This window comes from Eretmochelys imbricata, chromosome 8, assembly GCF_965152235.1.
Source record: "Eretmochelys imbricata isolate rEreImb1 chromosome 8, rEreImb1.hap1, whole genome shotgun sequence".
Lineage (NCBI taxonomy): Eukaryota > Metazoa > Chordata > Testudines > Cheloniidae > Eretmochelys > Eretmochelys imbricata.
In genome coordinates this window covers 24,606,607-24,678,695 of record NC_135579.1, presented here as the reverse complement: position 1 = coordinate 24,678,695, position 72,089 = coordinate 24,606,607, and the positions used below count along the sequence as shown (strand labels likewise).

At 37.9% G+C, this 72,089-nt stretch overlaps 1 protein-coding gene across 1 annotated transcript; it reads right to left on the bottom strand.

Moving 5' to 3' along the window:
• Window positions 1-17,041: 17,041 nt before the first annotated feature.
• Window positions 17,042-68,076, bottom strand: GABRA1 (gamma-aminobutyric acid type A receptor subunit alpha1). Its single transcript, XM_077824015.1, has 9 exons — window positions 68,003-68,076; window positions 63,890-64,002; window positions 55,500-55,567; window positions 49,610-49,830; window positions 46,919-47,001; window positions 40,617-40,760; window positions 32,038-32,190; window positions 26,746-26,948; window positions 17,042-17,350 (listed from the first exon to the last, which is right to left on the bottom strand). Exons 1-9 carry the CDS (start codon window positions 68,074-68,076, stop codon window positions 17,042-17,044), a joined length of 1,368 nt encoding a protein of 455 aa, XP_077680141.1.
• Window positions 68,077-72,089: the final 4,013 nt, after the last annotated feature.

The window sequence follows — 72,089 nt, the reverse complement described above, 5'->3', positions numbered from 1 at the left end:
AATTGATTTTCCGCATCTTAGCATGTATTTACAATGTGCCTCTTGACCTATTCCATTACAGTGGCCAGTGGCGTGAGCAGCAGACGATGTGTAATGTAGAGAGAAGATTTTTGGTCATCAGAAGTGGCAGATTCAGGAATATCAGCATGCGTACAGCAAACTGAGACAGTTTATATGTAGTAAACTACAGTGTGAAATCAATAAGTGCATAGGCAGTTAAACTAATGGAAACTTCCTCTTCATTCAGGAAATCTATGTAAGACCTCGCAAACCACACCAGTTTTAGAATTACCTGTACTGTAGGTAAACATCCCAATGTTGAAATGCATAACTAAAATGTTTTCAAAGTACCTAAACTTCTTACACTAGACCCCAGTCTCAGATATTGTCATGCTTTCTCTCAGGCCTCCTTACTATGCCTATGAAGAACTCCACATAAAAAAATTGTTAAGCTACTGTGTTATCTTCTTTTAAATTCCTCTTTAAAACCTCTCTGTGTCATAATGCCTGCATCTTACTACTGTCTGCTGTCGGAGAAAAACACAGTTCTCACTCTAAGGTTGGGTGCAGCAAGTCGGATAACAGTTCATTATCGCAAGCAATTGCACAGAGGGAGAGAATGCACTTGGACGCAGGGTTTCCCCCACCTAGGCAGGTCTCTCCCAGATAAACAATTTGAGCAAGTATTTAAACCTTTATTACAGGCAATAGTAAGCAACAACTGCATATTGTTTATACATATTCCTTCATGATATCTTATTTTTCTTACCATTTCTCTTATAGTCTGCATTCTATTCTTACCTAATACAAGGTTATAACAGCCTCTTTTACAGTTGTTTTCCACTCGCTTCGCACTATCCCCGCTTCTACAAATCTCGTATTATTAAAGCTAGAGTTAGCCCGACTCCTGCTCGTTTCAGAGGCCTGTATCCAAATTCCCTATATCTACTTCCACACTGCATTGGTTTGGCTGGTGGCCAGCTATATCATAGAATCATAGAATATCAGGATTGGAAGGGACCTCAGGAGGTCATCTAGTCCAACCCCCTGCTCAAAGCAGGACCAATCCCCAACTAAATCATCCCAACCAGGGCTTTTTCAAGCATTAAAACCTTAAAAACCTCTAAGGAAGGAGATTCCACCACCTCCCTAGGTAACCCATTCCAGTGTTTCACCACCCTCCTAGTGAAAAAGTTTTTCCTAATATCCAACCTAAACCTCCCCCATTGCAACTTGAGACCATTAGTCCTCATTCAGTCATCTGGTACTACTGAGAACAGTCTAGATCCATCCTCTTTCGAACCCCCTTTCAGGTAGTTGAAAGCAGCTATCAAATCCCCCCTCATTCTTCTCTTATGCAGACTAAATAATCCCAGTTCCTTCAGCCTCTCCTCATAAATCATGTGCTCCAGCCCCCTAATCATTTCTGTTGCCCTTTGCTGAACTCTTTCCAATTTTTCCACATCCTTCTTGTAGTGTGGGGCCTAAAACTTGACACAGTACTCCAGATGAGGCCTCACCAATGCCGAATAGAGGGGAATGATCACTTCCCTCGATCTGCTGATAATGTTTCTACTTATACAGCCCAAAATGCTGTTAGCCTTCTTGGCAACAACGGCACACTGTTGACTCCTATCCAGCTTCTTGTCCACTGTAACCCCTAGGTCCTTTTCCGCAGAACTGCTGCCTAGCTGCTCGGTCCCTAGTCTGTAGCAGTGCATGGGATTCTTCTGTCCTAAGTGCAGGATTCTGCCCTTGTCCTCACTGAACCTCATCAGATTTCTTTTGGCCCAATCCTCCAATTTGTCGAGGTCCCTCTATCCCTACCTTCTATGCTATCCCTTCTATCCCTACCTCTATGCTATCCCTACCTTCCATTGTATCTACCACTCCTCCCCGTTTAGTGTCATCTGCAAACTTGCTGAGAGTGCAATCCACGCCATCCTCCAGATCGTTAATGAAGATATTGAACAAAACCGGCTCCAGGACCAACCTTTGGGGCACTTCGCTTGATACCAGCTGCAAACTAGACATGGAGCCATTGATCATTACCCGGTGAGCCCTATGATCTAGCCAGCTTTCTATCCACCTAAAAGACCATTCATCCAGCCCATACTTCCTTAACTTGCTGGCAAGAATACTGTGGGAGACCGTATCAAAGCTTTGCTAAAGTCAAGGAAAAATACATCCACTGCTTTCCCCTCATTCACAGAGCCAGTTATCTCGTCATAGAAGGCAATTAGGTAAGTCAGGCATGACTTGCCCTGGCTGAATCCATGCTGACTGTTCCTGATCACTTTCCTCTCCTCTAAGTGCTTTGGAATTGATTCCTTGAGGACCTGTTCCATGATTTTTCCAGAGACTGAGGTGAGGCTGACTGAGCTGTAGTTCCCTGGATCATCCTCCTTCCCTTTTTTAAAGATGGGCACTACATTAGCTTTTTTCCAGTCATCTAGGACCTCCCCCTTTCGCCATGAGTTTTCAAAGATAATGGCCAATGGCTCTGCAGTCACATCAGCCAACTCCTTTAGCACCCTCGGATGCAGTGCATCCATCCCCATTGACTTGTGCTCATCCAGCTTTTCTAAATAGTCCTGAATCACTTCTTTCTCCACAGAGGGCTGGTCACCTGCTGCCCAGTGCAGTAGTCTGGGAGCTGACCTTGTTCGTGAAGACAGAGGCAAAAAAAAGCATTGAGTACATTTGCTTTTTCCACATCCTCTGTCACTAGGTTGCCTCCCTCATTCAGTAAGGGGCCCACACTTCCCTGGCCATTTGTCCAATCTTTCACTTCTACTTGTAAGCTTCTTTTTTGTGTTTAAGATCAGCAAGGATTTCACTATATGACACACCTGACCACTAAGACTACTAATTTATGCACACATACCGAACTTTATTATTGCTTTTCAGCCATCAGATGCGATTTTTTCTGTTTATCAATGTATTATGAAATTCTTTTTCTCAGTTGCTCAGTGCCTAACAGAATGTGGCCTGAATCCCTGATGGGGGAGTGTAGATATTAAACAAGAAATAATGATAATACCGGGTGCTTACGAAATACTTTCCATTGGTAGATCTCAAAGCACGTTACAAAGGAGGTCAGTATCATTTTCCTCATTTCACAGCAGACCTATGACTAGAACGCAGGTTTCCTGAGTCTCCGTCCAGTGTGCTATCCAAGGGGGCCACATAATCTGTTATGTTAAGGTAACTGTGATATACATCCTCTTTCGGCTCTGCAAAATTGGGCTGACAGTCTTATGAGAACAAGGTTTCTTTTGAGATTTCTAATGCTTCCTCCTCCAGTTCCAGCCAGAGAGAATTCCTACAAATGGACCAAATTCTTTTTTTGCTTACATCTGTGCAAACCTGGAACAACTGTATAGTGTTACTCTGGATGCACCCTGTTATAAATGTGCACCCACTGAACCTAAAACTGGATGCATGAAACCGAATAGCAGTCCTTCTTAGATCATTTTCCTTCAGGTGTCAGTTTAATTGTAGAAAGGATCTTAATGACTGCTTGCATATTAGCCACTGGGAAGAGTGTTACCCTGTGACATTTTATGATCTTGTTGGTGTCCTCCGTAACACAACTGCAAAACTCCTCCATTATCACTCCTTGTCCCTTTCCATCCTTCTGACCCATTTTAAGTGATAGCACCTCTGATTTTCTCCTATTTTTTTAAAAGTTTCTCTAAACAAATACAGATGGAGATGAGGCTACCTATGAGTCAACAATGTAACACTGTTGCAAAAAAACCCCAAACATCATTATGGGATATATTAGCAGAAGTATTTTAAGCAAGACATGAGAAGTAATTCTTCTACTCTACTCAGCCGTGATAAGGCCTCAGCTGGAATATAGTGTTGAGTTCTGGGCACCACTCTTCAGGAAAGATGTGGGCAAATTGGAGAAAGTCCAGAGGAGAGCAGCAAAGCTTATTAAAGATCTAGAAAACATGATCTACGTACAAAGATTGAAAAAACACTGTTTATTTAGTCTAGAGAAAAGGAGACCAAGGTTGGACATAACTGTCTTCACTTATGTAAAAGACTGTTAAAAGGAGGAGGGTGATAAATTATTCTCATTATCTACTGATAACAGGACAAGACATAAGGAGTTTAAACTGCAACAAGGGACATTGTCTGGCTATGCTGAAAGAAGGACAAGAGACATTTGAATTGTAATGCTAGTTAAGCACTTGAAAAAATCGCCTAGGGAGCTTATGGAACAAACACCTGTCAGTGATGGCCTAAATCAGTGTTTCCCAAACTTGGGACGCCACTTGTTCAGGGAAAGCCCCCGGCGGGCTGGACAGGTTTGTTTACCTGCCGCGTCCGCAGGTTCGGCCAATCGCGGCTCCCACTGGCCGCGGTTCACTGCTTCAGGCCAATGGGGGCTACGGGAAACAGCACAGGCCTAGGTACATGCTGGCCGCCGCTTCCCACAGCCCCCATTGGCCTGAAGCAGAAAACCGCGGCCAGTGGGAGCTGCGATCGGCTGAACCTGTGGACACAGCAAGTAAACAAACCGGCCCGGCCCGCCAGGGGCTTTCCCTGAACAAGCGGCATCCCAAGTTTGGGAAACATTGGCCTAGATAATACTTAGTTCTGCCTCAGTGTAGGGGGCTGGACTAGATGACATAGTGAGGTCCCTTCTAGTCTTGCATTTCTATGATTCAACAATTCTATGAAGGATGATCTTGTGGTTAGGCTACTGAATTGGGACTCGAGAATTCTGGGTTCAGTTCACAGTTCTGTCATATACTTCCTGTGTAACCTTGACCAAGTCACTTAATCTTTCTCCATAAAATGAGTATAATTATGTTTCCATTCTCCTATCCTTTGTCTGTCTAGAATAGATTTTCTCAAGACAGGGAATGTAGCTTACTTGATGTTTGCACAATGCCTAACACAATGGAACCCTAATCTTTCTTGAGGCCTTTTGTTGCTACCATAGTGCAAATAATAATAGTAGTAAGAAATTATGTTGTTTTAAACATTCAGTTTTTGCTCTGTTGGCATTATGTTCAACATGGTGCAATGATCTGACCTCCTAGCATGCCCTTCCACTTTAGTAATATACTATCCAAGTATAATTATATTTTGAAAGTGAATGAATGATAATTCCCTATTCCCACCAACCCTACAATTCAGATGTCATAAATCCTTTTATTATTGTTAGTTTTAAAATTGGCAGGAATGTTTGCTTTATAGATAAAACAAAACAATAGCTAATAACCTTCATTACTTGTTAGATATAATGGCTTGTCTGACATTCTTTAGAGACAATATTTACCTTTTATCGTTGGTTAGTGTCTCCTGAGATTCCTTCTTTTTGTAATTTGCATTAAGAGGCAGTAGTAAAACAGCTGTTGTCTTAGTACTCTTGGTATTAAGTACACTACATTTAGTTATAAATAAGCAGACTTATACTACACACGAGAATTATTATTGACCCTTATCTCTAGATATTTCTAAATAGATGAGTCATGCCATAGTTTAGTTATAGAATTCCTTTTATTTACTTTTTGAACCAGCCATATTTAATTGGTGTTTTCTCCAACTGCATTTTCATGTTGCTTAGGTTTCACTTTTTCCTACCTATTGAACCTAAGACTTTATCAAAATTAATGCTCTTGATTTTGATGTCTTTTACTTTGTAAAAAAGCAAAGGTTATGCTTGGGATTGATTTTTTTTGTTTTAATTTTTTGGGGGGACACTGTCTGGTTCCAAAATAATGTGATGAAAATACTGCACAGCATCACTGAGATACTAGAAATTCAAGTTGGTATTTCCATTGCTATTACTGTAGCCTGTTGTGATGGGATGATAATTAACTTATGACACTAACTTATCTTATTCATGGTACCACACAGCTGCACAATAGTCTACAATATAAATCCCAAACTCTATTATATAATAATGATAGCAAAGAGATGGTTATTCAAGCCACAATATTAGTGTGAATGTGACTTCAGGAAACAATTTCTCTCTTACAGAAGAGACATGAAACTAAGGTCATGACTGTTTACTACTTCAGATCCAATGGCACTTTTTGCAAGAGTAGGATGTTAGACCCAGGTTCCTGGCACAAATCCAAATTGGGTAAATAAATGCTGCCTGTTTAAATTACTCCCACAGATACTAATAGTATTCTTCTTCACTTCTTATTCTAAATTGTTGTATATTATTGCTGTCTTTTCTTTTCTTTTTTCCCCTCATTCCAGATATGGGTTAACTTCAGTCGCTGGTGAGTTAATACGGAATATTTCTATATTATTGAAATACTTTTGGGATTCTTTTTGCCTGGAGGAACAGTATAAAGCAGAACTTTGGTCAGATTAGTCACTTTAGGTGCATACATTAACATGAACAAATGTGGACTGCGTACAGTCAGAAAACCCAGTGCAAGTGTATGTAGCAGTGGTATACTTTTCCATAATTAAAGTGGCGACCGAGATCCCTAGAGTCCCAATTAGATGCAAAATTGTTGTAATGCTGCAGTAGAATATGTACTTCCTACAGATTTGCTATAGTAAACTTACTTTAAAACGTACTCCACTACAGATTCACTTTCTATACACACATCCAAAATACTTGGGTTATGCATTCTGTCACTATCGAAAACCACTCTCAGATTTAAAGCAGGCATGGCCTCTGCTCCATTCATAAGAGGGAGAAGTTCAGATGAAGCAGCATTGCATATTTTTAATGAACAAACATGTGTAATCAAACACACACATTTCCTTAAGACAAACTGTTAAAACCAAACTATGCAATACTTACTAAAATAATCTGAGACTACTGCATTCTCCTAGCTCTATCAGGGCAGTGAAGCTATTCTTGGAAATGCAACCTTAACTCTGAATTTCTTGGGTCTCTAATATTTTTTTAACATAAACATCCTTGAAAGAGAATGAGCCAGTTTCTTAGCTGGTCTAAATCAGTACAATTCCTCTGATATCTGAGAACACAGCCAGTTAAATATAGATTCAGAACCTTGACATGTGCCTGCATTCTTAACTTTATTCTAAGAATGGTGTTGTGTGTGTGTGTGTGTGTAATTAATATACAAAAATAGGATAAATATGTATTTTAAAGATGATACATAGTATGCCAGGGAGGTGATATAATCTGTTATTACTAGGGCTGTCAAGCTATTTAAAAAATTAATTGTGATTAATCGTGCATTAAAAAAATTAATCACGATTAATCACACTGTTAAACAATAATAGAATACCATTTATTTAAATATTTTTGGACTTTTTCTACATTTTCAAATATGTTGATTTCAGTTACAACACAGAATACAAAGTGTACAGTGCTCACTTTATATTTAGTTTTTATTACATATATTCACATTGTGAAAAACAAAAGAAATAGCATTTTTTTCAATTCACCTAATAGAAGAACTGTAGTGCAATCTCTTTATCATGAAAGTTGAACTTACAAATGTAGAATTATGTACCAAAAAATCTGCATTCAAAAATAAAACAATATAAAACTTTAGAGCCCACAAGTCCAGTCAGTCCTATTTCTTGTTCAGCCAATTGCTCAGACAAACAAGTTTTTTTACATTTACTGGAGATAATTCTGCCCACTTCTTGTTCACGTCACCTGAAAGTGAAAACAGGCGTTCGCATGGCACTGTTGTAACCGGCGCCGCAAGATATTTACATGCTAGATGCGCTAAAGATTTATTTCTCTCTTCATGCTTCAACCACCATTCCAGAAGACATGCTTTGATGATGGTTTCTGCTTGATAATGATCCAAAGCACTGCGGACTGACTCATGTTCATTTTCGTCACCTGAGTCAGATGCCACCAGCAGAAGGTTGACTTTCTTTTTTGATGGTTCGGGTTCTGTAGTTTCTGCATTGAAGTGCTGCTCTTTTAAGACTTCTGAAAGCATGCTCAACACCTCGTCCCTCTCAGATCTTGGAAGGCACTTCAGATTCTTAAACCTCGGGTTGAGTGCTGTAGCTGTTTTTAGAAATCTCACATTGGTACCTTCTTTGTGTTTTATCAAATTTGTAGCAAAAGTGTTCTTAAAGCAAACAACATGTGCTGGGTCATTATCCAAGACCACTATAACATGAAACATATGGCAGAACACAGGTAAACCAGAGCAGGGGACATATACAATTCTCCCCCAAGAAGTTCAGTCACAAATTTAATTAACGCATTATTTTTTTAACAAGCAGCATCAGCATGGAAGCATATCCTCTGGAATGGTGGCTGAAGCATGAAGGGACATACGAATGTTTAGCATATCTGGCATGTAAATACATTGCAATGCTGGCTACAAAAGTCCCATGTGCATGCCTGTTCTCACTGTTCTCACTTTCTGGTGACATTGTAAATAAGAAGTGGTCAGCATTATCTCCCATAAATGTAAATAAATTTGTTTGTCTTGGCAATTGGTTGAACAAGAAGTAGGACTGAGTGGACTTGTAGTCTCTAAAGTTTTACATTGTTTTGTTTTGAATGCAGTTATGTAACAAAAAAGATCTACATTTTTAAGTCACTTTCACAATAAAGAGATTGCACTACAGTACTTGTATTAGGTGAATTGAAAAATACTTTCTTTTGTTTATCATTTTTACAGTGCAAATATTTGTAATAAAAATAATAATATAAAGTGAGGATGGACACTTTGTATTCTGTGTTGTAATTGAAATCAATATATTAAAAATGTAGAAAAACATCAAAATATTTAATAAATTTCAATTGATATTCTATTGTTTAATAATGTTATTAAAACAGCAATTAATCACGATTTTTTTAAATTAAGATTAAATTTTTTGAGTTAATTGCGTGAGTTAACTGTGATTAATCAACAGCTCTAGTTATTACACTAATCTTTCAGTGTGGAAACCCTGAGTTTGAATTTTGTTTAAGAAAAAATGGATTAAAAATTCACCCCTTAAAAACTTGATTCTCATCCAAGAGGTTACACACACTGCATTGTTGATATGCTATGGTAACCTCAGTCTGATAGTGAATTCAGTAAACCCTTCAGTGTTAATAATCTTGAAGCATCAGAGGTGTCTGAATGTGAGACCACATTGTCAAAACAACCTAACAAGTCTTAATACACAGCAAGCATCTGCCTCCTCTAAAGCTGGCAAGAGGCAGCTCCACCTTGAAAAGAATATTTTGTTACACTTTCCATTCCCCTAGCCTCTCTCTCAAACTACAGTCACCTGCAACTCAGCAAGTGGGAGATGAGAAGCACAGAATCCAATATCATGAACTATAAGTGAAGGAGTTATTTGAAATCCCAGAGGTTCAAGAGGATGAGAAACTGACAGGCTGGATGACCAAGAAGTCATTGGAGAGTAAGGACTTTCTAGAAATATAAGTGAGATTTTCAAGAGCACTCAAGATTGGACTAACTTTTCTCCCATCAAAATCAATGTGAGTTTTACCATTGACTTTGAGGAGAGTAGGCCAATGTAGGGAAGTTCTGAAAATCACAGCTGTAAGTTATTATTTTTTTATCCATTGCAACTAGAGCTAAGAATCACATGTAGGTGAGTTTTTCAGAGTGTCAAACTAGATGTTATCTACAATGCTTCTCTTGTTTTTACCTGATTTTCTCTTTCAATAAATCTTGTTTTTAATTAGCTAGCTTGAGTCTTAAGGCTCATCTACACAGAGCAGTAATTCACACTGTGCAGATGTGATTTCAAAAGTGCACTAAAGTGTTGTACATTAATTGGTCTGTATAAACACAGCTGATTTGGGGAACTAAACGGTCCCTGTTGCACTTTAATGTAGTACTGCTTCAAACAGCACTATTTTAAAATGTACTGGGGAATTTTTAGTTAACACCAGCAGGGTCTACATGAAACAATTAAAGTGCAACACAATGCACTTTAAAAATCAGACACCCACAGTGCTTATTACTGCTCTGTGCAGACAAACCCTAAGACTGTTGTTTGGGAACTTCATGCGGAAGAAAAAGAAGATCCTTCGTCCTCTAAAACTCTAAAACATATAGTGAAGGAAGGGTATTTGACTCCTAACCCAGCTTTCTCAGTCAAAAGGGCATAGGATAAGTAGTCCTCTCTCATAAGATGTATTGCTTGCAGAGTTGCAATGCTCTGATGTACAGAGAACATCCAGTTTACACTAATAGGAGATCCATAGTGAATGAACTCATGGAGTTCCCTGGCAATCAGTTGGAACTGAGGAGGAGGGGGAGGGTCAATACCTCTGAAAATAGGCAGCCCATTTGCAGTAAGTGCGTAAGCATGGATTGAGGTGCCTAACTCTGTGCACTCACTTCTGAAAATTCTGGCTTTCATTTTGTTTGAAGTATTGTATTTAGAAATACTGCACAGTGGATGCTATTAAAATCTTGACCTTTGGTGTGCTGCAGTGTTTACTTATGGCATCTACTGTATTTCTGATACTTAAAAAGGAGGTGCTCACAAATATTGTGACTTAACAGGACTTAGTCAGGCTTAGTTCAGTTCTGTATGGCTCTGTGCTCTTTCACTTTCAAGCGAATTCATGTTCAAGCGAATTCAGAAGCAAAATGCAGTCAATTCCACCAAGTTTCTCATCTGTCTTCATGTGATTTTGAGATATCCATGGTAATAGATGGAGCAGCAGAATGTGGAGTCAGTCCTTCATGTGGTCATCTCTACATCCATGGGTCTGGGGCCCTTTCCCTGAATTCCAAGGATACACACCATTGGGAGACTGAGACCACAACCTCTTCTTCTCCTGCCATAATCCCTCTGAGCTTGCTCTAGTTGAGTTTCTGGGCAATCCTCCCTTCCTGTCAGTTTTCTGGCCTGGCAAATTTCTTCACAGGAAGAGACAGTTAATATTAAACTTTAATACTCTCGGCCAGATCTCAGTTGGTATAAATTGGCATAGCTCCACTGAAGTCAATGGACTTATGGAATTTATACCAACTGAGGAACTTGCCTATTCTTTTTTTCTGAGAAAGTTTCATTAACCATTCTTGCTTTGTTGGTTACTATTGTAAGAAAATAGAAATAAGCCAACTACTGGGAAAGATTTTATTATGGTCTTATTTTTTTCTGAGTGAGGAGATATGCGGTTTTTTAAAATGTCTTTTACCTCAGCTGAAATCCAGTTCTCTCTTTTTATAGGACATTTAATTTAAAAAATATATTATGATTGAAGATAAAGATCTCTCTATTACAGTTCAATGAACTTTACTTCATGGCTTTATTTCAACATATCAGTTTCTCATTTATTTCATTGCAGAGTGGAATTTACCATAGCCCTGTGGTAAATTTCTTACATTAACAGGTTATATTACAATTGAGAGAACATCTGATAGGTAACATCCCATTTATGTGGAGGTACTGTACTCTAGTAATTGACAGTGGAGAAATAGTAGAGTAGAAGTTTTGATGAGGGTTTTTTTCATTTTGTTTTTAGCAATTTTACACTAATATACATCTGCTGCATTTTGTTCAGTAAGATAGAGGTAGGTGGTTGCATTAGATCTGAATGACCAATAAAATCACATGTGAGCCTCAATGAGGCATGCAAGCGAGGCATATTCTAGGCAAATATCAACAACAATTGCCTTTAGAGTAGACAAACTCAGATATTTTGGTCCTTCACAGACAGACCTGCACAGCCTCTGTTTAATTCTGAAACATACTTAACATATGAGGGGACCTGACAGGAAATGAATCATTTCTATTTTTATGGATGAGATTCAAAATCTCTTTGACTTCAGAAAGCCAGAGTTCACTGAACATGTCTTTCTTATCTTGATAGTACATTAAAAACCAGTGCCCTTTGTCTGTCTTCAGAAGATTTTTAAGGTAAAATGACTCTACTCCTTTGATGAAATATGTGCAAGAGAGAGCTGTGCTGTGAGTGCAAAATCCACTCAGAACATTTTCAGAAGCCCTAAAGCAGTTTAATCAAATGAGTTTATCAACCTCAGTGAAGTAATACTGTCTGTTTAGATGGGCTGGTAGATAGACAAAAATGAGCCTGTAGAATCCTGTCATTTGGAGGCTTTTAGCTCTCTTGTTGCATATAACAGTGTTTGTAATCAGATGTAACATGACAGCAACACCTTGACAGGCTGAAAATACTCTACACTTGGAAACTTAATGCACTAAGACTGCAGACACATTTTTATTTTAGCTATGTCATATTTATGTATAACAGGAGGATTTTTCTGCTAATCTGCAATAGAAAGATTGAAGAAATATTGAAGTTTTTATTGTTTTAATGCACTGCTTAGATATTGTTTCATCTACTGAGGAAGTTTAACTTTCCCCAGTCATGCTAATTTACTTGGACAGCCATTCAGATCCACAAGACAAGCTGAAAGAAGTTTTCTATTTATACTTCTGCTCCCTGAAATATGTGTGTCTGATTTTATAGCTGCTAATGTGTTTCTTAACCTCATATTATTTACCATGTTGGTGGTGAGTGGAAGGAGACAGAGAGAAGGAGACCAGCCTCAGGGAAGGGCTGTTCATATGAAGATTTTATTCCAGTAGCTCTTATCCTGTGGTTCTATAGCTTCACGCAATTTTTTGAGGTACCAAATTGTCTCTTTAGGTGATCCTCAAATATGGTTGGAACAAGCAGAATAACCCCTATACTGTCTTACACACAAGGAATAAGGCTGAGTCAATGGACCAGAGCCATCCTCCAACTCTCCAGCCAAGAGGGGTGGAGAAGGGACAGAGAGGAGGAACACCTTTTTGTCCTTTTTCCAACCCGCCGAGAAAAGAGTCATAGAAGACAAGACACAAATTATTTTCAGGTTGGGCCATTTTTTGCTATGTTACATGCTTGCAGCAGCTTTGAAGGAGATTGCATGTATAGCTGAGAAAATCTGGCCCACTGATGCAATGTTACAAAGCAAACATAACCAAGAATATCGTGGTGTTGTACCAGGAACGTTTTATGATAGTCTGTGAATCTATTTGTTGCTGGTGTTGTTCTTTAGCCCTTTAATATTGAGTACCACACCCTGATTTTCTAGGAGCAAAATCCTGATGTTCTTATTCATTTTCACTCTATTCTAACTCAGGCAGACTCCTGCTTAAGGTTGTCTGAGTAAAGACAAAAGATGCGACCGCCCCTCTGGTTCTGCAGCTTCATGAGTAAAAAGCGATTGCCCCATGCTCCCCTCCTCATCTTCATCTGGAAGAGAGCCTGTGCCCATGAGTGTGGGGTATTCATAGAATCATAGAATACCAGGGTTGGAAGGGACCTCAGGAGGTCATCCAGTCCAACCCCCTGCTCAAAGCAGGACCAATCTCCAATTTTTGCCCCAATCCCAAATGGCCCCCTCAAGGATTGAACTCACAACGTCGTGTTTAGCAGGCCAGTGCTCAAACCACTGAGCTATCCCTCCCCCAAACTATAATCAGATGTAACATGATAGCAACTCCAATTCCAATATTGTGGCTTCAATCCTGCAGGAAGTCCTATGTTGGGGTTCCATGGGATTCCAGTTCCATGGAGTTGGGGGAGATAGACTATGGATGGAGAGCTGAGTTGGATTTCCCTAACTCTAAATACGCTGGAGAAAGAATAAATGAATACGATCAGAGGCTACATTAACTTGCCCTGCTTTCTGCTCCATGTTGAGGACTCCCCTTACGTGGGGTCAAGGGGCTAGCACAGTTAGAATAGTCCATGAGAGCTATCCTTCCAGGGGCAAGCAGTCACTATGTGGGGCAGAATAACATGTGGATGTCTTTTTCCTCCTGCAGATCCCTTGAGATCCATATGGATATCAGGGAATCCATGGATTTATCTCCCTTCACCCACAGATGAGCTAATTGTGAAGACTTTGCTTCCCCTGCAAAAGGAATTCAAGAAAACCGCAGAGGTTTCAAACTCCATTCAATTTCTTTTCCTATACCTGGGTTTTTCTCATGTATGTAATAATGAGGACTTCAGCAAAGTTTTCAGGACTTGTCCACTGTATAATTATTAGCTAGAGTGTCCTATACACAAGCAGTTAAAATAAATGAAGAACATCAATTTATACCATGTGAGGATCTCGCCCAAAATCTCTATTGGATCTACATTTTTTATTTGTTTTTTGTTTGTTTTTGTTTTATTTTACCAGACCATGAGGTCTGTATTAAAACTGCCTGCATTTGTTTTGTTTTGTTTCCCTTATCATTTATCTGGTTAGTCTATCCATATTCTATCACGTACAGTAATTATTTTAAAAAGTTAACTGTGACACTATCCTGTTCTATTTTGGCTCTGTATCATACCCATCACCATATTAGTGAACCTAAATCACTTGTTCATCTAGTGCATTTTATTGCTTTTTGGATGAACACTGTTCAGACTTCATTATTTTTAAAAAAATATAAAATCATATTTCAGAAACTATTCTGATATTGCTTGTGTCCCTTGAAAAACATTGTGCAGACACTTACAAACATTAGAATGTCATTCATTTCCGAATACACAGAAACTGAGATGAATAGCAGCTTCTCACGCAACATATAGTAAAGAGCAGTAACTAAAAAACCAAAAAGTAAAACATTCATTTTCATTATTGAACATTTTTATCTTTATTATTATAATAGAATTACAGTCTGACATAAAATAAAGAGCTTTTGCTAAACTCTGTAAAGCAAATACATGCTTCTGCCATAAACAACCTCTATTAGATTTAGATTTTATTGCCACATTACTGCACTGAGGTGCAATAAACATTCAATGTCATCTTTTTAAAATTATCCCAGGAGTAAACAGGAACTGTCCTCTATAAGAGTGTATCATTATTTTCAAGGAAGACTTACTATTATTACATGGTTTAGCAAAGCACTGTAAAAAAGCTACATAGAGAATACTTTATATTTGATAAACTGTGCAATCAAATTTATACAGTATAATACTATTCACATAGACTAACAAACTAAGAGGTGATATAATGCAGTCATTGCATAGCAAAAAGCAGACTAATTAAGTAATATTCACATCTAATGTGCAAAATGCAGACCAAAAGGTAGCTATGAATAGCTAGGAAGATAAAATACCCTAAATGAACACACTAGATTAACGCCAAAAATAACAAGATAAACAAGTACACAGAAGTTAAAGAGCCATATTTTATTTTTTTTCTATACATATATCTACACATGAACCAGAAGATGAAACATCCCCTTTAATAAACTCCCATCAGATTAGCTCATCAAGTTTAGACAGGACTAAATGTTAGACAATGAAGTATTGTTTAAAAAAAACTTCTTTTCTAAATAAACATCAATTTTTTTGTTTAGATTGTGAGTGGTAACCTCTTGATTTATTGAGAAAGAGTTTATAAAACATTGCCTGAAACATAACTATGGAACTTGACTGTCTCATTAACTAATTTGCTGACTGTTCATTTGGCATTGTTTTTAAATTCACTCAATACCGTGTTGTGTGGATTCTGAATTAACGCTTGAAAAAATCCATCAATCTCTCAATTTCTTTGAAAAATCCTTACCTGAAATTTATATTTCTAAGAAGTTCTCAGAAGTAATGAAACTAACTAGAATTGTTTTAAAGGGAATACCATACCTGCAAAATGGACATCTTGTATTTAAAGCCCTTACATATTGTTCCTACAAATATATTGCTACAGTAAAAATGAAATGTAGTAAGTTTACTCAATAAAATCTATTTTCCTGTACATTCTTTTGTGTATGATTTTGTATTGAATGCTACATATATTACATCACTTATTGTAACAGTTATGTATCAGCAAATATAGCAGTAATATACAGATGATTTTTCTGTCTTAACAAGTATTTTACCAGTTTTACCTACTAAATATATTCCATTTTTTAGTATTTATGCATGACCTGAGCAGACCAGTCATTTATCTAATAGTATACATTGGATGGCATTGTCAAATTGCAAACTACTGTACACTTAACCACTTTACAAATGAAATTAACTCCAAGCTCTTTCTTTCCTTTTGTAGTCTTTCCAGTACCACGGACTTTTTTAATGCAGGCTCTAAATATGTTTCCTTTAGCATTTAACAACATATTAAGAGCTAAGATAGATGAACCCTACACAATATTTTAAGAACACAACTTTAAAAAAGTAAAAAAAGTACAATCTCATGCTGCATATTTACATATATTATTTAAATACTATAATTTGTCTTTCTGCTATCCATACATTTTAATCTAAAGCTTTTTAATGTACTGTTTTATAAAAGAATACATTCAACATATCTAGAGCTTGCAAAACTTTTTTTTCTTTCTGAAACATATTGATAAATAAAAGCTACCTATAAAAGCATCCAGGTACTGGTTTGATTACACATGGGGTAAAGGGCATTTGAATTCTGCACTTAATTGTGCAACTGATTTCGTGTCTTTCTAGTGACAAATTAATGCTTACAACAAGACTGCCTTAAGACAGCAGATTAAAGCATTCATTACCATTGAATCATATGTGCTGTACAGTGATAAACTGTTCCTAGAGTATGCAGACTTCCTTTTCTTTAAAGAACATTTAATATTATAAGACCAGTGACTGGGGATTGGGGGGAAGGGTGGGGAGAAGAGCTGGAAATATAATGTATCTCATGGAATTTGACAAAATTGAAAGGGTTACAGCCTTGAAAAAATACAACATAAATAGTGCTCTGTAAATGGTAAGTACACTACAGTGTGTGCTACATGAACATCATAGAGTATTTCCCCCCACGATTATTTTGCATAAAAATATTTCACATACATGTACAGTATCTTTGTTGGGATATTCAGTAATAAGCTATCTACAAATGGTTTCAAATTCATTTTCATTACTGAACTTTTCCTCTCCCTTCTTCAGAATCATGGTTCCCAGGTGTACACATCACATTGTTATGGCCCTAGTATACAGGGTTACTTTTTTAAAATATATATATACTTTTTTAATATAAGGAAACCTTCATTTTCTTTAAGACAGAGGCAATGAAGCAAATGGGAATTACTGTGTGTCATACTGAAAGCAATCCCCAGTGCAAAAGACTGAACAAAACTACATGAGTTAACCGGGTTATTGATGTGGAGTTGGGGCTTTCAGCTGGGGCTCTCTGTTTAAATAAGTTGCCCAGTAGACTAAATTAAAGATTCCAAAAAGCAGTGGGAAAGCTATTCTTGATAGTCGATCAATTTTGCTGACACTGTTAAAAGTTTTCTTGGGTTCTGGTGGTTTTGTTTCTGGTTTAACTTCTTTGGGTTCTATTGTTGCACTTTTAGCAATGGTAGCCAGCCCAGGGTCTCTGGCAATATTAGGGGTGTAGCTTGTTGCTGCTGCTGTGTATGTGTTATTTTTCTTAATGAGAGGATCCTTCAGTTTCTTTGGCTGGGGAAAGAAAAACATGAATTTTATTCTTGTCCACGTTTTCAATAGTTAATATTGTGATAATGTACATAATACAGTGTTGTTGCTATATATTGAAAATATACTTCAAACTGGACTAACTAGATGTTAGGTGTGTATGTGAGATTTATGTAAAACATTGTACTCAAGAACAAGATAGAATCTCTCAGTTTAATTACTTTTCCTAGAAATAAATCAACTAATTAATTCCCAAAAACATTTAGAATAACAGATACATTTTAGGATATGCTATTTTTGATAGTAAGCAAATCAGTGTATTGTAATATCTGCAATATTAATCAAACAGTAGAAAACTAAATATAGTTCATTGTCTTCTGAATCAAATGAGCTTTGTGACTAAAACAAATATATTGAGTTTGAGAGATACCAAGGATGCCACCATTATAAAACTATTTCCAAATCTGTCATTCAGATACCAAGATAAATAATGTATTATGAGTTCTAACACAACTTATCATACATATCATTTTCATCTTCCTCACACTGAGAGAGAATGCCTGTTTAAAAGGAACACAACAAACAGCTTATTGATTCCCTATTCAGCAAAATACTTGGAACTTAAGCATGTGTTTAAGGGCTTGGACATATCGGAGACTTAATGATGCCTTTTGCAGGTTACCCCTAGACTAGCTGACTTGCAATGGTTGGAGTTTCATTCAGAATGTGTGGGAGCTATAAAATTGTATATTCCCAGTCTATTTAAAAATATCCATATATCGCACTGAAATTTATGGACCATCCTAGAATGCTGATATTTTTAAAAGTGCTTATAGTTCAATAGAAAGTGACTGAGTTATCTTAAACATACTGGATGTGATCCTGGTCCTTGATGCCACTCTGACCATTTAAATTAGTCTTAAAGCCTTTTAACTGGCTTGAAATCATCTGGCCTACGGTAATCTCAACTGGCATAAAGTTGTAGGCAGTCCTACTCTACAGCATAGCCTCTATATAGGAACAAGTCAGAGCATAGGTTGAGTTGAAGGGAAAGGAAGCATGAGAGAAGTACTGCTGTACTGTGTTTCAGCTATCCCTGACTATATGGAAACAACACCTACGGCTCAGAAGGGCTCTAAACTGTGTCTGAAACTGATAATGGGGCAGAGCCAAAAATCTGATCCCGTGTTCCTGGAACAGTAAAGAGAAGGTATAGATAAAAAAAAAAGAACCTTTAACGGATTGTTTTAATTCTATTAACTAATATAATTCAGTATACATTTATATTTTATTTCTATTTTATTGATTCCCCCCCCCCAAAAAAAATAAGGGGGGAACAGAAAAAGAAAAGAACAAAAAAAGTATGCAAACAGAGGGAAAGGAAAGGGGGGATAGGGAGGAGAAAGGAGAGTCATTTCTCATTTTCCCTCCATGAGAAATTAATAGAAGATTTCTAAGTTAGACCAAATCAACACATATCCTTGAGGCTGAGGAACAGCTTTCAAATTCCCTTCAGCACACATGTCTCAGACTATTTCAACCTAATAAATGGAATAAGCAGCTGAAAAACAGTTAATTCAAAAGGAAAGAAGAGTCAAAATCAGGGAGTCCTTTGGTCATTCATCCATCAACAGCTTCAGCTCTCATATTTCTTTTTTTTTTCACTTTTTCTTACCTGCTCAGAACAGAAACAGCCCTAGTATTCTAGTAAGCAGTAATAAATCCAGCTAAACGAATAACTGTTTCACAGAAACCTAATAGAACAGACATTTTGTAGTTTTACATTTTATGAAGAATGTGAGCTAGGCAAAGCCTAACTCCAGTAAGTATCTCGATATTTTATGTCCCATTGAAGTTTATGAAAAAGTAATATGACATCTAATCAGAGCCCTGAGTGATATTAGATTATAAACTTCTTTCCATCACAAGTTTGCCTTACTTGGCTTTGCCTTTTCCTTAGCATTCATGACAGCTAATTCAGCACACGGTGTACAGAGAATATCTTTGGTATGTTAATATGAAGAATATAAGGGGATCCTTAACTTCTAGGGAACACAAGAGCCATACAATCTTTAATATTTTTAAACTATTCTTGAATATTGTGTTTCATGGGATTTTTAATGTTTAATTTAGTCTCACATCAAATGGAATGTATGATTTTAGGGTTATCATTTCATACATCTTGATTACTTAGGACACCAATATCATTGCCATATGAAAGTCAATTTGCTACACAGAACAGAAAAGATTTCAAAATTTCAGTGCAACTGGATCTCCACTAAAATGTATTTTTAAATTACCCTTAAAAGGAACTATAATGAACTTGCGAGTATAATTAATAAGGAGAGCTGAGCAAATATTTTGCAGTGAAAAGTCTAGTTATTATTTGACTTAATTTAGAAATATTCTTCAGCAAATAAGTATGTAAATCATTCACATACAGTTCTTTGTAAATGTTTACTTGTTATGTTAGTTATTAGTTACAAAGGTAACATGGTTTTATTTCTATTCTCTGATTGTATGACTTATGCAACTAACCAAAATAGCATGAATTATTAATATTGCCTTCAACTACACAATTTGATTATTTTTGGTGAATATTCAAGAACTGAAGCTTAACATTGGTTTTTCCCAAATATTCACTCTACTGAAGTTTCAATACTAAACAAACAGCAAATATGACCTGTAGTGAGGCGGTGTGGCTCCCCGCCGCCCTGGAGAGGGTCGAACCCCTCCAGCCACCAGAGTGAGTGGAGCCAGGAAGCTCTGAGCCCACCCCTCAGTGGGACAGGCGGAGCCCGGGAAGTAGAAAGGCACAACCCGGAAGTATAAAGACGGGCCCTCAGAGCTCACTAGAGGACCAGCTGCCGGGGAGGCCAGATGTAGCCAGCCTAGCCCGCGACTGGGAAAACCCCACGGCCACAGGTCCACACCAAGACTGGCCAGACCTGCCCTGCGCCAGCTATCCATGGAAGTTACCGAACCTGCCCTGCACCAGCTATCCAGGGGAGTTACCCGGCTGGCCGCTTGTCCACTGCCCCAAGGAACCCACGGTGCTGGACCCCCTGGAGAACACTGCCGGGACCCAGGTACCAGAAGGAGGGGAGTTAGGAAGTAGCCCAGGGACAGCCGACCCTAGTCTGGCTGTTACTCTGCCAGAACCCATGTCAGTCTGTTGCGGCCAGGATCCCCACTGACCCAGCGGTGGGTCGTTTGCCGCTGTTAGGGCCTCGGGCTGGGACGCAGTGGAGTGGGTGGGCCTGCATCCCCCCTGCCACCCAACTCGTGGGTGGCAGTCTCCCCCTCTTCCAGGTCCTTGGAGGCCTGGGCTAATTCACACATGTTGTGTTGCTCAGACTCTGCCTGAGGGCCTGAGCTACTGACTATTTGGTGCCCCGCCCTGACTCAGGGCCCAGACCTACAGTGCTCAGTCTAGTTACCGCAAAGGCTGCTGAGGAAGACTCTGGTGGCTGGACGAATTCCCCAAAGTTAACTGTGTGTAGCGAGCCGGTGTGGTTCCCTGCCACCCCGAAGAGGGTCGAGCCCCGGCTTAGCCCCTTTACATGACCCCAACCAGTCAAACTGAAATTCCTTTTAAAATTTGAAAGGATGTTCATGGATTTCCTTCTCTCCCACCCACCCCGCCCCCATTCATTCAGCTCTACTAATAATGCTGCAAAGATTTTGTTTTTACAACACTATCTTCAGTTCTCATATGTGAACATTTTGCATAATTCATTCTAAATCCTTTAGTTAATGTTTAAATTTCATATAAAATAGTTATCTTTCTTCCAATGCTCATTGTCTCATTTCAAGTCTTGAGAAAATGTCTCTTTAGTACAGAGGAGAAGACTTAGATCAAGGGAATTTTGTAGTAAGAGCCATTTAAAAGCAGATTTCTTAAATAATATATGTAATGACACGTTACATATTTTCCAGCAGATGCCTTGGTGGTAAGCACTGGGAATGTATCGGAAATATGTTTGAAGAAACAAAAGGGATAATAGTCAATGTGTATGAAAGCATGAATTAGATTAAAATAGGATCAGTGTTATGTACAAGATGAATCAGGAAATTTCTATTTTGCCTATGTAAATTAAAGAGATTTTATTGTTCTCTCAAAAAAACTTTGATATTTTATAACAAATTTATGGAAGCTACTGTATGGTCCTAAGGAATGTATGAATTGCCATATCAAATCAGGATAGTGGACCACTATCCTATCTCTGAGAGGGAACAGTAGCAAGTGATTCAGAGGGAGCTGCAAAAAAATCCAAAACCCATAGTGGACAATTATGGATTAAAATGTTTATAGGGGAAGCTTCTTCAAAAACCTCTCCATTAGTGTATGGCTTCTGCTCTGAAATATAAGGGTTTATATATGTCTTTAAAATCCTAACTAATATAATTCTGAATGTTCACATTGGGCCCCATCCCAAGCCCATCTAAATTAGTGGGAGCCTTTCCATTGGCTAATGTAGTGCCCATCTTTAAAAAAGGGAAGAAGGAGGATCCTGGGAACTACAGGCCAGTCAGCCTCACCCCAGTCCCTGGAAAAATCATGGAGCAGGTCCTCAAGGAATCAATTCTGAAGCACTTAGAGGAGAGGAAAGTGATCAGGAACAGTCAGCATGCATTCACCAAGCGCAAGTCATGCCTGACTAATCTAATTGCCTTCTATGACGAGATAACTGGCTCTGTGGATGAGGGGAAAGCAGTGGACGTGTTGTTCCTTGACTTTAGCAAAGCTTTTGACACGGTCTTCCACAGTATTCTTGCCAGCAAGTTAAAGAAGTATGGGCTGAATGAATGGACTATAAGGTGGATAGAAAGTTGGCTAGATTGTCGGGCTCAACGGGTAGTGATCAATGGCTCCATGTCTAGTTGGCAGCCAGTATCAAGTGGTGTGCCCCAAGGGTCGGTCCTGGGGCCGGTTTTGTTCAATATCTTCATAAATGATCTGGAGGATGGTGTGGATTGCACCCTCAGCAAGTTTGCAGATGACACTAAATGGGGAGGAGAGGTAGATATGCTGGAGGGTAGGGATACGATACAGAGGGCCCTAGACAAATTAGAGGATTGGGCCAAAAGAAATCTGATGAGGTTCAACAAGGACAAGTGCAGAGTCCTGCACTTAGGACAGAAGAATCCCATGCACCGCTACAGACTAGGGACCAAATGGCTCGCTAGCAGTTCTGCAGAAAAGGACCTAGGGGTTACAGTGGACGAGAAGCTGGATAGGAGTCAACAGTGTGCCCTTGTTGCCAAGAAAGCCAATGGCATTTTAGGATGTATATGTAGGGGCATTGTCAGCAGATTGACGGACGTGATCATTCCCCTCTATTCGACATTGGTGAGGCCTCATCTGCAGTACTGTGTCCAGTTTGGGGCCCCACACTACAAGAAGGATGTGGAAAAATTGGAAAATGTCCAGTGGAGGGCAACAAAAATGATTAGGGTACTGGAACACATGACTTATGAGGAGAGGCTGAGGGAACTGGGATTGTTTAGTCTGCGGAAGAGAAGAATGAGGGGGGATTTGATAGCTGCTTTCAACTACCTGAAAGGGGGTTTGAAAGAGGATGGATCTAGACTATTCTCAGTGGTAGCTGATGACAGAACAAGGAGTAATGGTCTCAAGTTGCAGTGGGGGAGGTTTAGGTTGGATATTAGGAAAAACTTTTTCACTAGGAGGGTGGTGAAGCACTGGAATGGGTTACCTAGGGAGGTGGTGGAATCTCCTTCCTTAGATATTTTTAAGGTCAGGCTTGACAAAGCCCTGGCTGGGATGATTTAGTTGGGGATTGGTCCTGCTTTGAGCAGGGGGTTGGACTAGATGACCTCCTGAGGTCCCTTCCAACCCTGATATTCTATGATTCTATGATTGATTTCAATAGCCTTTGGATCAGGCCCAACATACACATATATGTTTAATTCTTGTTTTGAATTCAGTATCACTTTGTGGCAATGAATTACCCAGGTTAATTACTCATGATATTAAAAAAGTATTAGTATTTCCTAATACCACTATTAAATCTGTCATTTTACAATTTCATTGAATATTCCATTGTATTATGAGAAAAGTTCATGTGTAGAATAGGCAAGAACCAGGCATGAAATATATTGGCAGTCGTCAATCCAAACTGGATCTTGGTGTACGTGTAAGAGGTCTAATCAGGTGCCTGATGAATCCGCTTATGGCAGACAAGTGCAATTAAAGAGTGACATAGCTTGTTACAAATTTTACAGATTCGTGTGTTGTCTGAGTTAGAATCCATGATTACAGCATGCTGCTTTCTTCTTTCTCACTTTACTTCCATCTTCTGGATCCAAATCACTTCATTTTGAGCTGCACCTACTCAGATACTCCCTCCAAATTGGAAAGGATCCTGCACACTCCTCCCAGCTTTCCACATTGATGTTGAATGAATTCATATCATGTTTACACACATCATGGTATTGCCAAAAAGAGTGACCGTGCTTTCTAGAGCTGTCTCAAATCTCACAATTGAAAATATTCTTGGAGATATGGTCTCCTCCCATTCACCTGCCATGAATGAGCCATTGCAACCTCCTCTTCTTAGCAGTGGTTTCTAAGTGTGTCAATCCTGTGCACTCCAGCATCTCTGTGTTTGGTAATGTGTTTCCCTACTTTATTTTCAGGATCTCATGTGGAAGCTATTCAGTCTCCTGATATGCCTGGCATAAGTAGTCCAGGTTTCTGAACCACAAAGCAGGGATGACAGCACACAAGTCTCTTAGATTTGCATCTTCATCTTAGTTAATAGTTTGCTATTATTCCATGTGTATTTCTGTAAGCCTGAAATACTTAGCTGCTTTTTCGATTCTATTAATTCAGTCTGAAAGTCAAGATTTCTGGTGATGGTAGAACCCAAGTAGCAAAAGCTGTCAACAACACTAAGCGAATTAGCCTCCAGAATGGGTAAATCTTTGGTACATGATCACAGTCTTCTTGAAACTAATTGTCAGCCTGAAGCTTTTGCATGAAATCTACCCAAGGGATTTTGCAAGGAAGATTCACTATGGGCAACCAAGGCCACATCATCCGCAAACAGGAAATCTCTCAGAATCTTGGTTTTCACTCTAAATCTTGCAATGTTGATAAATGCTATCATTGCTGTCCCTAAATGCATGAAGAAGCAGTAATGAAAAGTAGATACACCCCTGTTTCATGCCACTGTTAATGTCAAAAACATTTGACTCTTTGTTTTCATACACCACAGTTGCCCTCATACCTTGATGTAAGAAATGAAAGTTCAAAAATATGAGGGGACATAAAAAGGCCCTGTCTGTTGAACATATCCAAGGCCTTTATCAGATCGATGAAGGCTATGTAGAGTGGCATTCATTTTTCTCTACACTTTCTCTTGAAGTCGCTTAACCAAAAATATCGTATCAATGGTGGAGTGTTCTGAGTGAAAACCGCATTGACTTTCAGGATAGATTCTTTCACCTAGAGATTGCAGCCTAGGGAGCACAATGCGAGTGACAACTTTTCTGATGATGTTCAACAGGAAGATACCTCTACAGTTGTCACAGTCACTTCTATCCCCCTTGTTTTTGTATAATTGTACATTGCATGAAGTGGGTTCTTTACTAAACATGGTCCATGCATGCCTGGCATCATCTACACATATTTTTTTTCACTTGTGTTACTATGAGGTGCTTGGAGTGAAGAATCCTGACGAAATAATAATGAAAAGGTTTCACTTTGTTCTCGTTCTTGTTTATCGGTTCATAAAGCCCCACACATAGATTCTGATTTCCACAGAAAAGGATGGGATATATTTGCTAATAGGTAACTTCCACTCTTGTGGAGCCTGGTTTGAGATTCCTTTGTAGTTCAGCTATTGCTGATGGCACACAATATGACCTCTAAGTCTGAGATGCATCCCCTACAAGACCTCTCCTGCTGGGTCCCACAATGCTCAGTCTTCTCCATCGTGTTATTGAACTTACATATTAAGTGCCTGGAGTATTCAAGTGCCTGCAGAAAATACCCACTCTGTGTATCCTTTACACAGCAATATGTATAAGCAAACTTATACATACCAGACCATATCCTCAGCTGGTATAACTCAGATGCTCTCAAAATTGGGGATGTAATAGAGGAGACAAGTGCTTCAGAGAACTTTTCTCCTCTATTACATCCCCATTACTGAGGGCATCATCCTCCAGTTCAAATCTGTCTGCAATCTTGGGTTTCTGTTAGACTCCCCAGAGATACTGGGAGCCCAAAGAGCCATGGCAGCAAAAAATGTCTACTTCCAGCTGTAACTGGCAGAGATTGCACCCCATACTTTCAGAAAGAGATGAGGCGGATGGTGATCCACAGAGTCATGACTTCTAGGCTTGCTCACTGCACCTTCATTATATTAAGAAATGAAGACACAACCTGAACGAGCTCCAACTGCTACAAAACCCAGTAGTCTGTCTACTTAGCAATCATAGTACCCCACTCTTTTCACTGGCTCCCTATTGAATATGGTGTATAGTTAAAGGTCTCCATGGTATTGGACCTAGATACTTCAGACATCACCTCCCTTATCCTTCAAAAACATGGTCTGCCATGAAAGCTACATTCTAACGTCACAATTAAATAATCATTAAATAAGGGAAGGCTTTTCAGTGTGTCAGACAGAGCTTTCAAAGGGCCTGGACTTTGATGTGGGCAAACTAAATTAAATAAAAGTGTTTTGCATTAAGTTCTGAAGTTCATCGTCATTATTTCTTGTGCAGTGAGTTTCTTAATCTATTTCTTCCTACACACAAACTTTCAAAATTAGTCCTGATCCATAACCTGAGGACATCAAGGAAAATATATCCACTGCCTTCAGTGAGCTCTGCATCAGGCTCAGAGACACTGCACAGATCCACTGAGTCCTCACTCAAACACACAACATATAAACTAGTCAATCTATTCCTACTATAGGCTGGAAAGGAAAGGAAAAATAAAGAGAGACTGTTAAATAACTGGGAGGTGCTACAGTTAGGGGAGCCATATAAAGACATGACAGGAAGGGGGTGGGGAGTGTTGGAGGTATGAGCTTTCCCTTCGTGCCACAGTGTTAGCCTCAGCCAACTTGTATCTTTCAGATTTGAGACATGGAACAGAGATTATGTCTTCCTCTCTTTGCCACACAATGCTGCACATCCTGGTAGTGCTCTAAAAATGAAAATGTAACCACTATCCATGCTAGTAATTTGCATACAACAAGTGATTTCAGCATATAGTGTGACCAGCAAATCCTGAACAGAAAATGCCCAATATCCATGTAAAGAGCCTCTTTCAGTAGATTATCTAAATCACATTAGAAAACATACAGACTGAATCCAACACAAATGCCATGAATAGATATGAATGTACGTCTCATAAAATCTATTAGTAAAGGTGTTACCTTTTCAGGAACCACACTTTTGCCATCCCATGCGTAACCTCTCTTTGTGAAGTAGTTCACTGTCGCAAATTCGATGAGTGCTGAAAACACAAATGCATAGCACACTGCTATAAACCAATCCATAGCAGTGGCATAGGCCACCTTTGGAAGGGAATTTCTTGCACTGATGCTCAAGGTGGTCATTGTGAGGACAGTTGTCACTCCTGTAAAGCAAAATCGTCAGCATCTCTTTAGATCAGGTACTGTATTTTGTCTTTTACCTATCAATGTGGATTCACAAATAAAATAGGAAAAATACTTTCACCGGCTTTTGTTGTTAGAAATATATTTCCCAGCCAAAGAATATCAAATTTCAGGTTCTGCTGTGGAAATAATAATCTTGGAGGTACCCTTCTGGTTTGTGCTTTATCTTGATCTTTTGACATATGGAAGTCACTGCCCTTCACTTTAAGCAGGCTTTAAGCGGGCTGGGGGAGGGTTGTCTGGCTGGCCAGGAGAAGAGGGCAATGCTTTCTGGCTTTGAGTGGGAGGGGAGACGTAAAACTGCTGGAAAAGCAGTCAGCGTGGTGGATGACTCACTGCCTAGGAATGAGGGGTTTGAAAAGGTCAGCCTGGGCCTGCCCTCCCTCCCCCCAGGAACTGGCTGGAATTGGAGGGTCCTGGCAGAGGATCTGCTGGAGGGTCATGAACAGAAATGGGGGGGGTGTGAAAAAAGCACTCCTCTCCCCCGTCCCCCAGGTGAATTGTGGGGGTTTTCACCTCCACTGCACATTTTATCCGCCGGGTTCATCCCAGACATCTAATAATAAAGTTGTGACCTGATTAAACCATATCTAATGTCTTTTGGCATAGCCAGACAATGAGGTTTGTGCTTTAGGAGATATTGTTGCTCCAACAGATACAGCCCTGAGTGGATGACAAAGGATTATTGTTGGTACTGACTACATTCAAGTAATTGTCGTTAGTCAATGGTGGACCACTTAGAAATCAAGCAGATAACAGTGAAAAGGAAAATAATGTGAGTTTGGAGTAAGAGGGATAAATGTGTTTATCAGGGTTACCGATATCACATTCCTTTTGCTGAACCATCTGTAATATTAAATATCTAACAAACTGCATGATATATTTGTGTTTCTTCTAGGCAGGAGTTTGGACACTATATCTCAGAATATATACACTATATACAAGAAGTCATTGGTCCATGTAGTCGTGCATCCTGCCTGTGATGGTAGCCAGTGCAGCAATGCCTCAGACGAAGACAAAATGAAATATAATCTGCTTAACTTTGAGGGTCAGGAAGGAATTTAGATGGGTGCATTATGTCCCACAGCATGAGATTAGATTTACTGTTTTCTTAGATTGTAAATAAATTCAGTGATTGAATAAAATCTCAGAATTATTATTTTAAAATCAGACTTAACGACCATCCTTCCAACATGAATGAAACAGGAAAAAGAAAGTCACCACAGCCCTATTGTTGTCTGGACTTACAGACTAACATAATTTCCTCTTCCAGCAAAAGAATTAGAGGAGGGGTTAATTCATGATCCAGTTCCTGATCTCACCTAGCATTTTAGTAATCATGTGGATGGTTGCAAATCTTTTTCCATCTTGTCAATTCTTTCATTTCATGTCATAATTGCAGATAAAACAACTCAAAATTATGCAAAGTTCAGCCAGGCATACATAGGCATGTTGGATACTTTCCACCTTACTTGTGTAAGACTGCTACAGTGCCATACAATGTTTCCCATAAAAACAAAGGATATAAATTGTTCTTGTTGCTGATTAACCTGTTCGGGGCTGAATGAAGTAGCAAACATATTTGGAAAATATGCTACTTCAATGTAGCCCAAAATAGACTAAGCTGCATGTTATGATATTGCATTTATTTGAACTGATGTTTTGTACAGGTTTCTGTGCCATTACACAGTGATGCTCTGGCAACACTAAAGAGGTTAAGTAGGACCCATGGCAATGTAATTTGCATTTTTAGGAGCAGAGCTTCATACCTGCTGGAAGAACATTTTTTCTTTAACTAGCCATGGAGTTTTTACTGACAGTAGGAGGATTACGTTGCTATCACATTGCCTACAGATTTTTGCAAGTGCAAAATTTACATCAAATCACATTTGCAAGTTACCTTGACAACTGCAGACAATTTCATGTATTAAATCACTGCTACAGTTTATAACGACTGTACTGAGCACTAATAAAAATATGCAGAGATCGAAAAGGGCCAGATAATTAAAAATATATTTAGATATCAATGACCGTATCTTGAATAATTGGTACCTAATGATGATGTGTTTTTTGTTCCTTGGGGGAATATATAAGGTCTTCTTCTATTTATAACTAATGATTTTTTGTTGCTCTTGTACAGTAAATCCTGCTATGCTATAGTTTGTGTTTTTATTTATAGTGCTAAAAAAGGGCTATAAATCTATATACGCTGTGCTTTTCTGTGTGGGTGCATGTATGAATATGCTCAGGTGAAGTATTCAGAGACATCTCTTTTCTTCAGTGAAGTTAGGAGATTAAAAAAATAGAAACAGAACTCTAGACTTAGTTCAAACATATGTAAAAAACCACACAAGTATTCAGCAAAATAATTGTATTCTGAAAGGAAAACTTTTAAAATGTTTACATTCTTGAAGGGGTTTCGTAAGGCTTTAAAAACAGCTGCCTGAATAACATAGTGTATTATTGTATGTTATTTTTTTGATACATGGGGTAATTTGGTATCCCATTTATGGCCAACATAACTACAACATCATGAACCAGCAAGTTGGTATTGTCAACAATAAAAAAAGAAAGCAAAATGGAAGAAAATGAGGTTCCATTTCTTTTTTAAATGCATACATAACTGATGTAAATATTCCCAGCAGCAATCTTTGAATGTATGTCTTTTTAAGGGGCCCAATCTACTCTGTGACAAAATTGCCAAGATTAGACTTTTGATACCAATTTCAGAAGTGCGTTTAAAGGATTTGAATGTGTTGCACTTCACACCAGTTTGTAGGTCCCCTTTTATACAAATTAGACTCAATTAGACTCTCCTATACTCCATTTAGGGACTTCTCTACATTCATATCTACTTACCAACATGGAGCTTACACACCATGTGAGCATTTGGCTCTCTGAATCTAAGGATGCCTAAGCTGGTGTGATTCACCTGAAGAGGCATTGGGAAAGTGGGCTGGAGCAGGAAAAGCAACTAATGGGGATATTTTGAGAGGTAGGTGAAAATAGGCATAATACAGCTGGAATTACAGGTGTTTCTCATGATCAAGCCCTTAGACTGACGTCTGAATTTGGTTATAGATCTCCAGCTTTCCTTTGCCACCATTAAAAGGCAGAGTTCCTCCTGCGACTAACCTCCACATGTCCTTTGGAGCCTCTTCTTTGTCATGCTCTTGCACTGCACTGAGGGAGAGCTGTTGGTGCAGAAACAAGGTCTGCTGCATTTATGCCCTTCCACTCCTGCCAGAGGCATTCTCAACCAGCCAATTATAGCTTGAGCAACACAAAAAGAACTGGAGCATATTGGAGAACTCTCACCTCCCTTTTTCTTTAATCAAGTGCTTGTTGTTAGATCTATCTATTTATCTATTTGTTTGCAATATTGGGGAAGACCTGAAGAAGAGCTCTGTGAAACTCAAAAGCTTGTTTCTTGCATGAACAGAAGTTGGTCCAATAAAAGCTATTACCTCACCCATCTTGTCTGTCTGTCTATCTATCTTGATTTTGGATGTGAAATAGGTTAAACAAAAGCCCCAAAGAATATTCTAGCTGTTTATTTCTAATTTTAAAAATGTGTATTAAAATGTAATAGCAAAAACCACAGGGAACCAAAAGCAGGTGTGACTATATCATCATAGAATCCCTTTCATTCATCCCTGCCTGAATTCCACTCAGAGAGAAGACAATAGGAATTTTGTCACTGATTTCCGTAGCAGCACTGGGCCATAACAGTATCTGAGGAGCTTGCAGATGAGATCAACCCACAGAGTTATTAAAGCTGGGAGTTTCAACTGCGGCAAGAACGTCAGGTGAACAACTCCCTTTGACTAAATTCCCTTTGAAAATCCAAGCCAAAAGCTGTATTAACCACTGTTGCTTTATGAGAAACAGTCAATGCACACTTTCTCCTAGTCTGACAGCTGACATCTAAACTTTTTCTGTACATTACATAATTCATAGATTCTAAAGCTAGAAGGGACCATTATGATAATCTAGTATGAGCTTCTGCATAACACAGGCCGTAGAACTTCCCCCAAAATAATTTCTAGAGCACTTCTGCTAGAAAAACAATTTAAAAATTGTCAGTGATGGAGAATCCACCATAGCCCTTGGTAAATTGTTTCAATAGTTAATTACCTTACATGGTAAATATTTGCAGCTTATTTCCCCTCTGAATTTGTCTAGGTTCAACTTCCAGCCATTGGATCATGTTATACTTTTTCTCTGATACACTGAGGAGCCATTTATTAAAAATATGTTCCTCATGTAGCTACTTATAGATGTAATCAAGTAACCACTTCACCTTCTGTTTTTTTTAAGCTATATAGATTGAGCTTCTTGAGTCTATCAGCATAAGGCATGTTTTCTAATCCCTTTATCATTTTCATGGCTCTTCTTTGAACTTTCTCCAATTTATCAACATCCTTCTTGAATTGTGGGCACCAGAACTGGACACAGTATTAAAGCAATGGTTGCACCACTGTTAAATATTGAAGTAAAATAACCTCTCTACTCCTACTCAAGATTCCCCTGTTTATGCATCCCAGGATCACATTAGCTTTTTAGGCCACAACATCACACTCATTTTCAGCTGATTATGCACCATGACCTCCAAATCCTGTTCAGAATTACAGCTTCCCAGGATAGAGTTCCCCCATCTTTTAAGTATGGCCTAGTCTTTGTTCCTAGATGTATACATTTACATTTAGTAATATTAAGATGTATATAAGCTAAACCCTTTGAATATTCCTTTTCATTTTTTATATAAATCAAAATAGGCAAAGATGTTCAGATCTGAATCCAGATTAGCATAATGTCATTATTTTTCATTTTTGTTTTTGATATATAACATTTTACTATTTATTCTTTTAAATAAATTAATTAGTTTGGACCTTTTAAAAAATCATCTGTTGCAATATCTTCAAAGTGAAACATAGTTCTTATCCAGTTCTCCAATATCACATCATATATTAAAGTTAAAGTAAGGGTGCTTTTCTATATGTAGCATATGACCCTAGCAAGTTTTGTTTATTTGTTTGTTTCACTTACCAAATACAGTTCTTGCTGGAACAGATTCTCTGTTAAGCCAGAAGGACACCTGGGACAGAATCACTGTCATGATGCATGGTAGATATGTCTGAATGACAAAGTAACCAATCTTTCTCTTCAAATGGAAGTGGGTAGTCATAACAACATACTCCCCTAGAAACCAATAAAAATAAAAGACAGTGAGACTCTTTCCCATATGCACAGATTAGAATCTGTGTCCCAAGTTTTTGCATGAGTAACAATTTCTTCATCATTCCTGTCCACTGTTATTAACAACTTTGTTTGAGACAAGTTTGGTTTAGGTCTGAAGAAAATTTTTAATAACGAATTGATGATGGTGCAGGGGCCTTTCATCTTAAATTCAGCCCAGCTGGGTAGTGAATAGAACTTAATGTTAACTGATTCAGTGTCCTTTATGAAATGGGAGACTTACTCATCGTAAATCAGAAAACCACCATAACCAATACCCTTGTACACAATGTTCAAAGATTAAATGAACCCTAGCGACTGATGCTTAGAAGTGGTTCATCCAGATCAGGCTAAGGACACAAGGATTAGTCCAGTTTATTTCTGTTTGCATTGCCATAACCTGTGCTCTACCTGTTCTGAAGATAGAAGGCTAACATTCTAATTCTATTAATTCAGTACCTTCCAATAATAATACTTTCCCTAAAAGTAAATGGCTGCTGATGAATTATGACAGAATTCTGTCCATAACTAGCTTTTTTGGATGTTGCAGAAACATAAAGAAACAGCATTCCTGTGAAATTTGGAACCATTCAAAAGGTTTTATAAATCTCAGTTGCCAGAATACAGCAAAAAATACCTCAATTTCACTCTGTTATTTACAGACATTATTGAAAATGCAATATTTTGAAAAGCAATATTCCCAAAAGATTTGAAAACGTATTAATGTGACTTAATGTTCAGTATAGACTGACTCGCAATACAATAGATATTAGCTTTGAAAAGATACACGTGGCTTTGAAACTGAACAAAACCCTCCTGCCTAAATAAGAGATGACGCATGAAATTACTGTGGTTCTCTTTTAAAATATAAACTGGCAACAGCACTGGCAAAGGAAAATCCTAAATTGGATTGAAAAACTGTGTCTAGACATTGACCGCTTATGCACCAAGCATGTCAAATGCCCTTTTTCTCTAATTCAGATTCTAGAAGAACATTCATGTGAACATTCTTGCCCAACATATAACCCTGAGGGAAGCTTATAAATAAGATGTGACAATACTCCTAAGATGTTTGAATATACATTAAAATACAATGGCAGAGTGGGGGGGGGGGAATCAATTATGAGCTGAGTGGTAGAGGAAAGGATATATGAAGAGAAAGTCATCTCCAAAATAGAACTGGCAGGAGCATTATACTCAAGTAAAAACTAAGTAAGATGACTGGTGTGACCTCACCCTCCTTTTTTATCATCCACTTATCTTCTTTTTTGTCTGTGTCCGTTTTTTTGAAGGGTGCCCAATATAGCTCGTAAAGAAGAATTAATCTAAAATATGACAAGGGGAAGCTATTTTAATGTAATCAGATACAGAATAATCACAATGGTATTTAAGCATTAATTCATTGCTTGTGGAGTACAAGCTAAGAAGGACAGAGAGTTAACATATCATAGTACTCTGAAGCTTTATTTGGCTGCTTAAATTATCCAAGTATTTTTTGACCTGTGAAAAATGAGAACAAGATTCCAAGCATAAAGGAAATTAAAAAGACTGGGATTAGTGTGGGCTTGGTAACTACTGTAGCTGCTTTGAGCTACCCAAAGGTAACACTGTAAGTGACATATTGCTGATGACCACACAGACTGACAGTAATGCCTGCTATTAAGTTACAAGATAAAATCCTTTTCATTAACTCTGAATGCATCTAAACTATCAATGGACTGTAGTTAATTATTAAAAGACAGCAGCCCTTTGAGAGAGGTTGATTTAACGGTGAGAAGTGTATCGCTCTTCTGCTATTCTCTGTACATCTAGCTTCTTGTATATCGTGGGCTTTCTTTCATTGAAATGTATAGGGGCATCCACTACAACTACTGACTACTGTCCACTGACATTTATCAGTCATTCCCCGATAATACTATGTTTTCAGAAGTTTATAACTCAGCTATATGCTTCACTTTAGGCCAAAAGTTGTATAGGAAAAAGACTGCTCATAAGTTATCAAAAATATATTTAACCAGTTTTAGCCCCTGATTCTGAAAAAGCATTTAAACACATGCTTTAATCTAAGCACGTGCTTAAATCCCATTGACTTTAAGACATTTGATAGACTGTTGGTTCATATGGTACACTATGTCCTATTCATATTGTTTTATTTAATTTTAACATGTTTTTAAAACTCTGTTTTGGAACCTTGCCAGTCCTTTAGATAAATAATATCTATTTTATAAATGGGCCATTTGTTTTTCATTTTACTTATTACATGAGGGTTAAAACAATCTTAACTAGAGTTGTGCTTGAACCAGACCACCACATCTGAATACCTCCAGCCCCTAAATCCAAGTGCAGGGAAAGGTTTGATCCAGATCCAAGCCCAAACTTTATTTATGAGGTTTATCTCTAGCAATCAAAGTTCAGATATTTAGCTGGTATAAATCAACATAGCTCTACTGGAGAACATGACAGATAGTCAATAACAGCTATTTCAGAGCTATTATCCTATTTTCTGTGTTTACTTTTTTAAATGGTCCCCGGGTTTCAAAATAGAACATAAAGCACACACATAGGTGTGTGCTGTAATACCAAGGGACAGGTGGTTTGAGTTAGACAAATCATTAGCCATAATTTTATATTTTCTTATAGTTGTAGGTAGAAATCAACCAGTTTCTGGCCTTTAAACCACAATAGTAATATTTATACAGTATAACTAACTAGAAATAAAATCTCATTTAGAAAAGTGTCCTCTCAGCAAACACATGGAGCATAAAGAAATAAGAATGTAACAGTTATTGAGCACAAATACTGATGATTTTCACTGCAAAACAATATTTTCAAGGTGTCAAAATGATTTCCATGTAAATGGAAATTTGTATGCGTCCTTTAAGCATCTGTTTTTCTTTTCACAAAACCTTGCAGAAAATAAAGGACATTTTAAAGACTTGCTACATCGATAAGAAATGCAATGATTGTTGGGGAGTGACAATAGTTTCACATGCATCTCAAAAATGAAAAAGGTTTCAGTGACTCCTCTTTCATTAAACGTACTAGTAGCAGCAATAATAGTTATTTATAAATAACATTTGCTAAATCAATGTAGTAGTGACAGCTACATGCAAGGTAAAGGATATAGTTAGGTCAGATTCTTCCCTTGCCACCATACAATAGTCAGAACACTGAAAGGATATTTTAGTCCTACTACGTGTGGCATATGCAAACCCCTTTCTATAGCCAGTTTGGAAGTAACCACCATCCTGTTCTAGATCTGAAAATGAGGGCACAAAATAGTGGCTATGAGAGTGGCAGAAAAGAAGAGAGAGAATCAGGTGGATTGGTCCAATTAAAAATCCTATACCTTGGAGAATGTTTGTAGTGCCCCAACACCCAGTAAACCTTGGAAGCTAGGAGGGATACGTGTAAAAGGCAGCCACCTGTTTATGCATGGAATTTTTGGCAAATCCAAACCTCATGAGTACACATCAAAAAACTCTGCAAGATTGTGGTGACTTCTGGGTATTCTTCTGGCTCTGTTGAAACATGCCTCCAGCTTTCATCCAGACCACACCACATGATCCATTGTCTACAGCCAAGCTCTACTATACAACCACATTTGCTCCAACCCTTCAGACAGAGACAAATACCTACAAGAATCTCTATCAAGCATTTTTACAACTACAATACCCACCTGCTGAAGTGAAGAAACAGATGGACAGAGCCAGAAGAGTACCCAGAAGTCACCTACTACAGGACAGGCCCAACACAGGAAATAACAGAACGCCACTAACCATCACCTTCAGCCCCTAACTAAAACCTCTCCAACGTATCATCAAGGATCTACAACCTATCCTGAAGGACGACCCATCACTCTCACAGATCTTGGGAGACAGGCCAGTCCTTGCTTACAGACAGCCCCCCAACCTGAAGCAAATACTCACCAGCAACCACACACCACACAACAGAACCACTAACCCAGGAACCTATCCTTGCAACAAAGCCTGTTGCCAACTGTGTCCACATATCTATTCAGGGGACACCATAATAGGGCCTAATCACATCAGCCACCCTATCAGAGGCTCATTCACCTGCACATCTACCAATGTGATATATGCCATCATGTGCCAGCAGTGACCCTCTGCCATGTACATTGGTCAAACTGGACAGTCTCTATGTAAAAGAATAAATGGACACAAATCAGACGCCAAGAATTATAACATTCAAAAACCAGTTGGAGAACACTTCAGTCTCTTTGGTCACTCGATTACAGACCTAAAAGTTGCAATTCTTCAACAAAAAAACTTCAAAACCAGACTCCAACGAGAGACTGCTGAATTGGAATTAATTTGCAAACTGGATACAATTAACTTAGTCTTGAATAGAGACTGGGAGTGGATGGGTCATTACACAAAGTAAAACCATTTCCCCATGTTTATTCCCCCCCCTCCACCCCCCACTGTTCCTCAGACGTTCTTGTCAACTGCTGGAAATGGCCCACCTTGATTATCACTACAAAAGGTTTCTTCCTCCCCCGCCCCCGCTGTCCTGCTGGTAATAGCTCACCTTAAGTGATCACTCTGGTTACAGCGTGTATGGTAACACCCACTGTTTCATGTTCTCTATGTATATAAATCTCCCCACTCTATTTTCCACTGAATACATCCGATAAAGTGAGCTGTAGCTCACAAAAGCTTGTGCTCAAAGGTGCCACAAGTACTCCTTTTCTAATTGCTGCAGTAACTCCCACGTTTACATCTCAGGGAGATGGTAGTTCCCACAACTGAGTGGAGTAGAAAGCAAAAACAATATTTGATTATTAACCATGTTTGAGCTGCAGTAGTATTTTGTTTAGGGCAAGTGTTATGGAGAAAAGATTCCACTTACAGATCTTTGTGAAACAGTGACTTTGTGAATGATAGATCTGTTTCTTCCACAACTGTATTCCTTTATCAGGTATTAACTGAAGAAGATTCTGTCGTATGTGCAACTTTGGTGCAAAGAAGATTATTTAACTGGCTTATTTTTAGGATTTAATAACTGTTGTTTTCAGTCCTTTGTAATGTCCCTGCATCTGTACAGTAACAGGTCTTTGTTCCAGAAGGTATCCACTGTACAAAATTCAGCTATATGTTTAGCCACTTATGCTTGTGCAGGAGGAAGTAGGAAAAAACCATATGGAATATCTCCAAATATAATTCAGTTTACCTATGAGAATGCTCCAAAAATGATGATCGTGGTGGGATTACATTTCTTAGGTCTGTCTTCGGTTGTTTAAAGATCTATTATCTGTCTTTCTTAAGCATTTATAAGGTACCTATCTCCTTTGTATTGAATTATCATGTACTATATCTAGTATTAACTACATGGTTTAAGTATCTTTCCAAGTTTCTGACTCTTTATGTACCTTTTTACCTTCCATTGGGTAGAGGAAAAAGTCAACTATTTTGGTCAAAATAGTTCCTAAGCGGCAAAACTGATTCAATTAGGCTTTTCTGCACCAGAGATTTCAGCCAGTGGAGATGCACTGCAACAATCACTTAGCATAGGCAGAAAAAGCCTGTTAAGCTGTACTGGAACAAATCATGGTTTAAATTGGTTTTGCCCTTCTATACCAAAGGATTTGCACAGGTGCAGCTAGCCCAGTTCTGGCCCTTGAGGGTGTAACTTTAGCAATTCTCCCTGTAGAAGAAGCCTTAGTATCTCTGTCTCAGTACTTCTTGAATTTCTTTTTACCTTCCTTATGTCACAACTCTGGTCTCTTGAGAAGGGGCATTGTTCCTTTCTGATATTGTCAGAATGACACTGTAATCACTCTCAGAGCCTACAGGCTCAAAGCCAGAGATCTTTAATAATTTTCTACTCAGGTAAAATCCTATTCCCTTCAGTGAGAGTTTTGCTAAGTAAAATGTGAGTCCTCAGTCATTCTCTATTACGTCTGCACCCAGATCTGGCCCTTCTCTGTAGAATGGGGAGAGGTTAAATTCCTCTACGGCTCCATCCCTTCCTTGTTGGTACCCTGCAAAAAGACCTCCACAGGGATCGCAGATACACACGTGGGGAGGAAGTGAGCCAGAGACAAAAATGGGGCCTAGGAAGGGCAAGAATCATTCATTCATGAAGTCCTAAAGGGGATTTATGCTGTAGAGGTCATGCTGTATTGTGGAAACCCCTTTTGTGGGTGGTCAAAGAAAGAGCCACATGTGGAGTATTGCCAAGCATCATGACCCCGTTGGAATCTGCACTGTCTGGGAACTCGAGGGGGGCAGGACATCCAAAAGCAAGGCTTGAGGCACACGACTTCCTCAGAAATATCCCTGGCCTCTGGCATTCCCAAGATACATGGGAATGAGGCAGAACCCTCTGCTTTGTCCTTTCGGGGAGGGAGAGGGCAATCTAGCTTTCCTTCTTACCCATCTACTAGGTAGAGAAATTCAGATGAAACATCATGAGGAAGTCTCACAGAATTTTCCTCCCATAGATCCCCTGTTGAGGTCAGTTCTACAAGACAGGGCAGCAGTGGCTAGAGTAAGGAGCTTAGGATGTGATCCTTATTGTTTATCACTTTTATTGGCCTTTAGCACAGAAACCTTGGGTGACATTCTGGCCCCACACAAGTAAATGGCAAAGCTACCACTGATTTCAATTAGGCTAGGATTTCACCCTTTGTCTTTTTATTTGCCTGTGAAGCACCTTGTACGCCTTTAGCACTACATAACAAACAACCATTATTAATACATTTTAAACAGCTCTCTTAATTTTGTTTTGATATTATTGCACACTTGAACTCCTTATTTCTTCTGCTTAAGATGTATCATTCCTGATGGAACTGATGAAATAATTCTTGAGCAGTGATTTGAATTTTACATTCTGTTTAGTTTTCTAGAGTGGACCTGCAAGTATCCTAGCAGATCCTTTTTTGTTCTGAAATGTAGTTGACTCACTAGGTCTGTTTGTAAATTCCTGAAGCTGTGTAGTCACGGGAAGACTGTATTAGAGGGCTCACTCTCAGTGCACTGTTTTTGTGAATAACATTAAAAAAGCTCTTTATTTATTCAGGTGTAAATGTACTACTGTAATTGATCCACTGGTTCTGTCACTTTCAATATAATGTGGCTACTTTTCCTAATGGAGCAATTCTTTATGATCCATTGACCATTCAATCCCATCAACAGTGTCATAGCTTGTTGATACCCAACTTTCAGCTTAATACTGCTTTTAAGAACTAGCCAAAATAAATAAATTAAAGCTATTTGAAATGAATGCTGAGCAGTGGAAGAGCAAAATTTTTCATTCTGCCCAGAAATCATAGCCATATGATACTATGATGGTGAGTGAGTATTGTTTGTTTATGCCTGACAGCAAATGGTTTTGCACTGGAAATTAACAGATCAGATTTAATCATCTGTAAGTAGCACCAAAAATAAAAATACTTTGCACTTATCTGTAGTAACTTCAATTAGGGGATCTCAGAGCTTTTAAGATACAATAATAAATTTAGAACTGAAGCAGAGAAAAATATTTAATGACTTCCCTAAAGTCAGACAATAACGTCTGTGGCGGAGCTGGGACTTGAACCCAGATTTTCTGACTCATGATCAGGTTCCTTAAGTAAAAGCCTATTCTTCCATCATAGATTTCATGGGTGAACAAATAAAAGTTGGTGCCTTTTAATAGGACTTCTACATCCCACATTTGGACTTTCCAATCAGCATTTATGCTTGTAAAACAAAATTTTTGCACCCAAAGTAACTGTTTGGGAGATGAAATATGAGATTTTAACACCCTTCTAGAGTGCTTATATTTCAAATTTTGTCTTTCTGTTATTAATATTAGAAGTCCATTTTAAGCCTACTTTACTTTAATTATTGAACTTTTGTTAATTCTAACCACAACTGAGCTTCAGTTCTCACGATGTATTTAAAACAACAAACAGGTTTGCCTTCTGCCCTTATATGGCCCTTTATCTGGCATATAAGCTCCATATACAGTGATTTATAATGAAAAAAATATTTCTTCGCAAGATATTGTCCTTTCTCATAACAACTTGTAATTTTCCCCCCATTCATAGCAGGAAACTATCACAGTGAGAAGATAGAGAGATGATAAGAATGAGTTGAATACTTCCTTTTTGATATACATTACTATATTTCTTCTGCTTAGATACTGTTTGTCACTATTGTAGGCTTCCTATTGATAAAACATTTTAACCATCAGTTCAAGTGTGAAGATATTTACTGTACCAGAACACACTGCCATTTTAGATGTCAATGCCCTCCTATTAACAATCACTTTGTATTACAATTTTTATCTCTTTTACTTTTTAAGTTCTGTTCTGGCAGGTTAAAGCATCTTATCAATATAAATTTTTCTCACGCCCAACAAGACAATGCTTTATTACACACCTGTACTGGACTGAACAATTCCAGAGTCCACAGTTTGCCCCAGAAGATCATATTGGTTCAATCGAGAGCCATCTTCAGCCACAACCACAGACCTCGCTGGTTCCCTTGTCCATTCATACACAACCTCTGCTCTGGTATAGGCATCTAATTTAAAAGAAAAAATATTTCATTTCCTAGCCTTTTACATTATATTGCAAAGGTAGAGTACTGCCTTTTAAATCCGAGAGGAAGAAATCCATCTCTTCCCCATCCCATTCCTGATATTGAAAAGCCTGAGTATATCAGACTTTGTGCAGGAAACACCAAGCGGGGATGAGGCATTAAATCTGCATCCCTTCATTCATGGGCATGCCAAGGACCACTTCCATTTTTCTAGCTTCCAGACCATGATGGGAGACAGCAGCCAGACCCCTCTGTACCTATATGCATTGTGGGTTGGGCCACGGGGTCCAAATAAACCTCCCCCAGCTAAGCTTCAATGGTCTCCTTTTCGTCAGCATGATTAGAACTCTACCGTCTGCATGGACACCCCATCTGTAGACCATCATTCCCCACTCACCCTGTTTTATGAGACTTAAGTGGCACAGAGGCCACAAATTCATCTAAGCCCAGACAGGCCTCCACGCTGGACTATATTATCAGTTTGTATGCAACACGTTGGGGTGTAAATATATCTTGCACTAGCATGACATGCACTTACTGTCTGTGTGGACCCTTCAGAACACTAGAGTGCTTTGATCTACCCCGCTTTGAAATTAGAGTAGATCACAGCACACTACGGAACTTTTAGTGCTTGGCAGTAGGGTCGGCATAGACAGTGCATGGCAGGATAGTGTGGGATAGATTTACATTCCAGCTTGCCATGCACTAACTGCTCATATAGACAAGCCCTGAGACTGCCTGGGCCTGGATGACTCTGAACTATGCTGAATATATTTTTCTATACCTGCTATCTCTGGAGAGTGCTGAAAGTCCTTATCTTTGTTCACACTTACTTACATTTATATACTTAACAAAAAGAAAGAAAACAAGCTTTGCAGTTCACTATAGACTCTCTTCCCATTCTCTGCAATCCAGTTTAAGTCTAGTGTGTTACAGAAATGAATCAGTGGTATTACACACATAGCATTGCATTGCATGTTCCAGTCAAGTATTTGTGTCCTGTAATGACTAGGTCACTAAGCAAAAATCAAACTATATGTGAATATTTTTTCTCTTCATGTTGTAAATGATTCATCCATCATTTTTCCTGGTATAGTATTCTGCAATCTAATGGACCTCACTTAGAGCACTTAGTGTGGGAGCATGTCTGTGCAAGTTTGGGAGTGGCAAGTGGCTAGGAGAGCCTGGCATCTTATTTACGTGACCTCACTTGTGGGCTAATAATTTACTGTATCAGTACATAAGATGTACTTGGAAGCTGAGAAGATGGAGTTGATAGAGAGTGGTGATAAAAGGAATTTTATGGGGTTTGCTCCTGCACCATTAAAGTAAAAGGGACCGTTGCCATTTGTCAGTGCACTGACTTCCACTGGAGTTGGATCAGCCATTAATAGCGTACATTATTTCAAAGTAACAATGTAAATAAGTGGTAACTTTATTGGAAACCATGGTAAATGCAAAATCATGTCCTAGTAACTGTGCAATTAATTCATACATGCAAACATTTTCCCATTAATCTGTATCAGCATAATGGAAAGGTGAAAATATTATTCCTCAATTGAAAGCACTCTACTAATTCTGGAGTATGAGGACAGGTTGGAAGACAAGGGCCTGAATTTCAAAAGTGCTGAGAACCCAAATCTCCATTAGAAGTCAGTGAGAGTTTTGGGTTCTCTGCTTTTCTGAAAATCAGTTTGTCTTTTCAAATAACTACAGTATTACAGATTCATAGACTCATAGAACCATGGGATTAGACGGGACCACAAGGATCATCTACTTTAACCCCCTGCCAAGATACAGGATTTGTTGTGTCTAAACAATCCAAGATAGGTGGCTATCCAGCCTCCTTTGTAAAACATCCAGTGAAGGAGCTTCCACATACTTCCTGGGCAGTCTGTTTCATTGTCCTACTGTTCTTACAGTTAAGAAGTTTTTCCTAAGATTTAATCAAAATCTGCTGTGTTTTAGTTTGTACCCATTGCCTCTTGTCCTGCCCTCTGTGGCAAAAGAGAACAATTTTTCTCCATCTTTTATATGGCAGCCTTTCAAGAATTTGAAGACCACTATCATGTCCCCCATTAATCTCCTCTGTTCTAAACTAAACATACCCACTTCCTTCAGCCTTTGCTCAAATGGCTTGCATTCCATCCCTTTGATCATCTTTGTCGCTCGCCTCTGGATCCTTTCCAGTTTCTCTACATCCTTTCTATACATTGGTGACCAAAATTGGACACTGTACTTCAGCTGAGGCCTAACCAGTGTGGAGAAGAGAGTTGTCAGCTTTGATTTCAAATTCATTTTGTAACTCCTCCCCCCCACCCGAAGGTAGAGATGCAGGTATTAGATAAATGACAACATATGTCCTATGCCCTTATTACCACTGCTGCTTTCCTGAGTGACTTTGGTTTTATATGAATGGAAAATGTTAACTGAACTGACAATCAGATTTTGTTCATAGAGGTGAGGAGAACATCTGCCTTTCTGATATTGTCCTTGCCAGCATATGCCTTTCTGTTGTTCCAGAAGCCTCTTAAGCATTTGTTATAAAGTGCCCCAGTCAACTGGAACCTCCTCCTGCTTAGGATGATATTTTGGCAAGTTATTTTAGTTTTGGAGCATTTACTGGCCTTGACAACATGGGCAGAATCCATGGAATATATGTGCCACCCCTATTGCTGTGAGACCTTTCTAGAATCAGTTCCAGAAAGAAGTATATAATGATGGAGGAAATGAAAAAGCTCTTGTCCAGCACAATTCAATCCAGACATTGCTGGGCAATCACTGCTGTGTCAAGCCATTAGCTGTAATAATAAGATTTTAGTTTATGGAGTGGTTTTTGTGACCATGAGAAGCCTTTATTCAGGCTAATATTCTCTTAGGTTCATTCAGACACGCTATGTGATTTAGTCAAAATATGCAGTGTTGGTGGTCCATGAGTATTGAAATAGGCCTCCCAACTTACGGGTAAGTGTAAAGCCTGGCCTCCTTTTTCCTGAGTATAAATCTCACCACAGAAAACTATGGTCAAGTTTAGATATCTTCCCACCTTCATGTGAATATGATAACACGTTTCTTTTCCAAATAAAAATGACCTGGAAACTGTATCACTCACCGGATAGCATGGCAAAAGATTTCCAATACTCTTAGATAATTCAGAAACTGCTGGAACTAATATGGTAATAATGGAAATGAGACTGCATCATGAATGCATTTTGCTCTATCTATGTATGTTTAAACCCCCCAGGCTTGGGTGTCAGCAAGGTAAATAGAAGAAAAAAAATTGAGATTCAGGGAGACAATGGGCTAATAAACTAGGCTTTAACGTCAAAGTATGGCTGGTCAGAAAACAAGAATTTTGTTTCATGACAAATTTAAAGGTTTTGACATTTGTTTTTTTTGTTCCACAATGGAATGAACCAAAGACCTTTTACATTTTTTTCTGAATTTTATACCCCAGAACAGCCAATAGTCAGGATAAAGTCAAACTTGAAGCTGAGTCACCCACATGCAAAGTGAGTGCCCTAACTACCAGGCTATTGGCTATTCTGAGATCTTGGTTGCTCTCATTTTGGCCAGAAAATCCATCCTAAACCTTAAAAACTGATACATTTTTGCTAACTTTGGTGGGGGGTGGTTTGATAAAATAGCATTTTCCTAGGAAAAAAACATTCCATCAAAAAATTCTTAACCAGTTCTAATTCTGAGACCTCAGCTCCAATCCTAGGGCCATATCATCCTCTCTGGGGAAATGAGTGTAGCATACTGGAAACTGTCAAAGTTTTCTCCTTATCATGCCATTTAGGAAGAAATGTTTGCCATCTCACCCCCACGATATGATTCACCTTCTTCAGGGAACAGGTAGTGATTTCAGATCCCTGAAGACCAGGGAATTCTTTATAGAGGACCTGTGCCCCCAAAATAACTCCAAGCTACTACATAAGCCAGCGACTTGGTAGCTTAGCTTTTTCTAGCCACCACACTTGGAAGCCAGCTTAAAGTGGGGGTTCTACTTCACCAAGCATCTTAATGATGACTGGATCACCATTAACTGATTCACAAAGTCTCTGCAAGTTTGGTGTTGAGATGATATTGCACAGATTAGCTATAACCTTTATTCATGCCTCCAAAACTACAAAAGCCCAGTCTCCAGGGAGCTTCAGAGCAGCAGAAGTGGAATGATGCCAGGAAGGCAGCACTCCTTTTCTCAGAGGAAATTCATTTTGTGCTCTCAAAGGGATACCATTTCTTGTACATTTTACAAAACAGTCAATATATTTGATAGTGCCTTGCACAAGAGTCCGAGACTGAAGTAGCAGGGCTGTTAAAGTTCACTGTGTGTTTTGGTCATGGAGTTTTGTGAAGGAAGCTTGGAACATACAAACACACATCATATCTAGCTCCAAATAGCAGACACTCTTCTTACTGAAGTCATTGGTAAAACTCCCATTGACATCACTGCAGGATCTGACCCCTACTCCCTAGTTAGTTCATTTGAAGAGCAATCATACACACTGATGATAATAAAAATAATGAAGTATAGGGCAGAGTATAGGGCAGAGGAAACATGATCAGAGCCATAAATAATACATCTAAAGATATTATTGTTTGTTTTATTTTAATTTTGTATTAAGGATTTTATATTTGTACATGCATTCATTTTATCTATCCTGCTTTCATCCTTATTTTGTTTGTATCTACAGAGAATTCCTTTCCCATTTGCTTGTGAGAACTTGTCTTGTACATCTGAAAATCCAAACACTTTGTAAGGTAAACAGCCAGCCAGAGAGAGCCTAGACTAGAATAGAGACTCTTGAAAGAACATTCAAAACAAATTAAACATATTTGGTAGGCTTCCTGGTGGCTCAGTTTTTTCAGAACACTTGTAGTCACATGCCCTATTATAGTTGGAGGTTTTATTTATTTTCTTCTGATTCACAGGAGATAGTGAGAAATGTTTCCTGGAAGAGCTGAAAGAAAGTTTGGCATTCAAAAGGTACCAAATTCTGGCCAGCTGCACTAAAAGTTTCTAAGCTTTTTATTCTCTGAATCCCAGCACTATTCAAAATTGTGTGTAGAAGACTGGTAGCTGTCTAGAGGCTATAGATCAATCCTTTCTTAGAGTAAATATAGGGCCATTCATTTCAAAGTAAATTATCACATTGTCTGGTACCCAGTGACAAATTAATTGAATGAATAATTATCCATTATCAGTGAAATGACCCATTTCTACTGGAAAGAGAAATAGCCACTGAGGAAACAATTTGTATCCTATTAAATGTGCACTCATTTTGTCATCTTTTTTTTATGTTGAACTAGATGAAATAAAATCCTCCTGTTATTTTTTCTGATCCAAGCACTTTCTCACACTTCAGCTTTTTGATATGTGTACTTTATTAAATTATTTTAAAATAATATCTTTATCTGCAAAATGGGAATATTTGTGATGGATGACTCTCAAAAGAGTCAAGAGTTTGGTCTCAGCCAGGATGCTTACCTAAACTAAACTTCTTCAGTGAAATCCTGGCCCCATTTAAGGCAGCAGCAAAACTCCAATTGACATCAACAGGATTCAATTTTCAACCCATAAATCTGCTCATCTGAGCTAGAAATCTTGAAAGAATGGGACTCTCTCATGAGATTTGTAACAGCTTTATCTCCAGAAGTGCGACAAGGTCACCTTCTTTTCATTATACCTCTGCTTTAGTTCCAATTTTTAAAAAGAGATGGAAATATTTGCACATCTTAGAAAAGAATTGATTTGTATTTGATTTCAAAAATGTGCAAATTTGGGGGGAAGAGGTTCACTTTTATCTGAATCAGTTCATCCATCCATGGATCTATATTACTGATCTTACTCATTCTCAAACTAAAATTCAGTTGCAGTCAAGCTTAAAGTGGGTTTCTGTATGCCATGCTGCAACTACGTCTTTGGAGTGTAGCCATTTATCTCTTTGGCTGATGCCTAGACAAGATGTTGGATTATATTTAGTCATGTAGAAAATGTTCATTTAAAAAAAATGGGAAAGATTGAAAAAAACCCACAAGTTTCTATGTTTTTAAATAATCTTCTGCTCTGATCTGATGTGAAATATTTGTAAGGTGGCCTTAAAAGGGGGAACCTGAGTTAAAAATAAACTTACAGCTTCCAAATTTCAATGGGCAAGCATGTGCATCCATTGGAAAGTCTTCTAAATGCATTGGACATTCTGCTCTCACAGTCAGTCTACAATGGATTCAAAAGCAAAAGAAAATATTATAGCTTCATGCAGTTAACAAACAAAATTATATATACAATTATATAAAAGAATATGTCATAAATACAATTATAAAATACATTTGCTAAGTGAGTAACAAGAGAAATCCAAAGAATTCTTGTCATAGTTCACAAACTTCTAAAAGACGGTTTGGAACAACTTTTTTAAAATGTGACTTTTTTTTTCAGTCTTGCTGTAAATCTTTGCTCAGCTCTAGATGTTGCTTGACTGGCCTGAAATCTTCCACAAGTCTTCTAATATTGTTTAATTTGTTCCTGGAGTCTTTACTCAGGCAAAATTCTCATGGACAATAACGGGAGTTTTGCCTGAGTAATGGGAGTATCAGGACAATAATGGACAACATGTTAAAGAGCTTGTTTAGTTTCCTCTTCAGTAGCTTTTTGTTTGGCCAATTTTCCAGTTACTTAATATCATCAGACACGGGCATCAGATGTTGCAAAATAAGCCTTCATTTCATATAAAAGATGCTATACAATATGGACCTGACACATGGTTCACTGGCATTAATGAGATGCTTGCCACTGAGTTCAATGGGCATTATATTAGGCCCTTTTTTTCTTGACATCTGCCTCAGTTTGGTAATGAACCAAAATCAATAGATTGGTGCAAACATTGCAGGAAAGTTGACAACCCAGGAAGAATGAACTGGCCGTGTAGGTTTGAAAACAGACTTCCCCATAAAGTTTTCAAAATTATTTTATTTGGTAGGCCACAGTAAATGATTTCTGAGGCCACACAGAAAGTTTGAACACCCACTTCTTAAATTGCAATTGACTGTTCCACTGAACATGAAATAGAAATGGAGTTCTATAGATGCACTTTTCCCATTTTAAGCACAGTTCTTTAGAATGTCCAGTACCAATTTGTTAAAGAGATGTATTGGTGATAATGACAACCCAACAGAGTCAGACATTCATTATATAACATAAGGTTCAGACATTAAGAAATTATATTAAGATAGATCACATACTTCTTACTCTGACAAAACTTTCACTGCCTTCATATTATATACTTCTGTAATCTCTCAACAACATAAACACTTGGGGTAAAATCCTGGCCTTATTGAAGTGGTTCTAATGTGGTTTGAGGATTGAAATGTACTTAAAATGAAAACCTTGTTGTTGGTGCATTATATTGGGATAAATTCAAGCTCCTGATTGATAAAAATAAAGATCTGATCGGCTTGGATGCAAAAATATTGCTCACTAAGACAGGTAAAATAGAGAAGGCTTATGACAACAGGATTTATATTGTCCCTGAAAAAGTCAAGCACCACACATCAGCAAGGAAAGGACTGTAATGATTGAATACCATATAGCAATTGCATGCATGCACTTTTACAAGTGAAAGGTGAGGAAGACAGAAATAATAATGGCTAAAAGGACATATTTGAACAGTGCACTGCAAAGTGATGCTCTTGTGTATTAGGTTCCCAACATCTAAGAATTTGGGGAGACAAGAAAAATTGACCTGAACTTGTATCCCTGCCAGCCGAAAAGGTCTGACTCCAGCTTAGACAGTATTGAAAGATGTTTCAGAATAAACTGAACATATTTGACATGCTCCCAGGAGCATGGAGATCTGGATTTCTCAAAACACTGGGGACACCTGTCCCCTTTTTAAATATTTTTAGAGGTGTTAAAAGAAATCTCAGTACTCACACAAGTATCAATCTGACCAGCTTGATTAGTCTAAAGAATTATTTTATACTTTGAATCATAGACAAAACCTGTAGACTGGCAACTGTCTAGATGCCAAAAACAAGAATACAAGCAAACCAGAAAACAACATTCTTTTCCGATTGTTTGTTATAAAGCTTTTCAGTCCAAATCTTTGTGTTCTATAACAATGCGTGGAATTAATTTGTTATTTACTTTGCTGAATAGCATTTAGCACAAGTTCATCATTATCCAAATTATCCATGAGTAGAATGATACATTGCTAATAAAAAGAGTAATGTCTATCAATGAAACAACATGTTCCCCAATATTTTCACAAATTCTTCAGACCACTTGGTTTTCCTGTTATGTCTAAAACAATGAATGTCCATTTTTAGACTATAATGTCCTATATTTCCCCTGGAACAAGGAAAGTGTGCAAAAACCTCTGTGCCCTCATTTTTCTAGTCCTCAGAGTCTGTCTTTCCATAGTACTCAAAAAAAAATCTTTACATTTTAGGCCCAGTTCACTAGAATGTGAGTAGCAAACTTTCAGGCTTCATTGTGCTTTTAGGCTGGGATTCTCAAAAGCAACTCCAATTTCAGGTCCATTAAAAGCTAGTTGATGCTATAGGCCTAATTCCCTTAGGTGCCTTTCAAAAATCACAGCAGAGTATAAAAATGGCCATGGTATAGCATGAGAAAAAAGATTATATTGTAAACTCCTGAATTTAAGTCAATTATTGTATGGCCTATTGTGAAAATAATTAATAAGTCTAATATTCAAACATACTATTATCTTCAAAAAGAAATATTTCTCCATTCTGTTTGAGGGAATTGTACTGTAAAAAGTAGTAATTTCAAGTGAAATGAAAAAATGCTGTATTCTTATTCTTACCTCATTGTATACAGCAGTGTCCCATCCTCTGTAATTCGTAGTAGTTTGTTCGGCATCGTCATGTTGTGAGCCACTGATTTCTTTCCATTGTGGAAAAAAGTATCAGGTGTCCAAATCTTGCTGGCCATTAAATTATTTAGCCGGAGGACTGTCATGGGTCCTTTGAATTTTAGTCTCTCATCTCTCCAACTTTGACGGAAAAATACATCTATTGTATATTCCTAGAGCAATTCATACAACAGGAAAACTCTCAAGATGTCATATTTTTCCATACAAGTGTTTGACAGATAAACGTTTAGCATTTTTGTAAGAGCAAGATTATGAGACCAGTATAGCATGTCTAAAGATTGTTATTAAGATGGTTACAGCTTTGGTACTCATTTAAACTAAACAAATGTTAGGAAGAAACTTAGAAAGCATTATGGACAGCAAATAATATATGAGTTTACAATAGATATGATATTTTGACTGCATATGCTGAAGCATTATGTAATAGAGTTGGAAACTATTTGTCTTTTGCTATAAAATAAACCTTTGTGAGACTGCACCTGGAATATTGCCTTCAATTCTAGCCCTATGTAGCCAAGTTGTGGGGGAGTTCAAGAGATCACTGAAAATTATGGCAGAAATGATTTATGAGGAAAGAGTGCAAGAGCTCAGTGCACAGAATCACTGGACTGTACAGAGAGAAGTCAAGGGAAGATTTGGACCAAACTTGTAGCTTGCCTAGGCAACAATTGAGGAGATGGGGGATGGGACGAGACACCTGATTCTCTCCTCATTTACAATAGTTTGAAAGTAGGGTATTACTCCTGATTTACATCAGTGTAAATGAGAGGAGAATTCATCCTTGACAGTAACCATTGCTCATTAAGGAATGATTTTTTTTTTATCATGGCACAAAGCAGCATAACCAGAAGCAATAGGATGAAATTGCAAAACAGTTGTAATATATAAAAATATATATATCAGACAGTAAGATATATAAAATCATGGAATAGTTTCCAACAGGGAATGATAGAAAAGATTTAATATTAGAAATAATAATGGCTAAAAGGACATATTTGAACAATGCACTGCAAAAATAAATTAACCCTTTGTATCCACACAATAAATCACATAATTGATGAAGTATGATGATTAAGTATGATAATTATTTTTTAGGAAATAATCGTGTACTGACATGAGGCTAAACTATGTGACTTTAAACGTCTCTTCCATCTGTAACTGCTATGATGCTGTGATTATTATGAAGCTATTGAAAAACACTGTGATTTAAAATTACACTGTGCAATCATCCATTGTTTTTGGCTGAAGACTGAGTCTCCCCTTAGACTTTTTGACAAAGAACCAATGGCAAACCATAAAGGAAAATCACTGCCATCACTCAAAATATATAGACATATATTACACATACAAGTAACAGAACTACACATCTATCCAAGAATACAATCAGGAAAGACAGACACTCTGGAAAGAATAATGGAAGAAATTAGGTTCCTCACCAGATTCCCGCATACCAGACCACCTTTACTCCTCCATTTATTTTTAACAAATGTTAGTATTTCATGGAGCAGAAACCATTGTGAGATGTTTTCTAATCAGTAAACTATCAGCTGCATTACAGGTTATTTAGATGGGAAAGGTTGCAGTATGTCTTTGTGTTTCATCTGTTATCTTGGTATGATATTCATAATCAAATTCCTTGCACATAGGCAAATGGTTTAGACACATGTGGCTAAATGTTTCTTTAAGCCCTGATCCAGCAAGCCATTTTAGCATGTGCTTAATTCTAATCACATTAGTATTTTTATTGTTTTCAGTCACCTACTGACTCCTACTCCATCCCACAACTGGGGGCAGGATTATTTGGCTTCAATGGGACTACTCACATGCTTCTAGTTAAGTACATGCTGAAGGGTTTTGCTGGATCAAGGCTCACATGAGGTACCACTTAAGTCAATGGGACTTTTGCCACTGACTTCAGTGGGGTCAGGATTTCACACCAATGTTTGTACCAAAGCAGAGGTGAGAGGGCTCGGTGGCTTATGAGCAGCAGGTGACAGGAGATTGTTGAGCTTTCATCATGTTCTCCGAGCTCTACCCAAAACTTCCTCCTACTCAAACACGTGGTGAAAGATAAACACAGGAAACGACAGCCTTGCAGCATAGAAGCAATTGTTCACCCGCATCTGATACTGAGGAAAGGGAATACAATGGGATGACGTGAAAGTTTGGAAGGAGGAGACTAAGGAGCTCAATCAGTCACTGGATATTGGTGCAGGGGGATCTGAAGTTGAGAGAAGATCAGTTGTGTGACCAAATAATTTGATGGAAGAGGAACAAAAGCAGAGAGGAAGTATTTATGGATCTAGTCAGGCACTCCGCCCTTCCTGACTATAGGCTTCTCTACCCTGCAAAACCTTTTCCCAGAGCATTCACTGACATTTAAAAATGAACATGCTTTGGCTATGCTCACACTTCATTAGGGTTAGCTATTCTTCTCAGATGAAAGCTATCAGAAAGCCAGTTTTAACATCAAATGGTCAGATCTTCTCACCAGAATGGGTGTGATTTCTGTGGCACGGGACATGACTTAACAGAGCAGGAAAATAGAGTTCCCAAAACTCTTTGCTGTAGTTCTAGTAAATATGTAGTTAAACAAGCCAGACAAGAATCAGACTGCACCATTCACAGCTAGGATTGGTCACATTTACATTAATGGGAATGTAATCAGAGAAAAATAAATTAACCCTTTGTATCCACACAATAATTCACATAATTGCCAAATATTTTAGGGTTGTTGCTTTCGGGGAGGCCTGTAAAGCCCAGAAAATAAATGTTTTAATATTTTCTGTGTTTTCCTAATCCTATTTGCTGCCTCTCTCTGGCTATTATTTATTATTATTTGTTTGTTTGTACTGTTATTATTTTATGTATATTGCAGGAGCACCCAAAGGCTAGGCCCCATTGTGCTAGTTGCTATAGAAATATATAGGAAGACAGAATTTCTGCCCTGCGGAGCTTCGCATCTAAAAAACCATGGAAGATTTGGGGAAAGAGAGACAGACCATAGAAGGAAAATGACTGGGGTGATGGTAACCATATGCTATGTGTTCCATCTCTCTTTCTTATTCCATGTTCATTTTACTTAGTACACAAATTTAGTATTAGGTGTTTCTAAGAGGGAGTAGTAGGGTCGGTGTCAACAGGCTACACAGTATTACTGGATTCCTGAAAGGTAGATGAGCAATAGGTGACATAACTAGCAACAATTCCTTAAACATTAAAATACACCTGCCTATGTGATACTGGTTCACAAACTCTAAGCCTCTACTGTAAATTTCATTTTATTAACAAATCAATGCATGTCTTTGCCCAAGATTAGTGTAGTGAAAATTAAGACTGTGGTGTATGTTTATAAAATTATTTTTAGGAACTATCCTATTTTTTCATACCTCGTGGTTCCTCGTGCCACATAAATTCAGATATATTGATGTTGATATATTAGTTCTTTGTTTTAATATACACCTATGCTTAATTTTGAAAATAGATGATGTTAGGTTCTAGTATTATATTTTTACCCAAATGCCAAGTGTCATATAAAGATAGACATGTATCAAGTGTCAAATTAGCTTCAACTTGTATTCAATAATTAAATCACTTGAATCAACCAAATCTTAGTAACACAGAAAGTCCAGCTTTGGCATAGTCCTATATATATATCAATAAGCCTACAAGCTGTCTTGATCTTAAGTTTATGCCATGAGAAGATCCCCAAATGTATTGCTCAACAGGGTGGCATCCACTGCTGGAATTCCACAATGAAACTGGCTACCCACATTCAGACAATAGTCTATCCAAGCAAATAGGTGGGGAAAATGTTCATAAATATTAATTCTAATTTTAAAATGATTTTTGATTGAATCACGTTCATTATCCTTTAATGTTTGCTTCCTATGAACATCTGAACCAACTTGCAAAAAGCAGCTAAGATTTTCAAAAGTGGCTAGTGATTTGGGGTGCTGAACCTGAGAGATTTTAAAGGATCCCAATTTTCAGAATGTGCTGGGCAGCCGCCTTCTGAAAGTGAGGCCCCTTTAAGGTGTCCCATATTGAGCACTCAAAAATAGAGGCATCCTAAATCACTTTTGAAATCTAAACTGCTACATTTTTAGTTTAAAAGCCTAACTATTTACTGAAGATTAATTTCAAATTTCATACTAGTATTTAAAAAAATACTTGGGTTGCCTTGTGTTGGCTGGTTATATCAATTAGCCAATCAGGGAAGAGAAGCAACTTGAAGCGACTTATCTAATTTATCAACAGAGTGCAAACTGTGACTAATAGCAGGATTAAACAAATTGCAGTCCAAGAAATTGCCATTGAAGTAATTTACTTATAATTTCAAATAACAAATAAATGTAAGAATTTCACAATCTGTTTGCAGTTTATATGCAAGTGGAAGAAAGGCAAAACTCACCAAATGCATTACTTGCTTTGAATTATTATTTCGGCTTTAGAGTTATCCACTCAATACAAGCAGCCTTTGTGCAGGTATGCCCCACTCTCCACTAGAAAGCAGCTGCTTCCCATCTTAGTGTGTGTGCACTGAGAACATCGGTCACTTGATCCACCCATTCTTCTGAATTACCTTTCACGGGAAAGGACTGAGCATCTAAAGGGGCAGTCAACTAGTTTGTGCAGCCCAACACACTGACACATCTGCCTGCTTTAATATCATCCTAAAAGAACTATCTGTTGCAGTTTTCAAATCAGTTGTAATGTGTAAATGCTATCATCCCCTTCGAGCAACATTAGAATGGTGGCATTGGGCAAAGTACCAAAAAGTGGCACATGAAAAATAACTAATTTTTGGAGAAACACTTTATCTATAATCCCATCATGGAATGCTACGTTGTTCAGCTAGAAACTTAATTAACTGCTGTGTAAGTGCAGCTGTAACTTTGGAGACTGGTCTAATTTATACACCCAGCAATTTACACACCCAAAGGAATCAGTTACTTTGATGTGTTAGTTCCTCCACTTATATTTTTCTCTTCCAGTTCCGTTGGTGTTTCAATTAGATAGATGATTAATTTAAATAGGGAAAAAATAAAAGCCTACTTTATTAGGATATTTCCAGTACTCATTTTTATACAGATGGTGAGGATATAGCAAGGTTTAGTAGCCATACATCAGACCAAGGCTTCTCAATAGTGCCCCTTCACATGTGAGAGGGAACAAGGTTCCATTTATATGCAAAAAAGTAAAGGAACTTACCCCTGCTTTTACATCATTTTTTAAGTTTAAGGCCAGCACCTACAGCAGCTGTGCTAGAGGTTTCTGAACATGTGACTCCCTAGTGATTATGCAGCAATTAGGCTTTGATATCCATACCATAAAGGAATGATTCAGATTCTCATCATTAATCTTCTTTGACCAGCCAATATCTAGGAAATTCACTTCCAATTGATCAGCAGCGTTTAATTTAAAAACATGGGTTCTACAGCCTGGGCCTCAGTCTGTAGGCTTAAGTGTTTATCATGCTTTAAAATAATGATCTTTTCTGACAATTGGATCAGCGGTGTGCCAATTTGGACTGAGTGATCATTCTCTCAAGGGTACTGATCCATTCAAAATGATTAAGTATGAGAGGAAGTCTATACTATGGTGCAGGAATATTGCCTGTTATAAATCCATTATTCAAGTCACAGAGGTTGCTAATTTAAGGGCACTTAAATGCAGTCATAGCCAACAATTATGGTAAAGTGTAAAAGCTGACATTATTTTGGAACCAAAATATATATAAAAAATGAAAGTTAGGTATCATGTTATTATAGAACCCCCCCTAAAAATTATTACTGTAACAATATAGAATGGCACTTACCATATCGTGGTCGGAAACAGGCCCAAAGCTGGTGACGAAGATATCAGTCTTCACTTCAGTTACACGCTCTGATGAAGCAGGAAATTAGGACAGTGAGTGTCTATCAACAGCCCTCATTAGATCTAACCACCACAACTCTCACCCGAATAGAAAATTTATTGGCTTTGATTAGCTATTCTAAAATTGGTCTACAATGTGGGCTCGATAATTTACTGCTTATAGATGTAATTTCACAGTTAATATTTCCAGCAACCCTTTTTTCAATGCGCTGTCACCGTACAGCTTTTTTGAGACATGAGTTTTTATGCCAGGTGTTGAAATCTCTTTGCAGACAGGTCATAGTTCTGCTGTTAATTAACTCTTTAAATGAACCTTTGACTAATACACCTGCTTGTTTCAACAGTATAAAGAGTACTCAATAGCTAATTTTGGACTCAAAACTTATCTTATGTGTCCATATGAAGTTTTACATTAATTAACCCTCTGTTTGTCTTTTATGTATATGCATGTGTGTTACATATTTATATAATACACAGAGACAGAGAGAGAAAAAGACAGAGCAAATACAGTATTATGTGATATAAAGGTATTTTTATCAGCAGGGGTTTGAGGTGGCTGCATTACTCATGAGTGCAAAAGACAAGTGTGAGCCATGCAAGCCATTCCAAACAAATGCCAATTAAACCATTATACCACATCTTCATGGGTTCTGTATGTGCCTCATATTTTAAACAGCTGTTTTTTCAACGTTTTAGATTTTTGTTTAAGTTGTTATTGGCAGTGCTGTTTGAATCCATTCAACATCCCTACTGCCAGGTTCCCTTTGGATCATGAGAACAGCTATATAGGCCTTTAAGGGAGACAAAAAAGATTAATAATAACTTAGAAACCTCTAAAATTTACGTAAACTGTGTGTGTGTCTGTGTGTGTCTAGTGGAGTCTCCATCTCTAGCAATGTTTAAATTAAGATTGGATGTTTTTCTAACAGTTATGCTCTAGGAATTATTTTGGGGAAATGCTATGGAGTGTGCTGTACAGGAAGTCAGATGAGATGATCACAATCGTCCCTTTCTGCCTTGGAAACTATGAATCTATATTCAGTTCTAAATATTGCCTATCCTTGACCTCCAGCCAATGAGTTTTGGGGGGAATTTCCAAATGTAGAAGAAGGAAGAATACATTTCTCAGATTTCAAATAAAATGACAGTTGTAAAATGTCAGTTGTTGAGAGGCCTGGAATATTAGAAGTAGTCCCAGAGAAAATAGATTAATTAGACACAGAGCAAGAGAGGTAATCAAAGGTCCGTGATAAAGGACATTTGTCACAGGACTTTGTGTCAGGAATCAGGGCCTGCAGCAGAGGCAATCTCTGGGCAACCTAACAAGTGCAGCTGTCCTGTAGTAGACTGCCTGATTGGCTACACAGTCTGATTGATTGAAAAGTCGGCAGACCGGCCCTTAAGCCCAGCAGCAGCAACAGTTGAGCAGCTGCTCAAAGCATGTGCCCATGGTTGCAATAGTTCCTGCCCCAGCTTAGGACCCAGGTAACCTGATCCTAACCCTTGGCACCAATTCCTGAACGCTGACTCTTGCTCTAACCGCTGAGCTGGCCACCCACATCCTGTTCATTGACACATTGAAACTTTTTATATAGATATCACATACATTTTACATTATACACATATTCCTTCAAAGTTGTAAAACAATATAATAGAGAAATTATTGATTTAAGAGACCACTCTTCAAGTTCAAACGGATTTCATTTTGTTGAACTCTGGTGGACTAACTCTTTAATAAACGTAATTTATTGCACCTGGGATAGGACAGTAGCAAAAATAAACTCATGTTCAACAATAAAAACAGTAGCATTAACAAAGCACAAAATCTGTATACATGAAACCAAAAGTTATGAAGAGAAAGCAATAGTTGTGCACGATAATTTTATTTATATTAATTGAAAATAACTAAAACTTCTAAATATTTAAAATCTTATTTTAAAATAGCCACACATTTTTAGTGGTTAATTATCAAAATGTAATATTAGTTGTGATGTAATACATCATCACAGCTAATGTAACAAACAACGTTATTGCATCTTTTTAGGAAGTCAGCAGAGAATTTAAATAGCAGAAAAGTCAATCTCAAACATTTCTTTAAAGAAATTAAAGACTGAAATTTCCATGTGCTATTCGTAGTCACACATAGCATAATATTACAGCTGTAGATTAATTTCCTTATGTCTTTTGAATTCTAAGACTTTTATAATCAGGACTGAGTAACATGTAAATACTACAGTGACTCCATTGACAAAAGCATTTGGATAGTGAAATGTCCTCTTTAACCACCCAGTGTAATGGATTTGTGCCCTTATCAACATGGTCTGCAAGCAATTTAATTGTCTTAAATAAATTTAAGGACTCCCTTGACTCTAACTGGCTTTTGGCTTAATCTTAAAGAAGTGCACAGTGGTTAACTTAACCTCAACCACTGGAAGAAGTACATGGTTATTACAAGACATATTCAACTTGGATGGAGACTGTTCCCACTTCCAGCCTCTATCTCTTACCAAATAAAGTTTATGAGCTGAAGATAAAACAGCCGGCAGCAAAAGAAGATTCAGATTCCACATTATGCATTGAAACATCACTGAAAAGGTTCCCAGCATTATAATACCTTTAGTTGTTGGCCACAAACTATTCTATAGATCAAATGTCTGTAAAGATGTTCTGACATGCCCCAGGGTCCTGACCATAACCCCTACTTCCAGGAAGTGGGATGAGATAGTGACGGAACTGTTATGCTATCTCTAATCCATTTGAGGATGCCATTACAAAAAAGGAATCTTCAAGGATTTGACTCACTGGATTAAAATTATATTTACACCAAGGAAACTGTCCAAAAGAAAATTAAGACACCAGAGAGTTAGGGCTCAGATGATTATTGCTCAGCAAACTATTAAAACCAGCTGTAATTAATTATATGCCGTACATTTCAGTGCTGGTCTTAGATATCAGAACACTCAAAAGGGCCTCTGCCTGATGGCAGAACACATGTAAATACACATTGGACCAGAACCTCACCAGATGTAAACTAGTGTACACTAGCTGAGGATGTGGCCCACAAGATATAAACAAACATCATCCAGTATAACATAACTGCAACTGGAGCAGTTGTTTTACTAATGATATTGAGATGAAACCAATGTAAACCCTAAAAGTAATGAGTAAAATAAGTTTCTGGCTCAAATACAAACAGATATGGAAGTAAAATACTTTGTTTTAGCTTATCAGGAATTTTGTTACTTTCTGGGCTTATGATAGGCTCATAAATTGAGAAATAAATGAAAAATGAACATTGTGCAAACAGGAAATAAGCCTACTGTGTTACACGCATACACAGAAAATGTCCCACTTCCTTGGAGAATTATGTAACTGATATTTTTAACAGCAATATAACTTCGCAATTCACGAGAGAATGAATGATTGCAAGATTATTCTCAAGAAGTGGAAGATTAATTAACAGCTTCCAAACAAATCCTTGGCACATTGCATGCCAAGGTTGTGACTTAGACCAAAATATAAAGCATTGATAGATCATCAAACCCATTGAGGCATTTTTCAGACATAGGGAAGGACAAGGATCAGAATAATTCTCAGCGTTTTTTTTTATTGAAAGATATAGACAATGGCAGGATCAGAGGGATGGATTCTTCCACCCTTATTCATGTTTAGTGGCACCAAATAATTTTAATTGGACTTCTCAATGTGAGTAAGAGTGGGCCACAGGGACATGCTGGCCGCTGCTTCCCGCAGTTCCGATTGGCTGGGAACGGCGAACTGCAGCCACTGGGAGCTGCGGGTGGCCATGCAAGTGTAAACAAACTGTCTAGTGGCCCGCAGCAGATTGCCCACCACTGGACTAGATGATCACACTGGTCACTTCTGGCCTTTACATCTATGGATCGAGACCACAGTTTCACACTCAGATATGGCCTAAACCAAAACTGTGGGTGAGTTCAGATCCAATTACTATAGGTTGCCCTGATCTCTAACATGAATATTTACTGACAACATTATTATCAAACTGTATTTGGAAAGTTTATTGTCATTGCTTATACTCTAGACATCATGTACATTGTGAAAATAATTTGTCCTGGGGTAGGGGAGCTCTCAGAGTCACAGAATGCTTTGTCCACATATATGGTTTTATAGTAATTATACCTAGCTAGTGTTCAGGAAGCTCAAGCATATAATCTAGACCCAATAACTCTTACTAGAGCCTCAAAACAGTAATCAACAAAATAACTTTTACCCATTGCATGAAACAAACACAAAATAATTTTGCTACATAATGAAGTGTAGACTAACGTAAGGATAGAATAGAACTCGAGCAACAGTAACCCACATGGGATCTCTAATATATGTTTGAGCAATAACTACAAAGATCGGACTCCATAAGGGATATCAGGCTAGATCTTCCAGTCAAACCCACCCTTCTTCTTCCCATACTTCTTCAAGATTGTTTTGTACAATCCACTAATGTCTTCTTCCATGGAAGACCTTATGAAGGGGACATGTTACTTTTATAATTGTGCCAGGCTGAAATGTTACAGAGCCCAGTGAATCCGTCAAGCAGCAAGGAAGAATGCACGCATGTGCGGAAGGAGCAGCCTAAAACCCTATAGGTGAATGTGGTCTCACCCTATAGATCTCAGGGCATCTGTGAAGAATGCCTGGCCCTCTGCATACCAACCTAGTCTCCCCTTTCCACTACTGGCACAGCCCAGTCTGTGGCCTTGCTGCCCAGTCCAAAACTGTTAACTGTCCACAGCCTCAGCCTCCGTGTTCAGTAGCCCCAGATCAGAAATTAATGGACCATTCATTCCTCCTGGAAAATCTGAGGTTTCTCTAGTGGCACTTAAAGCAGCTACTCCCTATCTCTATCCCCACAGACAGTTATCCACTCCACTCAAATTACCACAGAACCTAAAAATGTTATTGGTCAGGCAGATGGGTTACTGGGCACTTAAGGGCAAGGCTTCTCTTCCAGTCCATATGTTGCCTCCCTTCCATTGCTATCTGTGTACCTTTGATCTGTTTTACACCATGCAGGTGAAAGGATCATAGGAACCAACTTGATGTATTTAGTCTGCTTCTGAACATGTTTAGTGATGGGGCTCAGCTAGTTCCCTTAGTAAATGATTCTATTATCTTACTGATTTCCCTCTTAATTTTTTTCCTAATGTCTAAGTTGATTTTCCCTTTTCCAGTCTGTTACTCCTCCATGCAATTCCTTGCCCCATCACTTCCAATAAATTATTACCCCTCATATACGTATAGACATTCACTAGGCTGATCTTAAATATAGTCTCCCCTGACCTTTCTTTTGTGTTTGCAGTTTTTTCCAGGCACAAATAACTGCAAATGTAGTTTTATGTCCAAGTTTGTTGACATAAAACAGCTGCTATTTACTGTAGATGTCAGAGAGGCAGACATCTAAATGATTGTGTGGCTCGAAAGCTTGTCTCTGTCACCCACAGAAATAGGTCCAATAAAAGATATTAACTCACCCACCTTCTCTCTCTTCATTTTGTACCACAATTATTTACAACCTGGAAATTGCAAGTGCAAAATGTAGAGCTGCTTTTTAGAAATCATATCCATGTTGCCATTTTTTTTCTATTATGTGCATATCAACTTATCAACCTTTTTTGAAATGTCAAAGTGCTCAAAGCTGTACACTCTACATTATGTCTGGCCTTACCAAGGTTGTCAATTATAATCTCCATATCCCACATTAAATCAGCATATGTGCTGTTTAGGTTTTCCATGAAAGGGAGATCCCAGAAGAAGATTGAATAAAGGAAAGTTTCCAACACAAGGTGGGACTTAGGAATGAAGCTACACATACTGAAAAAAACTCTAACTGGTACAAAATCCAGCAGCTCTACCGCTCACATCATGCCAGTGCTCCAGTCTTTATCCTAGCTCCCCGATGAATATGCAGTGCAGTGGAAGATATTACTGTATTACTTTTTGCTTGAAACATACAATTTATTGCCCACAATTATAGTATATTTTGGACTTATTTTGGAAAAAAAGATGTTTTCAAACAACGCACAGTCAACCTGTGGAACTCCTTGCCAGAGGATGCTGTGAAGGCCAAGACTTTAACAGGGTTCAAAAAAGAACTAGATAATTCATGGAGGATAGGTCTATCAATGGCTATTAGCCAGCATGGGCAGGGATGATGTCCCTAGCCTCTGTTTGCCAGAAGCTGGGAATGAGAGACAAGGGATGGATCACTTGATGATTACCTGTTCCGTTCATTCCCTCTGGAGCACCTGGCATTGGCCACTATCAGAAGACAGGATACTGGGCTAGATGGACATTTGGTCTGACCCAGTATGGCCATTCTTACGTTCTTATGTTTTTTCTTTATCATAGTCTTCAGGATTCTTCAATCCTTCTCAGAAATACATTTGAGTAGAGATGTTAAGATATTCACGCAACTAAAAAATATTACATGATCAAAATAAATAAATACTATAGCCCAAATCCTTGGCTAGTTTTGTGCTACCTGAATCCTAGGCCAGCTCTGTGCCAGGCTGGTCTCTCAGTGTAAGCTGGAGAAAACTCAGGGCTGTTCAAACTCAGCCCAGCTGTGAATGACTCAGAGGAGCTAATATAGTAGCTGGGGACTAGCAGCTGGTGTAGGAGGTACTATACTGACTCTATACCAGTGGAAGACTCCAGTTACACTGGAATGATCATCCCATAGTTGTTCATGCCATTAGGCCCGTAGTCACTGGCATTGTTTCCAAACAGGACTGGAGGATATAGACCTATGTACACAAACAAACTAGGGTTCACCCACTAGCAATATCTGGTTGTTTCACCCTCTGACAAATTGCATTTAAAATAAATTATTATAAGATTATCTTATCCCATTAACAATTTCAACAAAGAAAAGGAGTGTATTTCTTTTTTCTTTCCCTGTATCAATTTATGTTCATATTCTAGAAAATTTTAAATTAACTCATGGTAGGTGCAAAAATCAATTAAGAATTTGCACAAATATTTGTATTGGTGGGGGGATCATCTGATATCAGGTTTTATGATATATTCCCTTTCTCATTGCCTTCTATGGTATATGCAGTTACTATAGCAGTTGACTGAAATCTAAAGTGGTATTAGTCAAGGATAAAGGAATATTTATTTCTAGACTAATCCAAGGATTTACATGAAAGCAGGCAAAATGTTAGTACATCAAGTGGACAAAGTGATTACTTGTTTTGTTGCCTATTAGCTTCAAAATTACATTTGAAATCCTTAATATAGAACAATACATTTCTTTCTGTGGTTCTTGAAGTTTGAAGATAATCATCCCTGAAGTCAATGAATTTGACCCATTGTTCAAGAACTGTGGTAAAACAGAAGAATTAACAGACACAAACTGAATGCAATTACTTGTTTATATCTGATTCTTTTTGCATGGTTAGTGGATAATATATTCATTCTTTTTTATAGAAAAATGTTCTTTACAATAAATACTTCTGTTTGGAACTCTATTGAAAACTAATAGATGAGGGGAAACAAGTTAAATGGTATATTTTGAGTGGAAAGGAAAACAAATTGTGGCATCTCAAAGATCATCAGTTCAAAATCATTGCAAAGAACAAGTTTATGCCTGTACATTTAGAACCTTTTCCTTGGAAAGCCATCATATAAAACCGAATGATGGATCAGTGTGTTATAGCAGAACAGGAACAAGTATCAATTTGAATGCAGATTTCCTATTCTGTTTGTGGAGTCTAGGTACAGTGTATTTCCTGCTAAAGAAAAATGTAGAGTCTTAACACCACTGTTATACAAGAAAGGATGGCAGTTTAACTCTTGGATCATTAAACTGAAAAAGTAATAGGCATTGTGTAACTACAAAGACTGGTGGGCCAAATCTTGATACCCTTACCTAGCCAAAACCCTATAAACTTTACTGAGACATCTGTATAAGTATGGGTGGCAGAATCTAGCCCTTGGGGTCATATTCTGTTATGACCGAAATCAATGGGAGTTTCTTTGTTTGTTTTAAGATATCAGGCTTTTATGGCCTGATCTATAGCCCACTGAAGTTAGTCAAGTCCTGGGTCAAATTTTTTGTTTCTCATTTATGCAAAACTCAGGGAATGTTTTGTTGAACTGAGAACCACAGATTTTGTCATAATTTAAAAGGTGTGTATGTGTGAGTGTATACAGATGGATGTTTTACTAAAATGCCTTGTATATCAAAATTGTTGCATAAACATACAAAACAAATATGAATGTAAAAACAATCACTTTAAACTTAATTTTGCTCTAAGGGGCAACCTTCAAAATGACAATATCACACACCTCCCAATCCTGGTCTTAGGCGGTTATCATAACCATCCAGCAGACGATCCAGTATTCTGGTAAACACTGTAGTATTGTCTTTAATTTCATCTTGTAATGAAGTTTGTCCATAGCTGAAATCAGAGAGCAGTTAACATGATAAATCATCAATTTACCAGTAACCCTACAAAACAAAATCTACAAAACCCCTACAAAATCTGCTTCATCTTGCTTATACTGATTTATGGAGACAAAGTCTCTTCCATAATACCAGATTGTAGTGCATTACATGGTCCTTTCTCTTAAACATTTTCTTTTTAAAGAACACATTTGCAATAAAAGCTTAGGTCAACGCCAGTTCATTTTTACAAATAGAAACCACGTGAAACTTGGGTCCTTTATTTCTTACTTCATTATTCGTTAGTGGCTATAATTTTTCAGTTTATATTCCACAATGACATTTGTATTTATCAGCAAATTATAATGTGTTAGATTTATAATGGTTATCAAGGGCTCAGATGAAAATAAATACGTAATAAATTAAGACTGAATGGAATTTCAATACTGATAATATTTGCTAAAATAAAGAGAAAATTTAAAAATACAGAGATGTGTCCTTCCTAAACATGCATGCAGTCCAACTGACATCTGTGCGGAACTTACTATTGGATCAGAGCCAGAACACAATATGATGAAATTGTTGTTAACAGACATACATATTTATCACTTTCTTATGCTGGTACATTTTTGCTTTCCTTTTTCCATTAGCAGATTTATATAAGAAGAACAACTACAATTATTCCATGCAAGTGCGTAATCAAGCTGTGTGTCGACAAGGAAACCTTTCTCTGTAAACCTTCCCTCCCAGTTTCCTAGTGCTTTAGTCCTAATTCTGACAGAAGTCCCACTGAAGTCAGTGGAAAGTTTTGTCTGAATAAGGATGGCAGAATCAAAGTCTTTGAACTTGATTACTGTATTCTCACTTAAACTGGTGTACATCAGGATGAAGCCTATTCTAGTCAATGGAGTTAATGTGATATTAAACAGGTGTAAATGAGATCAGAATCAGTCTCTTAACTACCTAAAGTCCTTGCCAAATACAGGTCATGACTAATTCTCCTTAATCATCTATTATGGTTGCCTTGAAACCAAATCTTGTAATCCTTACTCCATCCATTACCATGGGAAACTCCCATTAAGCATGTGTCCACCCAGTGGAATTTGGCCCTTGAACCCAAATTGCTTTCCAGCACACAATTTTGTCACATATATTATTACTGATTCAGGTAACCAATATGATGCAGAACACCTTTTGTAGGGTGATATCATCTTGCTGAAAACTATTACACTCTTGGCCAGCATGTTTCCTATATGGACATTAGTAAAGGGGGTCAGCATTCTGCCAGCCCTAGTTGTTCTAACCAGCCTGGATTGTTTTATAAGGAAGTAATGGTTATGTAAAAGATGAAATTATAAAAAACCCTATTATTTCTTTTAACCTCATCAATTTAGTCTTGTTTGTACATCCCACATACATAAAAATGGGGGTTGGGGAGGGGAGAATCTGTTTGCATGACCTATTCCATGGGACAGAAAAATCACTATTATGTTAATTTCCAAAGAGGTTTTGAATAAAGGAAACTACAGATTCAAACAACTAACAGAACCTATATTCACAGGGTTTTAACCACCATTTTATTTAATGTATTGTTTGGAGGGCCATATGTTCCTTTTATTAGTAGGAATGTTTAAACAAAGATATCTACTGTTCTGTTTTTAATTAATAGAATAAAATGACAAATACCTTTCCTAATGAAAAATTATTAATAAATTCTAGCATGTTTCCTTTCAGCTACTATAAACATAAAATATTTCTAGTATGATGGGGTTCCTTTTTAAATTGATAATTTTAAATTATAAGTGACTGATGTAAATATTTTCAGACATCTTTTCAGATATTACTTATATGTTAATTAACAAATTACGCTGGTGTATTACACTTTTCCCCCATATGCATTATATTTTAAAGGATCCATTCCCAAATGCATTACATAGAGCTGTGGTACAGGACTCTTCTCTGGATTAAATTCTATATAAACACTCATTGTCAGTAAACAAACTGCTGTGCATACATATCTCAAGGAGAGCAGAAGGTCATCAAGATTAAGGTAGAAGAAAGTACACTTTTGTAAGGTTGATGAGAATAAATAAATGTGTATCCCTGGGGTAAAGGAGGGGAAAGAGTGATGGACAAATGGCAATGTAATCTGAGAGGATGTGATAAAACATAATTATGTCATTAATTGTATTTCTGGGTGTGGAATTTTAAGTACATTTATCTATTCTTCACATTATTTTTCCAAAAGCAAATGTGTTGGGTGGTGTTTTGGTTTTAATTAACCGACATATCAGCATAACATGAGCAGTTTGCACAAGTGTAACAGACAATACATTATCAATTCCAAGTAACAGTGATTTTTTCCACTGTAAATTATCCAAACTCAGGAAACCATTCTTGGTAAAATAGCTCCAACATTGATTTTTATTTTCTGTGAACGGAACCATCTGATTGAAAACCTGTAACCTTTCCACATAAGAGACATTTTATTTAATTAGAATACTATACTTGCCAAGGATTTAACAAAAAACTAGAATTAAAGGCAAGTGACGTTGCTTTGGATAAAATGACTTCATAAACAGATATATTTAATGTGGGTGTGTATATTTTCAAGAAACATATCAAAGTTACTCTATGTGACTGTGGTTTCATATTACACCACTGTACAATAAAACACTGTACACTAACTCCATCTACAGGTCATTATAATAGTGACACTTCATATAATTTTTCAAAAGCAGTCAAATGAATTTTAATTCTTACTTTAGAATATACACAATTAATATATTTCCAGTGAAACATAATTTCCCAAAATACACTAGCAAATGAAAAAACAAAATGAAATACCCAAAGAATACTTTAAATTCTCACTTTTTAGACAGATTTTTCAACAAGTTTTTTTTTAATCTTTCTTGTTTGTTCAAAACGTATGTTAAACTGTATATGTACACTGTTTACATCTCTATTTTTTAGAAGAAACACTCATGCAAAATAGACCTTTTTATCCTCTTGTATCTATCTAAGCTTTTCTGGTTGGTCATGAGATAAATTTCTCTAGAGCTGCTGAATAAAAGACGTAAAAGAAGACATAGGAACGTGTGTACAAAATATTTTCTAAGGGTTATCATTGACAGTGGAAAAATATAATGACCTTTATTCATTAGGTAGGATTGTAGATAGGATTTTAATGTTTTAAAATACAATAAAAGATATATTTGAGATCCCCCCTCCAGTGAATTTTGGATTATACTTTCCTTTTCAAGTATACTCATGTTTAGCCCATAGGTTTAGTAATCAAATAAGATAATTGTATGATCATGAATGGTACTAGCACTAATGCTAACTCTCCACAAAGTTTTTTTTTTAACAGATAGATTAAACAGCATGTACTTTCAAACCCAAGGGTCTGTGGTGGGGCCTGATCCTGCAAATTCTTAGGCATGTAAGCCTTCTTCACCACTCAACAAGGGCCAGTTTCATGAGGAAGAACTACTTTAATGACTAAGGATTTGCAAGAACAAAACAGTTTTATTAACAAATTAGGACCCAATCCAGAATCCAATGGGAGTTTTGCCACTGATTTCAGTGAAAGCAGGATTTGGCCCAGAATACTGAAATAAAATGCCTTAATTACGCTTTCCTTTCTATTTGATTCACAGTCACAATTGAAATATAGAATAAACTCTCATAATCTTTATCTTTGAGTAGAAGGGACAATATATTATTTTATATGTATTTAATTGATAATTTAGCTTGAATATGGTTCAAATAGTTTCTGCTGAAGACTTTCTTAATCTTAGCATAAAGATGTTAAGTAAACAAATTGTAGTTTACTTTCACTCTTCATTATTTAGATTTAGCTGGGATTTGAACAAGGATTAACTTCCTCCAATACATTTAGTAGAGCCCAGTGCATGTGATAGTTGTTTCTTATGCCTTTATAACAAAGTAAAGGTTCCAAATGTCTTTTTTTATAAAAAAAACAAACAAAAAACTTTTAAAATATTTTTCCCCACCTTCTTCCAGACAGTGTATTCAAAAGCAGGGTCCAGGCCCAAAGACAGTCACAAAGTGCTAGAATGCTCTTCATGATGGGCTCTGAAAGCTGGAAAGGAAAATAAATAACAATCAACAACCCTTGCATTAAAACAGTCATTTGGGAAAACACAACAGGACTCTAGTAACTTTAGCTAAATAATCTGATGTCAGTCAACGACCTCACAGTGCTATGGCACGTCATTCAGAGTAAAAACAAAAATGATGTCCCATCCATTCACCTCTTTGCCTTCCTTTTCTGGACTTGGAAATATTACTGTTTATTTATACATACATGGCCATTGGTTTTTAATCTTGATTATATTACTTTTCAACTTTTAAAAAAATGGATTACTGAATTAAAGTGCTTGGCCCCAGAATAGGTTTAAAAGGCCACTGTTCAGTATCCTCCTGTGTTAACAATGTCGAGGTTTTTCATGACATCTGCGAATAACCAAATATAATTGCTTGTTGCTTGCTCTTTTTTTTACCTACTTGAGTGCAGATGTGTTAGTTAGGATCTCTGCTAGTGACTGAGTGGAGCAGTTTCCCTGGTTATAAGTGCTTTACCTGAGTATTGTGGAAACAACTTTCTTCAGAGACATTCCTGTTTCTAGTCTCTTGTTTACCGAAGCATCATTGTGTAACTAGTGTAATGTTTGGAGTCTTATTCTGCGATCTGCTGCTAAGTATGCACACTAATACTTCAGTCAGGCTAAAGGACACACTTTATTAATCAAACCATGTGCTAAATGCCTACATACCATCTTCTAAATCTCTAGCCATTCTCACTGGCTGACACTAGGAAATGTTTCTGCATAAAGAGTCTTTTTTCATGCCTCTCCAAATGGCTCCTGATTTATTTATTTATTATTCTATGATTTAATCCAAACAGATTGTAATTAAAGTAAAAAGTGAGTAGACCCTACATATTTTTTCCCCCAGTAAGCTTAAAAACAAACTTCACTGGTATTTGTGGAATCAATGTTCAACATTCAAGTGGCTGGCTAGATGCTGCTGCAGGTCTCTCTCTATATTTTTATGTGCTGGAATCCAGTGACTTTCCAGCGTTCATCTATTTTAAAAAAGCAAAAATGTAAAACCTCTATTTTCCCCTAAGAGTCAAAATGAGGAATGAATTGGAATATTTAAAACATCTGAGAAAATGAAGCACTCTATATGTTCCTGTTGTTGTACCTTTAAATAATTCTACCCCAATCCACTGCACACTCTCAGGGACAATCTAAATCAATAAAATACCATTACAGAGCATCAGATGAGCAATGAAATACAATTAACGTGTTTATAGTGAAATGATCAGAAGGTAAACAATCAGTGGGTTTGAGCTAATCTAGGTGGATGTGGTACAGGTGAGTTGGATGTAACAGGAAAACAACCATAGAGATAGTCGATTTAAATTTCACTGTTATCATGTCCCCCTATAATAATAAAGATAATATCTGTAGTCTCAAAATCACCATCTCCTATTACTGTTAACTTTTGTTTTTGAAAAAGGTTCCTCAGTGTAACAAAAATGAATCAATCTCAACTATCTTCTGTGATCAGATGGGCTCCCCAACCACCCCCCTTAAATAAAACCATAGAGACATTATAATTGCTGGAGAAGTAAAGTTTCTATCAGCCTAAAAAAGCAAATGCAAACATACAGTTTAAAAGAGCATTAGGCAATTCCAGTTCCCACAACCTCACCTGCCCACCCCCACCCCAGACATTATTTTAAATATTCTTCAGTTTTCCTATTCAAAATGGGAGAAAGACCCACACATCTCTGATCATTTTAGTAGCGTCCATTGGAAAAGATGCATTTTAATGCCTTTCTTGATCCATGGTGGGAGATTTGCCTTGTTCTGAGGCTCAGATCTAGACATGTTTTCTTTCCTGCATTTCAACTTTTGTATTTTCCCCACCTCTCCCTGAGAAAGTCATCCCCTCACCCCAACCCCCGAAAAATGTTTTTTCTAAGGGACTATTTTCAGATCTGTTCATGTAAAAATGCCCACCGATCGCTGCGGATTCTCAACCTGGGGTTGGGGGGTGGGGGAAGAATGGGGGGGGGGATTGAAATGTACCTGCTAAGGGGAAAAAATTGGTCACCTTTATACTTAGATGTGATTCCAGAAAAACCCGAGCGATCTATGGTCTGTTAGCGATAAATAAGCAGCTCTTACCTAGAGCCCCTCTGGGCACAGGTTCGCAGAATTCCTGAAAAAGTCTGCCAGAGAAAATCGCTCAAGAAATCAAGGCTGCTGGAAGGTAAGGAGCCTTTAGAGCGGCTGAGGCTATGCTGCTTTCCCCGGCTCCGCTTCTCAAGTCATTCGGTCTCAGCCATCATGGATTCTGCCGGTGCTTCGGTGTGAGAGATTTAACACCCAAATTTCTTTCCCCAGTATTCAGACCGCAGCTACACAACAAAAGCTTTCTCTTTACCAAGACAGTAGTAATACGTCCCAGGGTAAACCGGATGTGAAAGAGGCTGTGACTTCATGCCAGAGAGATTTTATTTTAGAAAGGAAGGTGGTACCAAGCTCTCATCTAGAGACCAATCCGCCCATATTTTTATATGCAGCACAATTTAACTTCCAGTACTCTCGCCCTAATCCCGTTCTCTCTGGCTGCAGACTCAAATCCTTCTACAATCTGCAGTGTTATTATTATTTTCGGGGGGAGTGTGTACGGTGGGGGGCTGGGAGATTACACTTGGAATCTTATGACACTTGCAATTTACAAAACACCCTATTTTAAGGCGCTTTCACTAAAAATACAACCGAGCTGCGTTAGCATTCCCCCTTTGATCCAATATTTAATAGCTGCATAAATATGAATGAAGGCGAGCTAGGAAATATCGAGGAGGCAGTATAGTATGTTTGTGTGTCCAGATATATGTATACAGGCATAGGTAGATGTACACTGTAGATGAAGCCCGTAGGAAATCAGTTTAAAGCGGGGGGGGGGGGGGCAGACCTTTATGCACATTTAATGGTAGGTGACATGTTTGTCTAGAGTGGTCTTTGCTGTTGACGACATGGAAGGAACATATTTAAAGGCTGTTTCAGGCGTTGGGGGAGTAGCCGTGTATGGAAACTCGTGTGTGTGTGTGTGTGTGTCTAGATAGATAGATTGGGAGGGGGCTGGGGGGGGGGGCGCGAATCTGGATCCCGTTCTGTTTCCAGACTGTGCCATTTACCATAAACACAGCTGAGATGCGATTATTTTATATCAATTAGAACAAATATCTCCTGCCTACCAAGCCCCACCCCACTCTCTTCAATGTCACTGTTTTAGGATGCATCCCTTACAGCCCAGCAAAATAATAACAAAATAAGACGACCAATAAGGCACAATAATAGCCCAGGAAAGATTGCGCGCGTGAGTCTATATATACATCCCCCTGCTTGCAGAACAGAGTATGGGGCTCATCTTTAGATTTTATGAATGGAATGGGTTTGCTTAGGAACAAGGTACAGTCGCCGTGTGATGCAGGAGAGGGCTTACAGGGGACCGGTCTCAATAGGTGGTAGGAGCTGTCCATCCAGTAGCAAAGCACTGGGAGCTCTCCATGGTCCTGCCGAGGACCTCACTGAACACCGTGTTTAGCATCGGTATAGTAAACCGTGCGGAGAAGTCCTAAGGCTGATGAGTGCCCTGCTCAATAACTAGCATTACCATCTTCTTAGATCAACCTGCTGCACGCCTGGGAAATGGGGTCACCTAAAAAGCTACTTTTTGGTCCTTTTTTAAATCAATGAGGTTTTCAGTCTTGGAACACGGCAGTCTCAATAGCAGTGGCTGCAGGTTTTCTGGACACTACAGGGGCTTTGATAGGGCATAAATGCATTGCTGCCCACCAGAAGTCCTGGAGTACTTTTCGTCAGAACTGACATCTGAAGGCAAAGAAAACTCCTCAGACCTGAAGATTATTAGAGATAAAAAAAAATTACCACAACTCACGGTGGCCCATCTGTTTTGAGGATAATCCCAAAGGTTAGCATCACTTTAAATCTAAAATAACTGACTTTTCCCTCCTACAGCAGTAGACTGGGGCAGACC

Bases quoted from the DNA above. Each gene is read 5' to 3' on its own strand.
- GABRA1 (XM_077824015.1), bottom strand. From the start codon at position 68,076: ATGAAGAGCATTCTAGCACTTTGTGACTGTCTTTGGGCCTGGACCCTG. The intron at 64,003-68,002 runs GTGGGGAAAAAT...CTCTGATTTCAG, and splicing joins AATACACTGTCTGGAAGAAG to CTATGGACAAACTTCATTAC. The intron at 40,761-46,918 runs GTAAGTTTATTT...CTTTTAAATTAG, and splicing joins CCCATTGAAATTTGGAAGCT to ATGCCTATACCAGAGCAGAG.